General features: G+C 38.8%; 3 protein-coding genes across 3 annotated transcripts; all 3 read left to right on the forward strand.

Moving 5' to 3' along the window:
* Positions 1 to 16563: 16563 nt before the first annotated feature.
* LOC107791168 (UDP-N-acetylglucosamine transporter UGNT1) lies at positions 16564 to 27004 on the forward strand. The gene is made up of 10 exons (XM_016613180.2): positions 16564 to 16984; positions 19205 to 19281; positions 19635 to 19796; positions 19899 to 20032; positions 21571 to 21701; positions 21779 to 21823; positions 21911 to 22008; positions 22391 to 22498; positions 26327 to 26383; positions 26462 to 27004. The coding sequence occupies exons 1-10, from the start codon at positions 16828 to 16830 to the stop codon at positions 26534 to 26536; spliced, it is 1044 nt and encodes a 347-aa protein (XP_016468666.1). The 5' UTR covers positions 16564 to 16827; the 3' UTR covers positions 26537 to 27004.
* Positions 27005 to 28540: 1536 nt separating this feature from the next.
* LOC107791169 (uncharacterized) lies at positions 28541 to 33058 on the forward strand. The gene is made up of 5 exons (XM_016613182.2): positions 28541 to 28901; positions 28993 to 29074; positions 29833 to 29932; positions 31168 to 31256; positions 32185 to 33058. The coding sequence occupies exons 1-5, from the start codon at positions 28742 to 28744 to the stop codon at positions 32399 to 32401; spliced, it is 648 nt and encodes a 215-aa protein (XP_016468668.1). The 5' UTR covers positions 28541 to 28741; the 3' UTR covers positions 32402 to 33058.
* Positions 33059 to 64542: 31484 nt separating this feature from the next.
* LOC107791170 (ATP synthase subunit b', chloroplastic-like) lies at positions 64543 to 65483 on the forward strand. The gene has a single exon (XM_075245298.1). It carries the CDS (start codon positions 64704 to 64706, stop codon positions 65364 to 65366), a length of 663 nt encoding a protein of 220 aa, XP_075101399.1. The 5' UTR covers positions 64543 to 64703; the 3' UTR covers positions 65367 to 65483.
* Positions 65484 to 72089: the final 6606 nt, after the last annotated feature.

Raw genomic sequence — 72089 nt, forward strand, 5'->3', positions numbered from 1 at the left:
TGGGTGAAATGAACTTAAACCTCGCTTAAAAACGTTCTGCCCAGCCCAGGTCTGCCCTTCTTCGCGTTCGCGACCAAAGCCTCGCGTTCGCGAAGGCCAAAGGTTTCTGACCCAAATTTACTCTTCGCGTTCGCGTCATACCAGTCGCATTCATGAAGGCCAGCTGCCCAGACCCCTCGCATTCACGTTCCCCTCCACGCGTTCGCGTAGGTCAAATGGCCTTAGGCCCAACTCATCATTTCTTCTTCGCGTTCGCGTCGCATTGGCCGCGATCGCGAAGGATTGCCCAGCTCTTGCCTCGCATTCATATCCACTGCCTCGCGTTCATGAAGGCCAAACCAAAAGCCCCCTAGATTTCCTCTTCGCGAACGCGGGACTCCCTTTGCGTTCGCAAAGAAGGAAACCAGACACCAGCAACAGCAGTTCCAAAACAGTCTGAAATGATATGAAACCACCCCGAAACACACCCGAGGCCCCCGGGACCCCGTCCAATCATACCAACCAGTCCCATAACATGACACAAACTTGATCGAGACCTCAAATCATATCAAACAACATCGAAATCATGAATCGCACCCAATTCAAACTTAATGAACTTTGAAACTTCAAACTTCTACAATTGATGTCGAAACATATCAAATCACGTCCGATTGTCCTCAAATTTTGCACAGAAGTCACATTTGACATTACGGACCTACTACAACTTCGGGAATCGAATTCCAACCCCGATATCAAAAAGTCCACTTCCGATCAATCTTCTCAAAAACTTTCAAATTTCTAGCTTTAGCCAAATGACTTCAAAATGACCTACGGACCTCCGAAACCACTTTCGGACACGCTCCCAATACCAAAATCACCATACGGAGTTATTCCCAGACTCGGAATCCCAAACGGATATTGATAACATTGAAATGCACTTCAACCCAAATTTATGAAATTCTTCCAAAATGCCAACTTCCAAAATATGCGCCAAAATGTTCCCGGGTCATCCAAAACCCGATCCGGACATACGCCCAGTCCGAAATCATCATACGAACCTATTGGAACATTCAAATCTCAATTCTGAGATCATTTACTCAAAAATCCAACCTTAGTCAATTCTTCCAACTTAAAGCTTCTGAATGAGAATTTTCTTTCCAAATCAACTTTGAACTTCCGATATTTCAATTACAACCACGTGTACAAGTCATAATACCTGAAGTGAAGCTATTCATGGCCTCAAACTAGTGAACGACGTGCTAGGGCTTAAAATGATCGGTCGGGTCATTACACTTCGTTTTAAACTGCTCCAGTGAATACCTGAAGGTTCAAATTAATGAAATCACGAACCCTCGCACTGATGGCCCTATCTGCATGACCAATACCTACCTTCTAATGCCAAGCTTATGCGACTACTAATCGAGTTAATAGTTGAATAGGATTTCTCATCTCCTATCCCGGTATATCTGGCTGAGGAGCTGGATATACAGGGGCAGGCGCTGGAGCTGGTGCCCCTCGGAGCTCCTCTAGAGAGGGAGGGGAATGTAAAGTCTGACACGGTCTATAGACAACCCTAGGACAGAACTGTTCTAATACCACTTTTATCACGACCCAAACCGATGGTCCATGACAAGTGCTCGAGTCCTACCTGTCGAATACCCCTAAGCATGCGTCTAAGATATAAACATGAATTAAGGGTAGGTCATGAATAATATCTGTCAATAAACTGTTGAATTACGTGAATAACATATGTGAGGAAAACATGTCCAAAAGACATATATACATATATATGCGAAATACGGTAGGCGAGCCGGCAAGACTACTATAGACAACTATATATACAAAACTGGAAGCCGACAAGGCCACATACTATCCAACTATACATGACTGTCTACAGACCTCTAATAGAGTGTACAACTGTATAAAGGACGGGTCTGGGCCCCGTCGTACCTATATCTACAAACCAAAAATAGCATACCAAAACTAGTAACAGCTCTGAATCAAGTGGAGCACACCAACTTTCGCTGATCAAAAATACTAAAAAGGGGGACCGTCAGGCTGTCTACCTGCACCTGCGGGCATGAAATGCAGTGTCCCCAGGAAAAAAGGGACGTCAGTGCGAATAATGTACCAAGTATGTAAGGCATGAAAATTAGTACATAAAAGACATAAAAGAAACATGGAGAGGAATCCACCAGTAAGTCTAAATAACTTCGTAAATCCTGAAATATTTATAAGGTCATGCATGTGCGTATAAATGTCGTACCATGCATAGGTATATGTGTACATAACATCATCAAGCCTCTGAGGGCATCCTATCATATCATCTCGGCCTTTGTGGGCGAAATCATCAACGTATATCAATTGATCAGGTGGTGGTGCATATATAACGCTGTAACCTTTTCCCATATCCCATATAAATATAACATACGCATATATAACACCATCTAGTTATGGATCAATGTACATGTATAAATGAATGAAATGCATAAGAAGTAAGTTAATAAGATTTCTCGGAACGTCATCAGATCAATATGTCTTCGGATAAACTTTATCAATTAGGCATTTTTCTAAGACCCATGAACAGAAGATATAATAATAAGACACATGGGAATTCAAGAATATAGGCACCCCTAGTGCTTCTATGAATAGAGACATTTATGAAAGTTGTGCATTTGCTCATTTCGTTTGTATCATATGGGTCATGCCAAAAGAAAAGAAATGATAGCCTTAATATACCTGATCTGATTCTCTTAACAATCCCTCTAACCCACGTCTTTTGCGAAAAATACGTAACGGCGGACCGAAGTAAGGAAAAATCCGTATGATATTCTTGAGAAAAATAATACCGTGCTCCCTTAGAATTTCAAGTCACGCTGCTTATAGCATTTTGTGGGTCGTATGAATTCTTTTGTGGCTTTCCCATCCGTTACTTAGAAAATATAAGTGTGATGTAGGAAGATTTCTTTATCAAAGTGGTGGGCCCCACTTTTTATGGATTCTTGTCAAAGAGTCCCCTAAATAAGCCACCTAGCCACATATGCCAAAGAGTCACCATTTGGGCTTTGATCCATTTTTCACTTGCTGCCACGTGGGGGGTAGTCTCCCCTTCCCCCCCCTTCCTCGTGCGCAATATTTATCAAAAATTTTCTAATTACCTTGTTAATCTCCCACTAAAATCAATAATTAACCTATTACCCACATAATCAAGAATTATCTCAAATTACTTACAATACTAATCACTTTTAATACACTTTATATACCTTACAATCATGGTCATATAGTACCTTGTATGGCACTAGCCCATAAATACGGGATATTATAGTTTGGACCGTATTTTATCCCAAATTGATAACCTTCAATGAAACTCATTTCTTTGATTTGTTTACCCTCTAACCTTCATGGTACTTACTTATCACTTGTTACAAATAACATAAATACTTATAACCTCAAAACTAATCTCATTCCTGAGCTTACGTCGATTAACTTACGGCAAAACTTTAACGTACAAAATGCGGGATGTAACATTATTATTTTCCTGTTGTGCCTTTCTATGTGAGTTCGTTCTTCCGTTTCTTTGTGTTTTGAAGTTCTTGTATTGATTTACTTGCCATATTCTCGTGTAATTGTTGTTGTTGCTGTTGTATTCAATGTTGCTGAGCCGAGGACTATATGTGGTTGTGATATTGCAACTGTTTTGAGGAAATATTGTGGCATGTAGGCACATATTATGAAAGTCATTTATTGTTATATTTTTGGCATACGTGTTTTGTTGAGAAAATTGTTTATGTGTTTGCACGAGGTTTCTATCGTGTGATTTTTATTATGTAGCACGAGGTTTCTGTCGTACGGTTGTTATCGTGTTGCACGAGGTTTCTGACGTACGGTTGTTATTATGTTGCACGAGGTTCTTGCCGTGCTATTATTATTGATACGCATGCGGTGCTATAAGGTCTGGGTGTTGAAATGCATGCGGTGAGATAAGGTGGGCTTGAAATGCGTGGCTAGTAGGGGAACTACTAGAAGTCATGCGGTGTGATAAGGTGGGCTAAAACGCGGGATGCTATTTCGGAAAAATGATTTTCAAAAACTAAATATAAAGGCTCCCGCGGTGATATAAGGAAAGTTGTGATTCATTTACGATTTGAGACTACGAGGTGGTACCTCGGGAGTGCTCTTGTTGTCATTTCCCCCTTTTCTATGTACTTGTCTTTGATTGTTGTTTTCCTTAGCATACTATTAATTGCTTTTCTCCGTGTTGCACTATTTGCTCAGATCTGTGTAGCTAATCTTGTTGTATTGGTCATTGCTTCAAACTTCATTGTTGCTTCTGTTACACCGTACATTTCGTGGTGATCGTTGCTTATGTGTCATTTATTGACTCTACTCTTATTTGTTGACTGGAATTATAGTAGAACACTTGCACAAGCATACACGTAGTTAAATCACCCATATCGGTTTTAAAAGGTGAATCCTGGTGATATTAACCATTATACGTACTCTTGTCTTTTTGCCTTCTGTGTGAGGATTGTCATATTGGCATGTGAGTCCGTGCGGTTATTAGTTATAATGTGGGCACAAGATGCCAAGTGATTAGAGTTCATGAATTGGGCCCCGTGAGCTGTGATTATGAGGTTCGGTACCTCGTGGAAATGTTTGAACAAATTTGGTATGAAAGCGGTTGTTCTCATTGAGTTGTTGATGGTTTTCCCTGTACTTAGACTGTGATTAGTTACTCTACAGCATTATTACCTGACTGCTTCCTGTTGAATATTTTTGTTACTAGTGTTTCATTGCAAGTATTGTCTTGTATTCCTTATCCCGCTTAGCTTTATATTAATATTGTTTCTCTGTTAGTTCATCTACACACTTGTTCAGGTTGCTTAGTCCGGTAGGTGTCTTGACTGTCCCTCGTCACTACTTTACCGAGGTTAGTCTTGATACTTACTGAGTACCGTAGTGGCGTACTCATACTATACTTTTGCACATTTTTTGTGCAGATCCAGGTGACTCGATTGTTGTTGATTATTAGCTGGTTGGTCGAGCTATGGAGACTCAAGGTAAATCTGTTATCGCGTTTGCGGGCCTCGGAGTCACCTTCTGATATTTTCATTGTACTGTTTAATTCCATCCGAACAATTGTATGTAGGGATTTTCTAGCAAACTCAGTAGAGCTTATGACTTGTACTACTGATTTTGGGAATTGTAATTTGTATAAAAAAAATTTATCTCGGATTTTTCAAGTGATGGTTGAATTCTTCTAATTATTTAGTAAGTATTAGGATTACCTAGTCTTAGAGACTAAATGTCGTCACGACATCCTACAGAGGGAAATTGGGATCGTATATATATATATAGTTACTATTTATTAGACTGAAAATAAAAAACGAACAAAAAAAGTGAAACAAGAAAATACTACAGAAAAGTTATGTTTTCTCGTCACTATGATTTTTGTGTGAGTTAGTGAAAGTTTTATGGTTTTTGTGTAAGAAAATAAAATTATATGACTTTGGTGAAAAAATATTATAGTTATATGATCATTTATGAAATTTAACCAAATGAATAATGATCATTTACAGAACCAAATTTAACTACTTTTAGATTAAAGATAATAATTATTTTTGTTGTTGTCATTGAATTCAATTTTTACTATGTCATTTCTTGTCACGATTCTAAAATCATTTCAGGTAAAGAAATCATATGACAATTATCAGCATGATATTTTTAACTCTCAAAAATAAGAGAATTTCCATATAAAATGGAAGCTTCTGGAACCAAACGAGAGCCAAAAACCAAAAAAACAAAATGAATAAAGGGTTGCTTTTGAATTTGTGAGAAAGTACGGGAGAAAATATATTATTGATATTAGATAATAAATACAATACAAGAGGTCCTTATTTATAGCTATACACTACAACGAGATATTACTCCTCTTCCAATATGGGACAAGACTACACAATACTTGCTAACACTCCCCCTCAAGCCGGTGCATACATATCATATGTACTGAGCTTGTTACACATGTAGATAATACGAGAACCAGTAAGAGACTTAGTGAAAATATCTGCTAGCTGATCATTTGACTTTACAAACTTTGTAACAATATCTCCTGAAAGTATTTTTTCTCTGACAAAGTGACAGTCGATCTCAATATGTTTAGTCCTCTCATGGAACACCGGATTTGACGTAATATGAAGAGCAGCTTGGTTATCACACACTAGTTTCATCTTGCTTATTTCTCCGAACTTTAACTCCTTGAGCAACTGCTTGACCCAAACTAACTCACACATCACTATAGCCATGGCCCGATATTCGGCTTCGGCGCTAGATCGAGCAACTACATTCTGTTTCTTACTCTTCCACGAGACCAAGTTACCTCCTACTAGAACACAATATCAAGACGTAGAACGTCTATCAAAAGGTGATCCTGCCCAATCAGCATCTGTGTACCCAACAATCTGCTCGTGGCCTCGATTCTCGAATAGTAATTATTTGCCTGGAGCTGACTTTATATACCGAAGAATGCGAACAACTGCATCCCGGTGACTATCACATGGAGAATCCATAAACTGACTTACAACACTCACCGGAAAAGAAATGTGAGGTCTAGTCACTGTGAGGTAATTCAATTTGCCAACCAAGCTCATATATATCGTAGGGTCTCTAAGAGGCTCCCCCTGTCCAGGCAGAAGCTTAGAATTCGGATCTATAGGAGAGTCAATAGGTATGCAACTCATCATTCCAGTCTCCTCAAGAATGTCTAAGGCATACTTCCGCTGTGAAATAACAATACCTGAGCTAGACTGAGCGACCTCAATACCTAGAAAATACTTCAATCTACCCAGATCCTTAGTCTGGAAGTGTTGAAAGAGATGTTGCTTCAAATTAGTATTATCATCCTGATCATTGCCAGTAATAACAATATCATCAATATAAACTACTAGATAAATACACATATTAGGAGCAGAATGCCGATAAAACACAGAGTGATCAGCCTCACTACGAGTCATGCCGAACTCCTGAATAATTATGCTGAATTTACCAAACGAAGCTCGAGGGGACTGTTTCAAACCATATAGTGACCTGCGCAATCTGCACACATAACCATTAAACTCCCCCTGAGCAACAAAACCAGGTGGTTGCTCCATATAAACTTCTTTCTCAAGATCACGGTGGAGAAAAGCATTCTTAATGTCTAACTGATAAAGAGTCCAATGACGTACAACAACCATGGACAAAAAGAAACGAACATATGATACTTTAGCCACGGGAGAGAAAGTATCACTATAATCAAGCCCAAAAATATGAGTATATCCGTTTACAACAAGACGAGCCTTAAGCCGATCAACCTGGCCAACCAAGCTGACTTTGACTGCATAAACCCAACGACAACCAACAGTAGACTTACCTGCATGAAGAGGAACAAGCTCCCAAGTGCCACTCGCATGTAAAGCAGACATCTCGTCAATTATAGCATGTCGCCATCCTGGATGAGATAGTGCCTCACCTGTAGACTTAGGGATAGAAACAGTGGACAAAGAAGATATAAAAGCATAATGTGGTGACGACAGACGATGATAACTTAAACCGACATAGTGGGGATTAGGATTAAGTGTGGATCGTACACCTTTGCGGAGTGCAATTGGTTGACTAAGAGGAGACAAGTCCGCAGTAGGTGCAGAATCTGATGCGGGGCGTGAATCACCTGGGCCTGATGCTGGATGTGGACGACGATGATAAGTCAAGAGTGGTGGAGCTGCAGAAGGTTGAACTGGATTATGTGGAGGAACTGGAGCTATAGGTGGTGGAGCTACAACCGGAGCTGTAGGTGGTGGAACTGGAGTTATAGGTGGTGGAGCTACAACTGGAGCTGTAGGTGGTGGAACTGGAGCTATAGGTGGTGGAGCTACAACAGGAGCTGTAGGCGGTGGAGCTGGAGTGACTGAATCTCCAAAATATGAAACTGGTAGTACCTCAAAAATATCTAAGTGATTACTTGAACCTGTGAAGTATGATTGGGTTTCAAAGAAGGTAACATCAGCGGACATAAGGTACCATTGGAGGTCAGGAGAGTAGCATCGATACCCCTTTTGTGTTCTCGAGAAACCCAGAAATACGCACTTAAGAGCACGAGGAGCTAACTTATATGTTCCTGGAGTAAGGTTACGGACAAAACAAGTGCTTCCAAATACACGGGGTGGAAAAGAGAACAAAGGTAAGTGGGGAAACATGACAGTGAATGGAACTTGGTTCTGGATAGATGAAGATGGCATACGATTAATAAGATAGCAAGATATAGAAACTGCATCCCCCCAAAAGCGCAACGGAGCATGAGATTGTATGAGTAGGGTACGAGCAGTTTCAATAAGATGTCTATTCTTTCTTTCAGCTACCCCATTTTGTTGAGATGTGTACGAACAAGATGTTTGATGAATAATCCCATGAGATTTCATAAACTGCTGAAATGGGGAAGACAAATACTCTCGAGCATTATCACTACGAAATGTGCGAATAGAAACCCCAAATTGATTTTGAATTTCAGCGTGGAAGGTCTGGAAAATAGAAAACAACTTAGATCGATTTTTTATTAAAAATATCCAAGTGCACTTGTAATAATCATCAATGAAACTGACAAAGTAGCGGAATCCTAAGGTGGAACTGACCTGACTAGGACCCCAAACATTTGAATGGACTAAAGTAAAAAGTGACTCTACTTGATTATCAAGACGCCGAGGGAAATGGGAGCGAGTATGCTTACCGAGCTGACATGACTCACACTCTAGAGCTGACAAGTGAGATAAACCGGATACCATTTTCTGAAATTTTGACAAACTGGGATGTCCCAACCGTTTATATAATAAATCTGCTGAATTAATAACAGGACAAGTTGTAGAAGGAAGACAAGATGTGAGTCCATGTGATTTAGCAAGGATAAGGTAATGAAGTCCGTTTGATTCATGCCCGGTACCAATGATCCGCCCCGTACTGCATTCCTATATAAAAACATGGTCATCAAGAAATAAAATAGTGCATTTAAGTAATTTGGCTAAGCGACGAATAACTATGAGATTAAAAGGACTATTAGGAACATAAAGAACTGAATCTAAAGGTAAGGAGGGAAGTGGGCTTGCTTGACCTATTGCAGTTGCCATGGTTTGAGACCCATTAGCCATTGTGACTTTTGAAAGAGATTGAGAATACGAAATAGTAGTGAAAAGAGATTTGTTACCAGAAATATGATCTGATGCACCTGAATCAATGACCCAAGACTCAGAGGATGAAGATTGGGAGAAACAAGTCATGTTATTACCTGTTTGAACAACAGAAGCTATCTCAGAAGATGTCTGCTTACATGTTTTGTACTGAAGGAACTCAATATAATCTGCTAAAGAAACCATCCGACTATTCAAAGCATCGGTTCCCATGTCGCTATGAGATGTCTGCTTACATGCTTTGTACTGAAGGAACTCAATATAATCTGCTAAATAAACCATCCGACTATTCAAAGCATCTGTTCCATGTCACTACAATTTATAGTAGTAGAGTTAACTTGAAATAGTTAAAATAAGTAACTCTGGAAACAATGTTTACAACAGGAAACAGAACATTGTTATGTGCTGGAAACAATGTTCATGCTGGGAAACGCTGTAGATCGCCGGAATCTACTGTAGCTGACGGAAAAACTCAAAGTGATCGGAATGAAACAAAACCAGTGAGGGTAGGATCGGAATTATCAGACGATCCTACTGTTCAACTGGAACTTTTTAATAATCTGGTCGGAACAATTTTCACTCGCCGGCGCGTGGGTCAGATCTCGCCGGAAAAAAAAAATCTTTTCCAGGAGCGTGAGGGCGAGTGGATGTGTGTTTTTCGGTGGGGTTGACTGGGGTTTGATTGCCGGAGCCTGAGGAGTCTTGTGGTGGTGTTGGTTTTTGCACGACACCAACAGAAAGTGATTTGCTTACGGACAAGCTTCTAAGTTACCGGAAAATTGCACGGCGAAGAGGTCTTTCTTCTCGGAAGTCGCTGGAATGATGCACATCGACGGGTTTCTCACTAATGCTCTGATACCATGTGAGAAAGCACGGGAGAAAATATATTATTAATATTAGATAATAAATACAATATAAGAGGTCCCTATTTATAGCTATACACTACAAGGAGATATTACTCTTCTTCCAATGTGGGACAAGACTACACTATACATGCTAACAGAATCTGTGAAAACTTCAAAAAGGAATATAACTGAGAAATATAGAGTTCCAAAACATTTTAAATACTTTAGTTCTTCCTTCAGTTTGTTCTCTTACTTGCTTTATTTTAAAAAATAAAATCATAAGAGTAGCATTGATTGAAAGGTAGAAAGATCGTTCAACTTTATATGAGCACTTGCATAGGTGCATTGCATGTATTTTCATGTTAATTACTACACGATTTGTGTTAGATAGTTTACCAAAAATTAAAAAAAATTATTCATGTTTTACTCATGTTAACGGGACTTCAAAACCGTAACCTTATTCTATTCATACCTGAGTAATCACATAGGCATCCGAACTCGATTATTATTACCAGTTCTTGTAAACTTTTAGCTCGACCGTTATCTTATTATATATAAATATATATTATTTTTTTCTTTGTACAAAATATTGATCAATATTTTTACTGTTTAAAACAATTTCACATTTTAAAAAAATTATCATTTGATTATTTCCTAATATTTAGACAATAAAACTGGACAAAAAATTTGAATATACTTCAAATTCTAAGTCCTTATTGTTCAAAGAAAAAAGAACGACCCAATTGCTAAGTCTAAATTCATACCACTTCAATATAATGCTTCCATATTTTTTAATCAAAATTATGTTTTATGTGCCTTGGCTAAAACAATTGAATTATAATTGTATAGATATTTCGCTAAGGGTGTTGGTGCTTTTAATATAGTATAGATAGATATAGATAGATTAGTTGTCGAGTTTACTTTATGTGAGATAGTTTCGAAAAAAGAATTTTCACATGATGATATGCGAGCGCTAATTTACAGTTTTAATAGGCACTTTCAATAGTTTCAAACAATTACTATTACTACTAAACTTAACAATACTTTTCGTTGTGTAGCAATTTAAGTCAACCATGTATCCCTTGATTTTAGGCTCCAATTTTGATAAAATCTATTCCTCCGAATCTTCCTAATTTGCTCTAACACGCTCTCCCTCCCTCTCCTTGCATATCTTTCTACAATGAAGAACAATCAGCTTGAAACCCACAACGAAGAACAATTAACTTCTTCGCTCGATTTCTCTCAGAGATAGGTCACTTTCGAATTTTAGATCACTGATCTAAGTTTGAAAAAATAGTCAACTTTTAAATATAAACTCCAAAAAGGCTAGTTTTGCAAATAAGCTGAGAACAAGTGTTGAGCCATGGAGGTCCAGATGGTTTTGTTCTAACATAGACCAAAGAAAGGAATATTGAGAAGGAAATTTTACATCATATAGCAAAGCTTTACACCATATTTATTATAAATAAAAATCTTTTAAAATATTATTTTCTATAGCTACCTTTTAGTTTTTATAGCAAAATATGTATTTATAGTCACTTCCTACTGTTAAGCCATTAAATATGATGTCTAATATTTTTCTCTCTCATTCTTTTAGTTTATTCTCTCCCTAAATCATGCATAATATCTTATTATCTCTCTCTCCACGATCTCTCTCTCATTCTTTCCTATATGAACCAGAAAACTGGTTTCCTCAGATAGACGGTGAGCTTTTCCATAATTTTCATGGTTATCACTACTCTTCAGCCATGAAAATAATGAGCTTTTTCATGATTTCCTACAAGTTTTCTTAATATTCTTTTCAAAATTGTTCTTTCCCAATTCCACAAGATGTGGAGGCGTGACACCAAACTTTTTCCCTTTTGATTCATGATTTCTTACTTCTGTCAAAAACTATGAAATTGTGCAAGTCGTAAATCATCAACACAGATTTTCATCACTCACCACTAAAGTTTTTGGATTTTTGGCCGGTTAAAACTTCTTCTTTTTCACTTCAACAGTTTTTTTTTTAAAATATTCACCATTGTTAGGTTTTCTGCAGAATACCCATTAAAGCACTCAATTTCGAATGGTCATCTTTCGATTTACAAATCACTCAAGAGGAACCTGTATTTGCAGGTTCATCAGCAACCATTGAAACCGAAAGGAGAATAAAAATACGCAATGACCCTAATTGTAGATGTATTTATATGTATTCGAGTCCGCATACATTAATTTTTAGTTTGTATAGTGATTTTCTCTTCTTGTATTTATATGTATTCGATAAGGTATACACTGATTTTTGTACAGTGATTTTTGACTGTTATATTTAGATGTATTTATATGTATTTGAGTTCTTATAATAATATTTTTAAATACATTGTTAGTTCTATCATTTTGATGTTATTCATCAATTAGTTATGAATTCAATCTAACTGTATTAATCTGTATTTTAAACATAGGTTTATCCATCTGTATTTAAAGCAACAATACAGTGAAATACAGTAAAATACTCTCAATACAAATAGAAAATCAATGAATACAACCAGTGAAATATACTCAATAAAGTAGTAATACCATATATTAGGAATAAATAAAATATTATGAATACAAAAATAAACTTGAATACATTGAACACACCTATTAGATACAACAAAATACAAGTACTAGGTTTATTATGAAATATGCAGGCAATAGGTTACTATTACAGGTTGTATCTGACATAAATACATGATGTATTCATATATAGAAAATTGAATTTCAAAATATTTCTGTAGATACTTGTATCAATTCTGAGCAGAACCTCGAACAATGTCAGGAAAAAAAAACTGTATTAGAAAAAAAAAAAAAAAAAGGGACTGAAACTCTGAAGAATGTTATGATTTTTGGTGTTTAGCATCTGATAAATCTTCACATTAATTGGATTGATAATGATGTGTGTTATAATTGATTTAGGTGAGTTATATTAGGATTGTATCCCGTTAAATTAGTAGCTTTTCGCTATTAATCAACTTGAGAGACCTATTATTACATTGTATTCATGAATACATGTGAATACAACGGCTAACAGATGGACTGTCCTATTTTTTGGCCGATTTTTGCTATTGTATTCATGAATATAGTAGCTCGAATACATCGAATACATTACCATAACAACCGAAAGGTAGCTACGAAAAGTAATTATATATATGATAACTATAGGAAGTTAATAGCCACTAAACAATAGTCATTTCTGAAAATTTCTCATTAAGGAAATTTTACCTCCCAACTTGAGAGACCTATTATTACATTGTATTCATAAATACATGGTATAAATACATGTGAATACAATGGCTGATAGCTGGGTTATCCTATTTTTTAGCCGATTTTTGCTATTGTATTCATGAATACAGTAGTTCGAATACATCGAATACATTACCATAACAACTGAAAAGTAGCTACGGAAAGTAATTATGTATATGATAGTTATAGGAAGTTAATAGTCACTAAACAATAGTCATTTCTGAAAATTCCTTGTCATGAAAAATTAGAAAATCTACACTGCCTGGCAGCCCAAAGTATCTCATTTAAGAAAGAGCCATATTTCTTTTTTATTACCCAATTTGCATATTTCTAAAAAATATAGCTACATTTTATAGCTAAGTCCTAGATGTCATGCCCATTCCATACCGCTGCTTTCCATTCCCTATCCTATCCCCGCGATTGTGGCATCAAGATGGATTGAGTGGGTGAGGGAGGTGATCCAAATTAGGCTTGAGAAAAAAAAATAGCTACAAAATATATGGCTAGAGCGGCTAAATATATATTTAGTTCGGGCGACCAAAAACGTTAGAAATAAAAGAGACAAGGGGTTTGGGTCGAAAGATGTTTTAAACTAATTATTTTAAGTTAGGTTGATAGAAGTATATTTTATCACATGAATATATGAATTTGAATTGTTAAATGAATCATCTTTCACAAAGTTTTTAGAGTTTAAATTTTGTCTATAATTTTTAATGTCTTATAGTGAAAAGTATATCACATAAATCAATAAGAAATGAGGTTTTTGGACATAATATTTTTATTGAGTATACATTAAGTTGTTAACTAATATATCACCTTAGAATGAAATATTGATGTTATCAAAATAATTAGTGAAAATAGCACGGGCTAGCCAGTTTTCGGACTGGTAATTAAAAAATAGACAACGTTTGCAAAGTCATTGAAAAATAGCCACTATTTTGCTGCAACACGAAAACTTTCAGCATAATATACTGGAGATTGATGCACATGTGTATGAACTTCCAGCATATTATGCTGGACCAGTATATTATGCTGGAATTCTAGTCTGCGATAGCCAGGTAGGGTTTTTGTCTAAGATAGCTAGTGGCAATGTTGTGTCTTACTATTTCGCTTTTCAGTGAAGGACCTATTAACTAGCTATCGCTTTTGCTTTGTATCTTTCTTGTGGATTTTATGGTGTTCTTATCTTTTCTATGATTGATGTGGTGATACTAATATTGTCTTCTTTTGCCTTTTTGCCTTTTTGTTTTCTTGAGCTGAGGGGTCTTTCGGAAACAACCTCTCTACTCCTTCGGGGTAGGGGTAAGGTCTGCGTACACACTGCCCTCCCCAGACCCCATTAGTGGAATTTTACTGGGTTGTTGTTGTTGTATGCTGGAAGTTCACATGTAAAAAATTCGAACTCCAATATATTATGCTGGAATATTTTTCGGATTTTGAACAGTGTTTTTGTTCAGATTTATATTTACATGAAAAGTGACTAAATTTCGATTACTTTTGAAACTGTGACTATTTTTCAATTACTTGTAACTCTGCCTATTTTTAAATTTTACCCAAATAATTACCCTGAGTCCATTATCGAAGATACAAGACGGGGAATATGCTTAAGATAATTAAAGAAAATAAAACTAATAATTTCCATTTTTCATAAGCAATTGAATACAAACGCGCATCTAAAGACTAAAAGTCAGCGCAGACCCAAAATATTTTGGTTGATTCATGGTCGTCTAAATCTGACCACGTAGAGGATGAGTTTGACCAGTATAGGACTTCTCCAAATGCAACTTGAACAGAGTCGGACCTACTTTGTGGGGTTAAGGGTTGAGGGGTCACGGGACCCGTTAGCCTCGACAAAAATATTGTATATATATATGTTACATATATTTGTTCATATATATGGGATCTCCTAAATATTTAAGATGTGCCCCAAACACAAAAAGGTAGATGGAGAAGTGGTTGTGTTAGGCATTTAAGTTCACTTCTTGTCTCGATCAAACGTGCTTAATCAAACACCTCCACTTTCCATATCATCTATTTTGCGAAGGAATCTCTCTTTGTTCAGTGATTTCTGTTTTTTTAGAATTTTTTTTTATTTATACTTGAACGATATGTCATCATAATATTAAGTTTTCAAAGAGTTGCACGCCGAATTTAATTTATCGCTAGTGATTAGCATACAGTGGTACCCTGTTGTGCTCAAATCTTGGTTCCACCATCGAACTTGACAAAGGAGTTGTGAACATTGAATTTTTGTACTTGTCATCTAATTATTCTCCTCATTAAAAAGTATATAAGCTAAATATTTTTGCTTATACGGTGGTATTCAAACTGAAACAGTTATCATATCCTTTTATCGGAACATGTATTTGTTAATTCTATTCATCAGAAAATCATCTTATTGTTTTGCCTTGGATTTGAATATTGTTTTGTCATTGTCTCATCAATTGTTTAGTTCAGCCCTTAGAGGCTAATATTCTTGAATCAATAAGCTAATAAGATAAAGAAAACTTTAACAAAATACTGATAAAGGAAAGTTTTGAGAGGAATTTCATATTCATTCTCACTAAAGTTGTTTAAATGATCATTAAATTAAACTTTTCTAATTACCAAATATCGATTCTTAAATTGGATATTGAATTATGTTCTTGTAGGGATTAGAATGTTTTAATCGATTTGTATTGATTTTATGTAATGAAGATCTCTTGTAATCAAATTAATTAGTTTTACTTATCAATTACGCATCAATTTTATCGCTCTTTTTGTTTTAAAAAAATTAGTTTATAAAAATATTTTTTGGGAAAACCCCGACGATATGGACACATATTTTTTATCAATTTGCTATAAAAACTATCAAAATGTGATTTTAGGCTCAAAACTCTTTTTTAGTTAATTATGCAAATGAGATTCGAAACCATCGGTATCCTATTAGCTTCTACATTCTTCACTTCCAAATCAAATAATTCATGTTCTTAATTTAAAAACATTCACAAATGTTAGTCCTAAAACAATCTTATAAATGACGAGAATGAATTAAGATGGTAGAAATGAATCAAAAATGCAAAATAAATAATGAGCATTTATATAACCAAATTTAATTAGTTGGCGACTAAAAACTAGGGAGTAATAATTATTTATGCTGTTGTTGTCGTAAAATTCAATTTTTAGTATGTCATTTCTTTCCACGACCCAAAAAACTTTTCTTAAAGAAATCATATGACAATTATCAGCATTATATTTTTAATTCTCAAAAATAAAAGAATTCCCATAATTGGGGAAATAATGGGAAAAGGGAAGCTTCTATGGAAACCAAACGAACCAAAAACCAGAAAAAGAAAATAAATAAAGGGCTGCTTTTGAATCTGTGGAAACTTCAAAAAACGAATATATCTGAGAATATAGAGTTTCAAATCAGTTTAAATACTTGGTTTAAAGAATCAGAGTATTAAAATCAATCAGCTATTCAACTTGCAGTTTGAGTAGTTGTTGAAAGATACTGATTCACAGAGAGAGATCTGAATTTCGTGTAAATCATGGCTTCAAGTTCAGCGAAGAACAGTCCGTTACTACCAATGACGACGGCGGTGGCGGCCGATTCACCGCCGCCGCGAACGGAGGAGAAGCTCTTCAAAGGATCGGCCATGACCAAACGCGGTGCTTATGCTGCTATATCTTACATGTCATGTGCTGGTATGAATATTTCCTCTTTCTTCGTTCCCTCCATATTAGCGTATCTGTTACTGTTGAATTGGGAAGTTGCGTTTCTGAAATTTTGCTTCGTTTTTTGAGGAATCGCAATTGTTAAAGTTTCTCCCTATACTTTGAAGACAGTTGTTGAAATTGCAATTTTTAGAGCTAGGAAGAGAGTTGATTTATCTGTTTATTACGTTCGATTCAAATTGAGAGTTTATTTGTTGATCGTGAGTGGAGTGATTCGTTATGGAACCTAGTGTTCTACGGCCGTTAGTTAATTAAACAGTTGAATTTTGACTTTCTCTATCACATCGGACAAACTAGTTGAAATTGCAATCGTTAGAGTTAGCATGGGAGTTGCTTCTACTTGTCCAATTCAAATAAAGAGTTTATTTTTGTTGATGGAGGGCTGAGTGATTCGTCATGAAATGAAGTATTATAAGGTGTTTCCTTTCCTAATTGTCTTTTGATTCATGCATGGTGTTATTAATAGGAAGTTCTCTTTCCAATTTGGTGTTATTCAAGGGAAAACCATGTATCCAAGTACTAAATGTGTAAATATACCACTGTTATTAAATAGGATTAGTAGCTCAATATCTTTGAAATGTTGAGCTTTATGTGCCTTACACATCAAATGCCTTAGGTATTTTCTAACTCCTTAAAAGAAGAACTGCCATTCTTGTTGGTTCTTTTCGAGTATTTTTTTCTTTCCTCAGTTGTATAAAAAGTTATCATGCTTGTCGGCTTGCTCATCTTTTGATGGCATGATCAGATGTTCTTTTGGATGAATTTATCCCTCGTTGTATAGTGGAGGGATTTTTGGGGGTTGGATATGAAAGAGTTATGCACAATCTCATACCATCTAGAATGCCACTCTGACTTTAAATTGCACCAATTGATCATTAACATGTTCATTTGATCTTGGCAATGTTGGATTTAGACCCTCAGGCCTCATCATTACTCTTTAAATTATTTAGCACTTTTACACACAAAAATGTGTTGATTATCTTGGACACTGTATACATATGATCCAATAGTGTGTATTCACGCATCCTTAAAATGTCGCATGTTGTCAAATGATAGACATGTTTGAAGACTCGACTTTTCCTTTGCTTTGCTTTTTGTCAAGTCCACTCGTGTTATAAATGGATGACTTCATGGGATAAAAGTAACTGGATAAGGAAGGTCAAACTTACTATAAAGTTATTAACTTATGATGGACACTTGTATTATTTGGAATCGTAGCTTTTATGTCCACCAAAGTTGTCTTTCTAGGCATTATAAGCAATTAATATTAAATATATAAAAATTTTGTGTTGTGTCTTTGGCACATCTCATGCTACATGATTCAGACAAATAGATCATATTTATGTCGTTCCGGATGCGACTTTTGTCCAAATATGTCTACCGTAGTGGGAAATTAACATGTTTTTTTTGTGGGTGGTAAATCCATGTCTAGATGTCAGTGTTATATTAATGATATTCTACAACTTAAAGTGCGCAGATTAAAATCTGCTGTTTATCACGTATTTGGAAAAAGAAAAGCTAAAAGATTTCAGATTGGTCTAGTGACTCCATTGTTTAACATACTAAATTAGGGTTTACCTTTGACTTTGCTTGTTGAATCAAAACATGAGGACTCTGAAGATAAAGAGTCAACGAAGACCTCATCGCATGCCGTTGCTTTGAGCTCCATTTCTGGATGTTATTCTTTGTCCATTCTTGCACTGTCAATGTTAATTCAAGTACAGTGAGGTCAGTGGAGTCCACTCGGTACTAAAATTATATGTTAGGACATTTAGTTGAAAAATCAAACACTTAATAATGTGACCCCAATGACAAGAATTAAGACATAGCCACTGATGTCTTGTAATGATGCATGGTAGCAATAAGCATATACATCTAGAAGAATTTCAAATTCAAAGTCAAGTGCCGAAGTATAGTTGCCCGTCTTGAATTTTGATTCTGTCAGGTCGAATTATAGAAACTTCCTGTTATTTGCTCTATCCCTTTGCTTCACCTTTCTAAGCATCATAGTCCTAAAGTTGATTTAGTCCTATTGTTTATCAAAGACCTTTTGGTTCTCCATAATATATATTTCCTTGTGGTTTCCCATTTGCGTTTAAGGACGTTTCATCTTGTTCTTTTGGAGAAGTTCACCATAGTCATTTATGGCACTGCTTGATGCTTACAAAATTACCTGATTTTGACTTGCAGTTCTCTTGGTATTATTCAATAAAGCAGCTCTTTCTTCATACAACTTCCCATCTGCAAATGTCATCACACTCTGTCAGGTACCTAGAGACTTTGGTTTAACAGGGATGCCAGTCTCAGCATTGTACCACACATTATTTATTCATTTTTTGCAGCTGGTAGCAAACATTTAATCTAAGCAATTTGTCTTCATGACCTTTAAATAGATTGTCAGTTCATCATGCAAAGGCTCTGGCTTATTTCTTAAGTTTTACATGGTTTATTAAATATACTGTTTTACTTTAGTAATATCTCCATATAATGTATTATATTTCTAAATGAGTTGTGAGACTTGTACTTGACAGGAGTTATTTTGTTCCGTGCTTTTCAAAAGCAGTTCTCTATATCAGTTGGCATCACCAAACTGATATATTTAGCTTCCTGTCATTTGCAGATAATATGTTCATGTTGTTTTCTTTATCTCCTAAGACGGTTGAAGCTTATTTCTTTTCATTTGAGTGAATCTCCGGTAATACCTGACAATTTTAAAACATTTGTACCACTGAAGACACTGATTGATACTTCACCCGTTGCTGTGACCTATCTTCTCTACATGGTAATTGCTTCATTTAGTATTTTTATGCTTATTATTTCCTCAAAGGTCAGGAGTTCGCATCTCACCAAAAGATTTTATGTGGTCTCTGGTTCTCCTTGAAAGCTAGTTACGATGGAGTCTGTTCGGGGAGTAAATGTACCCATGTACACAACTCTTAGGAGGACAACTGTTGTATTTACAATGATTGTGGAATCCATTCTTGCAGGTCAGAGGTACAGTCGTCCTGTTATTGGAAGGTGAGATTTCCTTTTTCTTTTAGTTAGTTCTTTTGCAGAAGCTATGTCTACAAAAATACTATGGGATCTTGAGATAGACAACTAGGAAAAGTTCCTGATCAAGGGATCAGAATATTAGGAAAGAATATTTAAAACTTAACTTCTCACAGTTTTTAAAACCGAGGAATAACTGGGATTAATGTTTCACTTTCTATTCATTTCGTTCTCTCTCGTGTTCTCGATTTAGGAATTGGAGTTGCTTCCGAGATTTCTTATTAAATCATCTGGCTCACCAACAGCGGACTTTCTCAACAAACTAAACAATCTCCCATAAAGAAGTAAAACTCAATATGGAAAATAGTGACGAGAGGAACCGGATTAATGTTTCAGTTGTTCCTTCATTCTGCTTCCAGAAACAAGATTTATAACTCTGGGAAAAATGAAATTTTTCCGAGTCAAAATGCCTAAAGTTGAAACGAGGCTTATGACCTTGGGAAATGAGATTTCTGACTAAATGCATAAAGTTGAAAACTGGTTGCTTAACCTGACAGCCTTAAATAGCATAATGGTATGATACATGAGAGCCAAATATATCGCTATATTCCGTTGCTTCATTTGTGCTCTGCTGGAAGCTGCAAGAAAGAATAGAATGTTTAATTTTCTCTTTTATCTCAGTTCTGTTAAATTTCTAGTAATTAGTATTAACGGTCTATTAAGGGGTTTATCATTTAAACACTAAGTGGTTGTTTGGTATGATAGATAATCAAAAATAATCCTGGGATAAAAATCTAGTACCACCTTATCCCTTGTTTGGTTACTAAAAAAAGTACCGGGATAACTTATACCTGCCAGAGGGTGGAATAGTAACCGGATAAGTAGTAAAATTGACAATCTCAGGATTAGTACAACATATCAAACAGTCAATAAGAAATAATACTAGGATAACTAATCCCAGCATAATTTGTCTTCAAACCAGACGACCCCTTTGGTTTCACTGACAAAGTTATGCAGGGATTATAATCCAAGGATGGTAATACAGGGATTTATAATCACTGGTTTATTTAGTGCTTGCCAGATGTTTGGTTCATTGCATTAAAAATGAAATATACGGTGTATAATGTAAAAATTTACAAATTTACCCTTATTTTAAAAGCAAATAAAGAATAGAAAGATGTAGTCAAAGTTATTTTTGTTTTTAGGTGTTTTATCCCCATAAAGTTAATCCCTGTATGAGTTATCCCATGTTGGATCCGGCACAAAATAATACCAAGTTTGTTGTATAAAATTCTAACCAAACACAGTATAAGATATTATTGAATTTTATACCATGACCATTTTCCTAATCTTGGTAACCAAAACGACCCCTGGGATTCTCCTTTTACACTTCTAAATCGACCCGTAAGAAGATAAGTTATTGTTGCCTGCCTTCCGTAAGTTTTATTCTTGCTTCTTCTGTTAAGGGTTCTCTTGATCATACATCATTCAAGCACATAGTTTGAGTAACACCGTGAGCATATTTCTCGCTCGTTCTCTAACAAAACATCGCCTAACATTACCAGTGTGGTGATAATCGTGTTTGGTGCTTTTGTCGCTGGAGCTCGGGACTTGTCATTTGACTTTTATGGCTATGCTGTTGTCTTCTTATCCAACATCACAACGGCAATATACCTTGCAACCATAGCGCGGATTGGTAATGTTTTTGCCTTGTCATGTATTCTTTTCAGGTTGATATCTTTTTGGTCCTTTCTAATATTTCCAGCTATCCAGGAAAATCAAGTGGCCTCAATAGCTTTGGCCTTATGTGGTGCAATGGTATTGCTCTTGTTCTCTATTAGTCATCCTTGTTGTTCATCCTAGTTCTGGTTTTCTGATTTTTTTTGTTCTTTTTACCTCTAATAGGAATCATCTGTGGACCTCTCTTACTTGTTTGGTCACTTATTCGAGGTGACCTGGCACTGACAATGAACTTTCCTTACTTGTTTTCACCAGGTTTCCTGGTAAGTTTCACGATTAACTTGAGTTACGGTATCTTACTATCTCATTAATATTTTCCTGCACCACATAATGTGATAGGCCACTTTGCTTCATCACATTGTCTCTTGGGGAGCTCAAAGTCATAGGTGTTCTCCCCCACTCCCCCATCTCCCAGCTCTGGGACAATATTTTTGCTTCCCTCGGTTAAAAGGAAAAGCATAGAGAGTGAATCCTGCTCCAAACATTAATGTTGTTTTCAATGTAAATATGTCCCACCATTTTCATACTAGCATACTCTCACCTGGTTCCTTCCAACTGTTGCTGGACATTTAACTGCTACTTATAAATGTCTTAATGGGATGTCATATTGCTGTGTTTTGACTCTCCTATTTTTTTTATGAGCAGGCCGTAATGCTTATGTCTTGCATATTGGCATTTTTCTTGAACTACTGCATATTTCTCAATACAACACTGAATTCAGCCGTCACACAGACAATATGTGGTAACTTGAAGGTTTGTTCTCCGATGAATCTTTTTATTCTATTAAGCTTTCTGATTCACCTTGCTGGGTCGATACTCCAATTGGAGAAAGTGCAAAGTATCATAATGGCAAAAGATGTTTGTGGTCTTGTGGAGGAATCCTAGTCCATAATTCAGGTAGTCAAATACTTTGCTTTGTTGCAACTGGAGTTGAATAGAGTGCACGATTGCAAGCGATTGTGCTATTTTGAGAAAATGAAAGGAGATTTTGTTTTTTGCTTGCATCCTTGCATGCTGACCAGAGGTTTCTTGCTCATAGGATGTAATTTTGAGGTTTGGCTCCCCAGTGTGCAAGTTTTTGGTTTTTAATGCCAATTAAAATATCTCATCATCCTAAGCTAGGACTAGCCATTTCATCATCCTAAGCTAGGACTAGCCATTAATGAATAGTAAGAATTTCTAGCACGTTCAGCTCTTCTTTTTGTTATTTTTCACAAAGTTTCGGTTGCTGGAGAATAGTCATTTCTAGAGTACCTGGGCTCCTCATAAGGCTTGTCGCAGTAGAGGGTGCTGATAACCCACATGTGAAGGGTAAAAGATATCTCTGTGAACCTTGCATCTCTTGAAGTTCTGTTCTAATGGAATTCTTTTTTTAAATAAATCCACCTAAATAGGTGGAGGCTTAGGCTCTAACCCCTGCATGTTCATTAAAACATATATAACAGTTACAAAATGGAAGAGGGAGCATATTCCTTATTTTTCTTTTGCTAAGCAAGCAAAAAAAAGAGGGTGTGTGTGTGGGGGGGAGGGGGGGTGCCTAACCTCCTTAAGCTAAGCTATGAGTGGACATGCCCACTCCTTTTGTAATTTGATCCTATAATATAAATTTTAGTATAGTTTTTTTTTATAAGGTAAATTGTATTAATCAAAAGGGAGAAAGAACTCCCGTATACAAGAAGTATACCAAAAAGTAGAGAATTTACATCAAAACATGATTCTCTACAAAAAAACGCCCAATCTTCTACACAAGTAGGGGCTATATGAGTGCACCAAAAAGCGATCAAAGATAAAAGACTATTCTTAAGATGTGAAAAAGGAGACTCAATCCCCTCAAAAGCTCTCTTATTTCTCTCCCCCCAATCTATCCACATGAGAGCTAACGGGGAGAACTTCCACGCCTTTTGCGTGCTTCTTCTAGCCCAGCTATATAACATTTCCTTTACAGTGCTTGGCATCACCCATTGAACACCAAAAAGATTCAGGATTGCCCTCCACAAACCCGAGGACACAGGGCAATGCAACAAAAGATGATCAACTTCTTCCCCTGAGCTTTTACACATGTAGCACCAACTAACAAGCGTAATTCCTCTCTTTCGCAGATTTTCAGCAGTCAAGATCACTCCCCTCGCCGCTAGCCATGCAAAAAAGCACACCTTCGTGGGCGCCTTAGGAATCCAGATCGAGGAGTAGGGAAAAGTAGCCTCATCTCTCACCAATATACTCTGGTAAAAGGACTTTACGGTGAACAAACCATCGCCACGTAACCCCCATCTCCAAGAATCACAAGATGGCTGGGGCCTGTCTTGCCTATATAGTAGTGCCAACAAATCTTGGAGCTCCGCAATCTCCAATCTTGCATGTTCCTTCTAAATGAGAGGTCTCATACTACCCCCTTCATGCTCCTTGTGAATCTGTTGGACCATCAATTCCTTCTGTTTTGTTGAACCATCAATTCCTTCTGTTTTGAAACTCTGAAGACGTGGGGAAAGAGACCCTCAGCGTATCCTCTCCACACCACTTGTGATTCCAAAAGCTGATTTTCCTTCCATCTCCCACCCTATAAGTGATGTTGCCATTGAAGGCTTCACAATTCTTCATGATGCTCCTCCACATGCCACACCCGAAAGGTGCTGTGATTGCCTTGGTCCTCCAACCCCCTCCCGTCGAATCGTACTTTTCTACTATGATCTCCCTCCATAGAGCATGCTCTTCTACCCCGAATCTCCACAGCCACTTCCCCAACAAAGCTCTGTTGAATACCCTAAGATCTTTTACTCCAAGTCCACCCCACTTCTTTGGGGAAGTGACTGTCTTCCAATTCACTAGATGAAACTTTCTAGTTCCATCCGCCGCATCCCAAAGAAAATTCCTTTGAAGCCGCTCCAGTTTATTCTTGCAACAAGGACAAGTAATAGGTGGGCATACTCGATAAAGTGCTTTTAATAAGCACTTCCTTACCGCCTTTTGACAAGTACCGTTTCTGCCAGCCTGCTAATCTTTTTTCAACCCTTTCAATCACTGATGTAAATTCTGCCAACAGTTAGAATTCTGCCAACAGTGTATAGAAGGACTCCTATTTACAAAATGACAATTGAAACTAGTTTTACAGTTAGAATTCTTTGACGTTACCTACTATCAAATGGAAAATTCACATCTCTATCTGGTCACGGTTTGCTCCATCTACCTTTTGTTACTCTGAATAATTTTACTACAATATCCATATAAAGTGATGGAGAACCTTCGTCACTTGATTCTCTTTCTAGATTTTCCTGCTTTTGTTTTTATCAGCTTTAGCTAAGAGTTGTTAGAGGAAGATGTGTCAAAAACAGTTAAGAGGCCTGCAGCCTTTGTCCATCATACCTTCCTCTTGAGATATAGTACCAATTATCCAGTGCTCGTTTCCTCTCATGCATGTGGTTGAACGTATCACATTAATCCTTGATTTCTTGTTTAAGAATTAAAGAGTATTGTGGTCTTATAACTTCTCATTTGAATACTTGGAATTTAAAGATGGATGTACAACTCATATGAGGATCAAATACCTAGCAGAACAAGATGCTAACTTCTAAGTATGGATTTAAGTGTTGTGTTTTTCAATTTATTGGAACTGCCATAATCTTGACCTACCATCAGCTACATCCAATATCCCCAAAGTGATGGCAAAGGAGAACAAAATCGCTGAACTTATCGCCTTGTCCCACAGAAGCCAGCTTTATAGAATAGCCTCATATCATTAGGCTACTATTACTGGATTATCATCCTTGTAGTAATTCAATAGATAACTTGCAGATATACTTTCTTAAAACATACCAAAAAATAGCTCATGTCCTTTGTCTAAATTTTCTCATTTCTATGTAGTTGTAGTTGAGCATGAAGCTACATGATTCTTCTGCGGAGCTGATGGAAATTTAGATAAGTTGTCCTTGAGGCTTGTGATGCGGAAATATCTAAGTTTGAAACTGAACCTTTACTCAAAAATGTCAGATTGCACTTTCAGTCGAAAGTTTCGTAGCAAACTGAAGAGGTGATCTACCAACCTCTGGCCCCCTCCTCCTGCCCTTCCTAAACCCCTCTAAAGAAGAGTAGAAAAAGTGATCCAATTGCTATGGGGCCAATAAACAAGATTCAGAGCCCTACTGCCCAGAACCTCTTTGCCCTGCAATTCCCTATACACCTTTAAATCTTCATCTACTCCCTGTGTTTTTTGTGAAACAGCAGGTGGCACTTCTAATATGAAAGTGAAAAAAGAAGGGAGAGTTATTCACTATACTGGGCTGGCTGTCAATCTTTATCTCCTTTGAACTTGAGCTGTGCTAATCGCAGCCAGCTGAAAGCTCAGTTAGCTCAGGCGTTTGCACTTATAGGATTCTCTTAAAGATGAACTTCTTTCTGGGTTTTCATTTCTCAGCAGAGATAGGTTGCACTTTGGTAAGTGGCTTGAGTCCACTTTCCAACCAAGGTCCTATGCTTGCGAGACTTCCATTTATATAACTTGACATGTACCTCGAGTAAAAAGAAGCTAAAATGTCAGTGATTGATGAGTCTCTATCACTACTACAGCTTTTTCTTCCTTTTATGCAGGACTTTTTTACAATCTCCCTAGGATGGTTCATTTTTGGCGGGCTTCCATTTGATATGGTGAGCGTACTATTGCTGTTTCTGTGATTGCCGTTCTATTTTGTCTGCTAATCATTGTAGATGGATATCTGCTTTCAGTTGAATGTACTTGGGCAGCTTCTGGGATTTGTTGGCTCTGGTCTCTACGCCTACTACAAACTCATAGGGAAGTGATTGTTGATAATGTCCATATGATCGTTCCAGGAAAAGTTATTATTGCAGCATTGTTTTTACCCCATTTTTGTATTGGTAAATTATGTGATGCTTGAAGAGACACTCCGCTGCAAGGTGTAATTTCCTTAATAGGTAATTCAGGTATCCGATCCTCATCGGGGTAGTAAAAATTTCTGTTGACATAATGTTACTGTAAAGATTGTAGCTTGTTGCAGGACCGAATCTTGGCACTGCAGGGCCCTAAAAAGGAGAATTACGCCACAAGGACGAGGGAAACTTAATTAGTTTGAGATGTACACAGTAATGACATTCTTTTTATGAACACATTGTAATTTAAACCCAGTGCTTGACGAGATTCTTCATGGGGCAAGTTGTGACCCCTACGATGTTAGATGTATGATGCCTTTCTTAGGCAATTTGTTTTTTCTTTTTCCTATTAATTCATGTATTTTGCGGTGTTTGTCACGATTTTCTGCTAGTCCATCTTATGAGTCTCTACGAGAGAATTTAATATTTACATTACTTGGTTGGCAAATAGGAGTGCAGGAAGTCAATACATTTTAGATCAACTGGGTCTTCTATCCAACTTTAGAAATAGCAGACCGGCTTGTCGGAGGAAAAGGAGAAAAAGAAAGTGGAAAATTGATTTGCAGATGGCAAATATTTAACTTTTATATAACGACTGTATAAAGAATTTTTATACTATTAACTTTTTTTAAAGCCAAATACAAGTAATTATATTCATTATAAAATGGAGTGGTAACATGAAAAAGATGATAAATACTTGTTTTAGGTAAATGGAAATCAAAATAAACCATTAGAAACTTTTTTTCCCTTCACTCTATGGTGCATAGGTTCTATCTTTCTTTGGGCGAATCAAAATTTTCTCTGTTGTCATAAACCAATAGAAACTTTTATTAGGAGCTTCGGTGTACCAATTAGTGGTATACAAATCGAACCGAAAAATCGCACTAAACCGAAAAGTCAAACCAAACCGATTAAAAAATCCGACTTAGTTTGGTTTGGTATTGAGTAAAAAAATTTGAATCAACCCGACATATAAATATATAATTTTTATATATACTTTTAAGATTTTATATAGAATTTTCTTTAAAAAATATCTAGAAATATTTGAGATTCTCTTGCGGGATATATATTTTAATAGAATATGAAGTGTTCCATATTTATTGACCTTAAATAATGGGTTGTATGATCATTTTCTTATCAAGTGTTAGTGAAATGCGTCTATCTCTTTGTTCTTCTATATTCATATCATATGTTAAGATCTATTAAATTCTTATATCTTTTTCGAATGTGAAGTGATTATTAATATTTATGTATCATATTGATTTTTATGTTTAATTACTAAATTCGGTTAACCTGAAAGCGTACATCAACGAAAATTTATTATCAGACGACTAAAAAATAACTATTATGTGTTACTAATAGAATTCTCCCATAAGAATATTTTAATCGATAATATGTTAGTCAATTTTTTATATTTTTACTAAATATATATTTACTTATCAAATATTTAACAAAGTAAGATTAAAATAATATTTAAGTAACAAAAAATCCGACAAAACCGAACTAATCCAAACCGATATAGTTGGTTTGATTTAATTTTGATAAAAATCGAACAAACCCGGTCCATGTATACCCCAGTACCAATACTAGCAACGCATCTATTGCTGGTTCACAAATACTTTGCATATACTATACGAAAAAGTTTCGTAAGATTAATTCAAACGACAAGGAATTTGAACCAATGAAAGTTGGAGAAAATAAAAAAGTTCAAAATCCCTACAACTAATAGTAGCCACCAAATCATTTTGGAAATTTGAAGGGCATTCATATATTACTATGTCGATTAAAAAAAAAACGAGAAGAAGCAAATTTGTTTAACACGCTCGGCTTGGTGCGTGATTGAAACATTTAATTCCGGGAACCAAAATAACTGTCGTCCTATTCCTTACAAAACTTGAAATCAGCAAAAATAACTGCTGTCCTCTCTCCTCTATCACATTCTTTCTCTTTTGAGAATCTCCTCCAATTAAACGAGACTCTAACCCTAATTCTTCACCAAAGAACCAAACCCCTTTGAAACAAAAGGGAAAAAAAACATTTGACAAAAAAATGGTGGTAATGAATCAATGTACAAGTCAGAAATAAGAAGAAGTTTAATTGAGGGTTTGCATACTAGTCATGCAAACCTTAGAGACAATGGAGGAAGATGATGTTAGCCCTAAAGTTTCATTAAGAAGGAACGGATCGTTTATTTGTGTAGCAGCACCTTTCTTGTATGATAAGTTACCTGAGGAACCCCTTAAGCTTACCATCCTCAAATTGGATGGCTCTTCTTTTGGTAACATTTCGTATAATTATGCATATTTTGGGTTGACGCATATGTGTGAATTTTTGATGGTTTGTAATGTATTGAATTATGGGATTTGTAGATATTGAAGTGGCTAGAAATGGGAGCGTGGAAGATCTCAAATGGGCGGTGGAAGAGGCCTTCAGCCATTGCAAGATTTCATGGTATGCACACTGCTAATGGAAATGCTGCTAATATAGCAAATGCTAGACAGTTTTGTGATGTGTGGCGGAGGGGAGGGGGTGGTAAATAGGATTCAAGGAGTTGTTAAAAATTCGTAGAATATATTAGGAATTTACACAACAAACGAGCATTGTGGTGTTTCTAGCCATTCCACATAAGTTTGGTTTTGTTAGCCTGATGCAGTGCTTTAGAAAGGGTTCCTAATACTTTACATCAAAGGAAAAATTAAATAAGTTGTTGATCATGAATTCTGTACATTGGAATCTATAGCTGTGGTCCATTTCGATTCAAATATGTTTTGTTTATCTAGCTATGTGGATTGTGCAACATTGGAAGATAAACTGTGGAACTTAATATAAATTCCTACTAGTTAAACCAAAAAGAAAAAGAAAAAAAAAGAAATCTCAAGTGGTTTTGTGGTTTGTCTCCTTCAATCATTAGGGATATTGATGTTAGTGGATTTTAAATACCGATTCCTTGTTCCATATCCCCTTCTTAAACGCAGCAGGCAATAGTGAACATTTGGCTGGTCTGATGTTCCTTAGACTGCATTCATTAATTGTTGATTTACATTTCCATCTTACTTTCCCACTTTTTAACTGGAGTTCAAAATTTGAGCTGACGAACAACTTCTGTGCTAGCTTGTTCAAAAGTTAAGTTGATTTCTTTCTGAACATGTAAAAAGGTACCAAATTGCGAAGTTCACACGACTCCTAATTTGAGTCTGACTCTGTTGCAGGTTACATGTATGGGGACATTTTTGCCTGAGTTATTGCGGACAGAAGCTACTTACTGATGATGATTTAATAGGAACCTATGGGATCAAGGATGGCGATGAGGTTTATTCTATGTCGTAGGAAGTTTAGCGATAGATTATTCTCATATAATGTTATATGTTTTTATGGTGTATGCGTGTTTCCAATACATTGGAATGATGGAATCTGCAATCTGAAAAAAGGAGACAGTATAGGATTAGACTGAAAACGGCATTAAAATCATTCAATTTATCTAACGCCCAGGCATTGTAGAATCTTTAGATTTTATAATTTTAGGACCTTCACCTTCTGCAGCTAATGTTTTCACTAGCCCACATAAGTTTATTCACGGTCCATCTGGTTGGCTAATTCTCTTTTTGATCATGAAGTATTACTTTCCGGTGATGGCCAAGACCAAATAACAGAAAGAAAAGATCTTTTACTCTCCTGTTCTCTCAAGCTAATAAATCTCTGATGGATGAACCATTGAGATCAGCATATCTGGTGTAAACTGAGCATAGACAACAGCCAAACAGAGATTCTTTTAACACCTTAGATTTTTGTTCTATGAGAATTTCCTTTAGCATCCATATTGGCTACTTGGTAAAGGGAATCATTCCTTTGTCAGACTGAGATCTTTTAGATATAGGTCACCCTGAGATCCTCTAAAGTTATTTTTGTGTCCCAAATCAGCTTCCGGAAGGGAAATTGGACTCCTTATATGGTCTTGGGCAATCATCATCTCATGAGCTAGCTTTTGGGGTTGAGTTAGGCCCAATGTCCATTTCTTTATTGGTTGGTCACATCAGTGACATGCACTTATGCAGCTGTGATGACTGATTCATAAGAATGTCAAAACTAATCTGCATGAAGATCTTGGTTTATATGGATTTTCCTACCTCCCAACCCCCCCCAAAACCCACACACACACGAAAAAAAATAGGAGAAAAAGAAAAGAGGAGGGGCGACAGTAAAGATAATTTATGACATTAGAATTGATTGCTCAGGGTATACAAATCTGCACAGTTATCTGTTTCCAGAAGCTGTGGTATCTTTTACTAGATTTGCTCCTCTAATTAAGTAAACCGTAGAATTGTCAAGAACCAACTGTGGCCAAAAGAGGTCCTAGGTGGAGTCTCATCTTGCCATCATGAGATACAATTCTCCTTTGCAAGAACGATGTTTTGTTCTGTGTTAGTGCAAGTGAAACTGTTTGAATATACAATCGATGTTCTAACATATATTTCTTTTTCTCTTTTTGCAGTTTAGTTTTGTGACACATGTATCCATTGGTTACATTTCTTTTTCTCTTTTTGCAGCTTAGTTTTGTAAGACATGTATCCATTGGTTACAATCCGGTAAAAATGCGACCAGAAGGAGGGGACCGTCATTTTGATGAACCCAGCACGTAAGTTCTCTAATATCGACTTCATCCTTATCCTTTTCTGCGGATGTAATTGTTCTTCATGTCTTTTATATCCTGCAATGCACTCGTTTATGCAATAATAATATTGTTACCACAACTTACATCACTCTTGAGGTGGTATTTGAGTAAATGGGAGGGAGTATGATTGTCTACCTTGTGTGATAACTGATAACAGAGTAGAAATAGAGGATTCCCAATCTCTTTAAGCATTTTCAGCCATTCAGATGTTTGAAATTGAAGGAATTAAAGAGGTCTTGACATGGAAAAAGAACATTTGACTCATATATGACTTCTATCAAATTTTTAGGGTGTAAAAGGGAAAATACAGAGATGCTGTTGTCCTGAATTTTTTAGTTCAACAAAAAAATCAGAAGTATTGTCTTCTACTTGTTGCTAGTATAGTACAGAGTTTGCAGTAATGGGTTAAAGGACAAAGAAATTATTGTAAGGATAATTACTTCTATAAATGAAAAATTGGAGGGGCTGCTAGACTATTTAGCTCTTTAGGATTGAAGAATTTCTTATATTTTTCCCGTTTTGGCTTGTCTTTTACTCTGGCGATTGTGTGGGATTGGTGGGAGGAGGTCGTACTTTTCCAAAAGGTTGGCTTTTTTAACCTACGGGTGAAGTCAAACGATTTGTGGAATCATGTTTAACACTATAGCTAAGTATGTGTTGAAACATTAAGTGTGAAATGTTTGGACCTTTCTTGTCAAGAATTTCCGTTTGTAGCTTCATCTTTTCCCTATGTAAGCTTGGTTATTCACTTTAGCTTCACATCATAAGAGTTGCACCCTGTATTTTGTTGAGACTGCACATCCGAAGTGTCTACTATGTTCATGAATACTCTAGCACTCCTACACTGTAAGAGCACTTGGGCTAACATTTTCTTGGAAAACACAATCTGCAGATCCAATGGCTTTGATGACAAAGAGCGGAGAGGTGAAAAAGAGGATAATCAATCCCAGGATGATTCAGAGAATGATGAAGACAGCACTTCTGAGGATGAGAATGATGGGGGTGTTCTTAGCAGTTGCCAATACAGGTTGTTTCATTTATTTAGAGGGTGGTTATCTTACCAGAAACTGGCGAACTCAGAAAGGAGAGTGGAACAGAAGATGGAGTAATGCATCAAGATTACCCCATGGTTACTTAGGGAGTTTTGAGAAATTGTTGTGCAGTTGCACAATAACAAGTATTGACTTTCCATAGAGAGTTGGAAAGCAGAACAATAACCAGCATTTTTGCAGCTCTAGGATATGAATCAAGTTGAACATCAGCTGTAATCAACTCTGATTGGAGCTCTAGACTTGTAACTTTCCAATTATTTCAACAGGCCAAGCTGCTTCTGGAGAGAGTGATACCAACACGTTGACTCTACGATTAGCTTTTTTGGATGATACAATCATTTGAGGCTCACAATGAAATGTGTTACTTGATACCAGCTTGAGCTTATCATTAGAGAAGATATACTGCTGCTGCTTGTAGTGTATCTTCTCATCTATAGATGATAATAGGTTGTATGGAGATGAGCTCGGGCGTCATTTAGAGAGACTCTAGACAAGCTAGATCAGCAAGATAATTAAGAAAATATCTGTTTTTGTACTAAAAACCTCACGGGGTGCAGGTATGAAAATATCTGGTTATTGTGTAAAGGAAACTCCTGACTTTCCTGGGCATGACCCCTTGTTCATCTTTATGTACCCCCATGTCAGATTCAATGTAAGTTTTACCTTTTGGCAGAAACAGATATACAAAAGTATAATTTAAGGCATTGGAAGGAACAAGATCCATCTCCTAGTTTTGACTGAATACTAGGTTGATAAGCAATCCGGCAGAAACAGATATACAAAAGTATAATTTAAGGCATTGGAAGGAACAAGATCCATCTCCTAGTTTTGACTGAATACTAGGTTGATAAGCAATCCATTTCATAGCTTTCTTATGTTCTCACTTTAGATTCTTTACTTTATAATGTCTAGGATGGATATTTTTTGTAAAAATAAAAGGTTTTTATCTCGGTGTAAAAAGGGCAGCCCGATGCACTAAGTTTCCGCTATGCGCGGGATCTAGTGAAGGGCCAGACTATAAGGGTCTATTGTACGCAACTTTACCCTGCATTTCTGCAAGAGGCTATTTTCACGGCTCGAACACGTGACCTCCTGGTCACATGGTAGCAACTTTACCAGTTACGCAAAGGCTCCCCTTTGTTTTTATCTCTTTGTATGGAACGAAAAAATGGAAAATAAGGTAAATGGTTTAATCAATTACATATCTTAGCTAGTTCTAGTCATTCATTTATGCTCATTTTTTCAAAGTCAAAGAAAGGAGACCACTTAATGAATCTGCATCTAATTTGCTACTAGGTATGCATACGGCCAAAATCGAGCTCGCTTGCGATATGGTAGATCAGGCTCGAAACGTGGCAATAAAAGGCTGAAGATCGACCTCAAGTCCCACCGAGTTAGAACCCAAGGGCAGAACGCCTGCTTTCGAAGAATATCGAAACTGTGATCCCGGAATCGGTCCTAACCTCGAACGAAGTCGAAAAAACATTGTTAGCATAGCCAACAGAAGGCCGAAATATTGGTGACAGTCGGATATTACGGCGGGAATCACAGCACGTATCGATAAGGGATCGTTAATCAGTAAATCAAGAGATTTATTTACCGTTTATAGAATTGTACCTAAAGTAGGACTCCTCTACTATATAAAGGGGGTCTAATAATTAATAAAACATATTATAACACATTCCAAAAACCAATATATTATTATTTTTCTCTTTAAGCTCTTATTCATCTACATCTTAAGATCCATACGGTTAGAGGGTGACTGGTCTTCCAAGACTGAAATTGTCATATTCGTGTGGTTTGGATTTACTTTATCGTTATTTATTTCAATTGCAACTCAATTTATCATTTGTATTAAGTTAATCTGCATATCCTTAAAATCACTTACAAATTCAATTGTTATCCGATTTTGAGGATAAATAGTTTGGCGTCCACCGTGGGGCTAAGGATAATAGTGGTTATTTGATACAAATTTTCATAATACACACTACTTTACACTTGTTCTTTGAAGTGTCTCTAATTTCATGTTAAAGCTTAAAATGTCAAACTCTCAGTCGGCACCCTTATATGTTGACAATGAGTCCGGCCATCACGGTAAAAATAACAACATAGTGCCCAGTGGCGAGATATCACCTGTTGATCCCATTGGAATTCTGGTCGCTGACCCGATTAACGCCAACTCGCATGTGGCCATCAACGCAAATTTGCCTATCGACCTTGAGAATAGCGTACGTGGCGAAGCCCGATCAGCAACCTGAAATAACAAGACGTTAGAGGGGACGAAATCAAGTTACGGGTGATTTTCGAAATGTTGCAGGCTCAGCAGGCGGCGATAGCCCAGTTGCAAAACCAAAGTCGCGCGCCGAGCAGAATCGAGCCCGATCCATCCCGGGAAGCCACCCGCAGAAATGAACTGGTCGCAGAGAGGCCGAATGAAAGTGAATCAGGGACTAACCCTGAGATCATAAAGATGCTCGAGGAACTGACAAAACGGATAGAATCAGGGGAGAAGAAAATCAAAGCTAATGACAAAAAGGTGGAAACCTACAATTCCAGGGTCGACCAAATCCCAGGAGCACCGCCGATATTGAAAGGCCTGGATTCCAAAAGTTCGTTCAAAAACCTTTTCCTCCAAGCACGGCTCCAAAGTCGATCCCTAAAAAGTTCCGCATGCCCGAGATTCCTAAGTACAACGGAACGACCGACCCAAATGAGCATGTGACCTCATACACATGTGCCATCAAAGGGAACGACTTGGAGGGTGATGAGATCGAGTCTGTCTTGTTGAAAAAGTTCGGGGAAACCCTGTCGAAGGGAACTATGATATGGTATCACAACTTACCTCCTAATTCTATTGACTCATTCGCTATGCTTGTAGATTCCTTCGTAAAAGCACACGCTGGGGCTATTAAGGTCGAGACCAGGAAGTCGGACATTTTCAAAATAAAATAGAAGGATAATGAGATGCTCAGAGAATTCATGTCCCGGTTTCAAATGGAACAGATGGACCTGCCACCGGTCACTGATGATTGGACCGTTCAGTCTTTCACCCAAGGACTCAACGTTCGGAGCTCGTTGGCTTCACAACAGTTGAAACAAAATTTGGTAGAATATCCGGCTGTCACTTGGGCCGATGTCCATAACCGGTATCAATTGAAAATAAAGGTCGAAGATGATCAGCTTGGGTCCTCTTCCTGGTCTGTGTATCCCGTCAGAACCATCGACAGAGTCAAAAGAGACATCGATCGTGAACCAAGATCAAATAGGGATCGGAATCAGCCATACAATGGAGACCAAAAAAGCAGTGGGTCTGGGCAGAACCCTATGAGAAATGAAAGGAGAAATGACCGAGGTTAGAGCAACCAGGGACTCATGGGCAAAACAGCTTCGACAGGCCTGTCGGACCTAAAGAAGCGCCAAGATTATCAGAGTACAACTTCAATGTCGATGCCGCCGCTATCGTATCTGCCATCGGACACATCAAAGATACCAAATGGCCAAGACTTTTACAATCTGATCCAGCCCAAATGGATCCCAACCTAATGTGAAAATATCATGGCACTCATGGCCACAGAACATGTAACACCTCGAAAATTTTTGAAGTACTTAAGTGTAAAGCCCGGTAAAATTTGCAAAGAAAATAATGTTTCATGGTGCCGGACTAGGCTTACATATTTGAGGATTGTACAAATTCTTCGCGGCGAGCTTGCTCGCCGCGGCTCGGACGTTTTGGGTTGAACAATGCACGGAAAAGTAAAGGAAAATTTTTGGCGGAAAAGTGCGTTTATGAGGTCCATTATGCGACCGCATAATCACTCTGCGGGCCGCATAATGGCCGTAGAAGTGAGCAGGAGAGGGCCATTCTGTAAGCAGCTATGCGATCGATTATGCAACCGCATAACTGTTATGCGGTGCATTATGCGACCGCATAACAGTTATGCGGACCACATAGTGACCGCATACACATACAGATTTTTGATCATTTTTGTCGACCGACTGCAGAACCGTTCCGGAGCTCCATTTTTGGGTTTTTAAAACCCAAGCCTATTTCGTTAAATACACTCTTTGGGCCATTTTTGAGCAATAATCTAACACTTTAGAGTGAGATAGAGTGCCCTAGAGTGAGAAGGTGTTCTTCAATAATTATTCTTCAATTATTGCTCAAGTTTTGGAAGATTAAGGAGGGAAACTCACTAGGTCTTCGTCCTAGAGGTAAGATTCTACACCCTAACCCTCAATTTCGAATTTTGTGTGGGAATGGATAATTAGCAAGATAATATTTGGGGATGAGGGTTGTTTATTTTACATGCATATGTTATCAAAGGGTGTAGGAAGATTGTTGAGCTAAAAATGGTAAAGATTGGGTTGTGGGATGATGGAATCCTTCATAAAAAGGACCTTGAAACCTTATGCACACCTAGTGTTTGATAAAATGCTCAAGTGAGCTAGAACCATGATCATCTTCCTAATTTTGGTTCAATTTGTTATATTTCTAAAATAGATTGAAGTTGCTAAAAATTCGGGAACATTTAGAGTGTAAGGAAGCTCAAGTGGGGTATGTTGGCTAAACTCTTCTCTTAGAATTGAATCTCACGATATTCATGTAAATTATGTAAGTCTCGAGTGATTCATTATGAAACTGGCTATTCCGAGTAAGATTAGGTTGGAAGATATATGTTCAACAAGCATCCCAAATGCTTTATTCATGTTATGTTACCAATTGAGGATGTGTTAAAATATGGGCTGTGCATTAATAATGTTTTGACTTTAAGTCAAGTTCAAATGAAGGCTATTATGCCAAATTTTGTGAAATATCTCTATGTGCCTTAGACTCTAAATTGCTCACATGCGTACTACACAGCTTTGATCTGAATTGTATTTGTTGTTGATGATGATAATGACATTTGAAATTGATAAGGTGAGCATGAAATACTGAATATGGCCAACGTGCCAAGAATGATTTATATAAATTTGGCCACTAGTGCCAATGAGATGAAAAGATGTAAAAGAAGTATGTAATTTGATGATTGATATAAAAAGGTTGATGTCTCGAATAAGACAGCCTAGCTGATCGGGTCGTGATCGGACACCATGCCACACACATAGTGGTGATTGTATTGGAAATTATAATTGAAATTGAGATTTTTATTGATGTCTTCAAATAAGACAGCCTAGCCAATCGGGTCGTGATCGGACTCCGTGCTAAAATTACGGTGGTATTGGTACTGATAGTAATTATGGTTGATTCTCTAAGAAGATAACCTAGCCGATCGGGTCGTGATCGGACTCCGTGTTAAAGATGATGGTATTGATATTGAGAGTAATTGTGGTTGATGTCTCTAATGAGATAGCCTAGCCGATCGGGTCGTGATCGGACTCTGTACTGAGAATACTGTGGTACTAGTATTGTGGACAATGGTATATCGATACTAAAAATCTCCCAATGTGAGATATGGAAATTAATTTGAACACTGTCTTGATCCTAAAATGAGGTTTGATATTGATTAAGGCTTTCATTGATATTATGATAATCTTGTTTGTATTATTTGTCATTTTATTGAGAGGGTGTTTAGTTATACATACTAGTACTATTCGACGGTACTAACGTCCCTTTTGTCGGGGGCGCTGCATATTTCAATGGATATAGGTGGTTCCTCAGCAGGAGATATTGATCAGTGATAGCAGTGCACCTTCTTTCCAGCTGACTTGGTGAGCCCCACTTTATTCCGGGGTCATGAATCTTTTGTACTTGTGTATTCTGTTTGAGGTATAGCCGGGGCCTTATTGCTGGCATTATCATTGAACTCTTCTTTATCTATAGAGGCTTCGTAGACATAGTGTGGGTTGTGTATTGGTGCTGGGAAAGTCAAAATATATATTATGTTGTGGTTGTATTACTTGTCCATTTGAGACTTTAAAAATGATGAAACTATTGGAAATGAATTGGTATTGTAGACGTGAACATCTTTTGTCTAATTAATAAAAATATGTATTATCTCCATTCATGGATGAGTTTGGGTAGAAGAAAATCTAACAGGCTTGCTCGATCGGGTTCATTCGGTTGAGCGCCGGCCGCGCTCCTCGATTTTGGGGCGTGACAAACTTGGTATCAGAGCCTAAGGTTTTAATATGTCCTAGGATGTCTCAGAGCCGTGTCTAGTAGAGTCCTTATTATCGGTGTGTTATCGACCACATCTATAATTGGGATGCTACATGGGCATTTAGGAATAATACCCTTCTTTCATGTTCTTGATCATGCGATAAAACTGGTTGTAAGATTGTTCTCCTTTAACTCCTGAGTTGCTCTAATTTTCAGTACATGGCACCTAAGAAGAAGGCAAGAACTGGCCAAAGAGCCAATGTCACCCTAGGAGTGACAGTTGATCATATAATTTACGTTGCGGATGAGAACCCAACAAGTGAGGATATTCCTCCAGTTACTACACTGCCTGATTCTACTACAACTAATCAGACCGCATCTGTCCCTACACCTACTGAAGGTACAACAGTTCCTATAACTGATATACTAGTTGCATCTTCCGATTCTGGTGTTTCTGATGTTGATCTTAGGGGAGCCATACAGATGTTGGCTCAAATAGTGGCTTTCCAGACCCAGAGGTCAAATATTGCACCCACTTCTTCCAGTCAGCCAAGGGATTCTACTGGTTCCAGGGTGAACAAGTTTCTCCAGTTGGATCCTCTAGTGTTCACGGGTACTAACCCCGAGGAAGATCCCCAGGATTCATTAATGAGATGCACAAGACTCTCCGATTCATGCGTGCTACTGAGACAGAGGCAGTGAAATTGGCCTCCTACCGCCTGAAAGAGGTGGCATATTCTTGGTTTGAACTATGGGAGGAGTCCCGTGAAGAAGGGAGCTCTCCGACGAGGTGGGGTGAGTTTGCTGATGACTTCATTGATCATTTCTTGCCTGCCGAGACTAAGGCAGCCCGTGCTGCTGAGTTTGAGAACTTGAGGCAAGGTAGCCTAAGTGTGTGGGATTACCATATGAGATTCGCGTACCTGTCTAAGTATGCTATTTACATGCTGCCCACTATGGAGGCTAGAGAGTGTCGATTTGTACAGGGCCTTAGTCCCTTGGTAATTAATGAGGATGATACAACTGCCTTGAATTCTGATATGAACTATAGAAAGATGGTGGCATTCGCTCAAGTCACAGAGACCCGCAAATTAAGGAACAGAATGGAGCGAGAGGGTAGTAATAAGGCCCGGTCTACGGGCAACTTTGGTAGTTCTTCGGGTGGTGGCAAGTCAACATTCAGAGGAGGGTCGTCAGGGCCATCACAGTCCTTTGCTCAGTCTTCAGCTAGTGCACCGCTATCAGGGTCAGCAGTAGCAGTGGAGCCGTTTCAGGCCCAGTCAGGTCAACAGGGGTTCATGTCAGCAGGGTCGTCATGGTGGTAGATTCCAGCAGTAGAGGAGGCCCCCATGTCCTCATTGTGAAAAGATGCACCTAGGAATACGCTACATGGACTTACCCATATGCTACGGATGCGAATTGAGGGGTCACATTCAGAGGGATTGTCGTTCGTCCTGCCAGGGTGCAGGTAGGGGCATGGCACATCCAGCCAATTCTGTAGCTATTACATCCGCATCACCTCCTCCAGCTCGAGGCACTCCAACACCCGCAGGGCATGGTGCAGCTAGGGGTGGAGCACAGAGTTCGGGAGGATCCAGCCGTTTCTATGCTATAAGGGGTCGCCAGAATTTAGAGGCTTCTCCAGATGTTGTCACAGGTATATTAACTCTCCAATCTCATGATGTATATACTCTTATTGATCCCGGTTCCACTTTGTCATATGTCACACCTTATGTTGCTACGGAATTTGGGATAGAACCAGAACAGCTTTATGAGTTATTCTTAGTATCTATTCCGGTTGGTGAGTCTATTTTAGTCGTGCGGGTTTATAGGGATTGTGTTGTCACGTTGCATGGTCGGGACACCGTGTCCGATCTTATTGAATTGAGAATGGTCGATTTTGATGTGATAATGGGTATGGATTGGCTTTATTCATGTTTTGCCAAGCTTGATTGCCGAACCAGAACTGTTAGGTTCGAATTTCCAAATGAGCCAGTTATTGAGTGGAAGGGTGATGATGTGGTGCCAAAGGGTAGGTTTATTTCCTACCTTAAGGCCACAAAGATGATCAACAAGGGATGTATTTACCATTTGGTCTGGGTTACGGACACCGATGCTGAGGCACCTACACTTGAGTTCGTGCCTGTTGTGAATGAATTTCCGGGAGTCTTTCCGGATGAACTCCCTGGGATCCTACCAGACAGGGAGATTGATTTTGGGATTGATGTGATGCCATACACATATCCTATATCTATTCCACACTACAGAATGGCACCGACAGAATTGAAGGAGCTAAAGGAACAATTAAGAGATTTGTTAGAAAAGGGTTTCATCCAGTCGAGTGTGCCACCTTGGGGCGCACCGGTCCTTTTTGTAAGAAAGAAAGATGGGTCACTGAGAATGTGTATTGACTATTGGCAGCTTAATAAGGTAACAGTCAAAAATAAGTACCCACTGCCAAGGATAGATGACTTGTTTGACCAATTGCAAGGTGTTAGGTACTTCTTCAAAATTGATTTACGATCCGGGTATCACCAATTGAAGATCAGGGAGCGGGATATTCCGAAAATAGCTTTTAGGAACCGTTATGGGCATTTTAAATTTCTGGTGATGTCTTTTGGGCTAACAAATGCCCCAGCAGCCTTCATGGATCTTATGAATCGAGTTTTTAAGCCATTCCTCGACTCTTTTGTGATAGTATTTATTGACGATATTCTTGTATATTCACAAAGTCGAGAAGACCATGTCGATCATCTTAGGGTAGTTCTGGAAACCCTACAGCAGTACCAGTTATGCAAAGTTTTCAAAGTGTGAATTTTGGCTTGAATCGGTTATATTCTTGGGTCATGTAGTCTCTAGTGAGGGAATTAAGGTTGATCCTCAGAAAATTTCAGCTGTGAAAAATTGGCCGAGGCCTACAACTCCAACAAAGATTCGCAGTTTCTTAGGCTTAGCTGGGTATTACAGAAAGTTTGTGGAGGGGTTTTCTACTCTTGCCTCTCCATTGACTAAATTGACGCAGAAGTCAATTAAGTTCCAATGGTCAGATGCTTGTGAAAAGAGTTTCCAGGAATTGAAAGCAAGATTGACTACGGCACATGTGTTGACTCTACCAGAGGGTATAGATGGATTTGTGGTATATTATGATGCTTAAAGAATCGGGCTTGGATATGTATTAATGCAACATGGAAAGGTGATAGATTATGCTTCTAGGCAACTAAAGAATCATGTAAAGAACTATCCAACACATGATTTAGAACTTGCGGCGGTGGTATTTTCATTGAAAATTTGGCGTCATTATTTATATAGGGTCCATGTGAATATATTCACGGACCATAAAATCCTTCAATATATTTTCAAGCAGAAGGAATTGAATCTGAGGCAGAGAAGATGGCTTGAGTTACTCAAAGACTACGATATCGATATTATATATCATCCGGGAAAGGCCAATGTTGTGGCAGATGCTCTTAGCCAGAAATCTATGGGTAGTTTGGCTCACTTGGAGGCATATCAAAGGCCATTAGCCAAGGAAGTTCACCGATTGGCTAGTTTGGGAGTTCGTCTTACGGACTCTAGTGAAAGATGGGTAATTGTGCAAAATAGGGCTGAATCATCGCTTGTTGTGGAAGTTAAAGAGAAGCAATACAATGATCCATTGTTGGTGCAATTGAAAGAGGGGATTCATAAATATAGGACCATGGTCTTTTCTCTTGGCATGGATAATGGTACACTAAGGTACCAAGGGCGACTATGTGTTACAAATGTGGATGGTCTCCGTGAAAGAATTTTGACTGAAGCTCACACTTCTAGGTATTATGTGCACCTAGGTTCTACAAAAATGTATCATGATCTTAAGGAAGTCTATTGGTGGAATGATATGAAGAGGAATATGGCGGACTTTGTGGCAAGATGTCCTAATTGTCAGCAATTGAAGGCCGAACACCAAAGGCCCGGTGGGTTGGCACAGAACATAGAAATTCCAATGTGGAAATGGGAAATTATTAATATGGACTTTGTGGTAGGATTACCTCGTACCCCACATAAGTTTGACTCGATTTGGGTGATTGTGGATTGACTCACGAAATCAACACATTTTTTGCCAGTTAAGTCTACCGACACAGTGGAGCAGTATGCTCAGTTGTATATCAAAGAAATAGTCAGGTTGCATGTCACCCCAGTTTCCATCATTTATGATTGGGGAGCACAATTTACTGCTAATTTTTGGAAGAAATTTCAACAAGGTTTGGGTACTCAGGTGAATCTTAGTACAACCTTTCACCCGCAGACTGACGGGCAGGCAGATCAGACTATTCGGACGCTTGAAGATATGTTGTGTGCTTGCGTTCTAGACTTCAAGGGTAGCTGGGATGATCATTTACCACTCATAGAATTTGCCTACAACAATAGCTATCACACTAGCATTCAAATGGCACCATTCGAGGCTTTATATGGTAGAAGATGTAGATCTCCCATTGGGTGGTTCGAAATTGGGAAAGCAGAGTTGATAGGGCCAGACCTCGTGCATCAGGCTATGAAAAAAGTTAAAATCATTAAGGAGCGGTTAAAGACTGCTCAGAGTCATCATAAATCCTATTCGAATGTTCGTCGTATGGATTTGGGGTTCAAAGAAGATGATTGGGTATTCTTGAAAATTTTCCCCATGAAAGGGGTAATGCGATTTGGTAAGAAAAGGAAATTGATTCCGAGGTATGTCGGACCGTACAAAATCATTCAGATGATCGGTGAGGTGGCGTACAAGCTTGAGCTACCACCTGAGATGTCATTAGTACACCCGGTGTTTCATGTGTCTATAATGAAGAAAGTAGTTGGAGATCCCACATTCATTGTTCCGGTTGAGACTATTGAGGTAAATGAGAAATTGACTTACGAAGAGATTTCGGTTTCTATTATTGATCGCCAAGTCCAGAAATTGAGAAATAAATAAATTACCTTCGTGAAAGTGTTGTGGCGAAACCAACAGGTTGAAGAGGCTAATTGGGAGGCCGAGGAAGAAATAAAGAAAAAGTATCCTTATTTGTTTGAATGGCCATGTATTTATAAAGTTGTGATCTAGGAAAATTATAAGACTTACTTTCTATGAATTATGTATGATTTGTACATTTAATGTTGAGGGTGTTCCGTTCTGGAAATATATTTCTTATGAGGCCACAATTGGTGTTGTTTCGTATTATGTTATGTCGTTGGATTTTGTATAAAATGTTAGGATGTATTTCTGGGGCTCTTTGACAAGTGGATAGGCCTAATTACAAAGGAAACTCTAGCGAATATTTTCGAAATTTAGGGAGTTAGTCAAATTTGGGGCTGCTAGTTTATGGTATAAAACAAACAGAGTTGCATAAGATGATAATGACAAAATCTTTACCCTCATTCGAGGACGAATGATCCTAAGCGGGGGAGAATGTAATACCCCGAAAAATTTCGAAGTACTTAAGTGTAAAGCCCGGTAAAATTTGCAAAGAAAATAATATTTCATGGTGCCGGACAAGGCTTACGTGTTTGAGGATTGTAGAAATTCTTCGCGGCGAGATTGCTCGCTGCGGCTCGGACTTTTTGGGTTGAACAATGCACGGGAAAGTAAAGAAAATTTTTTGGCGAAAAAGTGCATTTATGCGGTCCATTATGCGATCGCATAATCATTCTGCGGGCCGCATAATGGCCGCAGAAGTGAGCAGGAGAGGTTCATTCTGGAAGCATCTATGCGGTCGATTATACGACCGCATAACTGTTATGCGGTGCATTATGCGACCGCATAACAGTTATGCGGACTGCATTGTGACCGAATACACATACAGATTTTTGATCATTTTTTTCAGCAATTATGCGACCGATATGCAGTCACATATGCGACCAGAGAACCGTTCCGGAGCTCCATTTTTGGGTTTTTAAAACCCGACCCTATTTCGTTAAATACACTCTTTGGGCCATTTTGAGCAATAATCTGACACTTTAGAGTGAGAGAGAGTGCCCTAGAGTGAGAAGATGTTCTTCAATAATTATTCTTCAATTCTTGCTAAAGTTTTGGAAGATTAGGGAGGGAAACTCACTAGGTCTTCATCCTAGAGGTAAGATTCTATACCCTAACCCTCAATTTTGAATTTTGTGTAGGAATGGATAATTAGCAAGATAATATTTGGGCATGAGGGTTGTTTATTTTACATGCATGTGTTATCAAAGGGTGTAGGAAGATTGTTGAGCTAAAAATAGTAAAGATTGGGTTGTGGGATGATGGAATCCTTCATAAAAAGGACCTTGAAACCTTATGCACACCTAATGTTTGATAAAATGCTCAAGTGAGCTAGAACCATGATCATCTTCCTAATTTTGGTTCAATTTGTTATATTTCTAAAATAGATTGAAGTTGCTAAGAATTCGGGAACATTTAGAGTGTAAGGAAGCTCAAGTGAGGTATGTTGGCTAAACTCTTCTCTTAGAATTGAATCTCACGATATTCATGTAAATTATGTAAGTCTCGAGTGATTCATTATGAAACTGGCTATTCCGAGTAAGATTAGGTTGGAAGATATATGTTCAACAAGCATCCCAAATGCTTTATTCATGTTATGTTACCAATTGAGGATGTGTTAAAATATGGGCTGTGCATTAATAATGTTTTGACTTTAAGTCAAGTTCAAATGAAGGCTATTATGCCAAATTTTGTGAAATATCTCTATGTGCCTTAGACTCTAAATTGCTCACATGCGTACTACACAGCTTTGATCTGAATTGTATTTGTTGTTGATGATGATAATGACATTTGAAATTGATAAGGTGAGCATGAAATACTGAATATGGCCAACGTGCCAAGAATGATTTATATAATTTTGGCCACTAGTGCCAATGAGATGAAAAGATGTAAAAGAAGTATGTAATTTGATGATTGATATAAAAAGGTTGATGTCTCGAATAAGACAGCCTAGCCGATCGGGTCGTGATTAGACACCATGCCACACACTTGATGGTGATTGTGTTGGAAATTATAATTGAAATTGAGATTTTGGATGATGTCTTCAAATAAGACAGCCTAGCCGATCGGGTCATGATCGGACTCCGTGCTAAAATTATGGTGGTATTGGTATTAATAGTAATTATTGTTGATTCTCTAAGGAGATAGCCTAGCCGATCGGGTCGTGATAGGACTCCGTGTTAAAGACTGTGGTATTGATATTGAGAGTAATTGTGGTTGATGTCTCTAATGAGATAGCCTAGCCGATCGGGTTATGATCGGACTCCGTAGTGAGAATACGGTGGTACTAGTATTGTGGACAATGGTATATCGATACTAAAAATCTCCCAATGTGATATATGGAAATTAATTTGAACACTGTCTTGATCCTAAATTGAGGTTTGATGTTGATTAAGGTTTTTGTTCATATTATGATAATCTTGTTTGTATTAATTGTCATTCTATTGAGAGGGTGTTTAGTTATACATACTAGTACTATTCGACGGTACTAACGTCCCTTTTGCCGGGGGCGCTGCATCTTTCAATGGATGCAGGTGGTTCCTCAGCAGGAGATATTGATCAGTGATAGCAGTGCACCTTCTTCCCAGCTGACTTGGGGAGCCCCACTTCATTCCGGGGTCATGAATCTTTTATACTTGTGTATTTTGTTTGAGGTATAGTCGGGGCCTTGTTGCCGGCATTATCATTGTACTCTTCTTTATCTATAGAGGCTCCGTAGACATAGTGTGGGTTGTGTATTGGTGCTGGGAAAGTCAAAATATATATTATGTTGTGGTTGTATTACTTGTCCATTTGAGACTTTAAAAATGATGAAACTATTGGAAATGAATTGGTATTGTAGACGTGAACACATTTTGTCTAATTAATGAAAATATGTATTATCTCCATTCGTGGATGAGTTTGGGTAGAAGGAAATCTAATAGTCTTGCTCGGTCGGGTTCACTCGATTGAGCGCTGGTCACGCTCCTCAGTTTTGGGGCGTGACAAAACAGAGGACTGCCAACAATTAAGAAAAAAGATGGCCCGGCTATTCAACAACGGACATCTATGAGAGTTCCTGAGTGATCCGGCCAAGAACCACTTCAGGAACATGGATTCTAATAAGCAGGCCGAGCATGAGGAACCTCAGCGCGTCATTAACATGATCATCGGTGGGGTCGACATTCCCTAGGGGCCAATGCTGAAGCGCACCAAAGTATATATCACAAGGGAGAAACGGACTCGGGATTACGTGCCGGAAGGAATATTACTTTTAACAACGAAGATGCCGAGGGGATAGTGCATCCCCACAACGATGCACTGGTAATATCGGTACTCATAAATAAATCTCAAATTAAGTATGTGTCAATTGATCCAGGTAGCTAAGCCAACATCATCAGATCGAGGCTCGTGGAACAACTCGGCCTTCAAGATCAGATCGTACCTGCGGTCTGAGTCCTGAACGGGTTCAACATGGCATGCGAGACTACTAAAGGAGAGATAACATTACCGGTGAACATCACCGTAACCGTACATGAAGTCAAGTTCTATGTAATCGAAGGGGATATGATATACATTGCTTTGTTCGGGAGGCCATGGATTCACAGCATGAGAGCAATACCCTCAACACTACACCATGTGCTAAAATTCCCGACACCCGGAGGAATCAAAACAATTTATGGGGAACAACCGGATGCCTAGGAGATGTTCGCGGTCGATGAGGTGATCCCGGCATCCACATTCTCGATATCGGAGGACCCAAGTCGGATGGTCAAAGATGGGGCCAAATAGTAATCACTGATACTAGTCTCGACAGAATTGGAGGAACGAGGGGTAGACAAGGACGACGACTACGCAGTCCTAAGATCTTTCATAGCCCTCTACGATTCTTACGCTACAAAATCAATGGTCGAGGAACTGGAGCAAGTCGTACTAATTCAACACTTACCCGATCGAAAGGTATACCTAGGCACGGGGTTAAACCCCGAGCTCAGGAAAAAACTCATTCAATTTCTTATAGCTAACGAAGATTGTTTTGCTTGGTCCAACCTTGATATGACAGGGATCCCGCCAGAAATAACCACTCACAAGCTTAACCTGGACCCGAAGTTCCACCCGTTCAAGTAGAAGAGGAGACCCCAGTCCGAGGTCAAACATGCTTTCATCAAGGACGAGGTATCTAAACTCCTTAAAATAGGGTCCATTCGGAAGGTTAAATACTCGGATTGGCTAGCGAACGTAGTGGTAGTCTCTAAAAAATGGAATAAGTTAAAAGTGTGTGTAGACAATAAGGATTTGAATAAGGCATGTCCTAAAGACTTCTTCCCTTTGGCCAATATCGATTGCATGATCTATGCCACGACCGACAACGAGATCCTCAGTTTTTTCGATGCCTACTCCGGGTACAACCAAATACGGATGAACCCGGATGATTAGGAAAAAGAACTCTTCATCACTAAGTATGGCACATACTACTATAACGTGATGCCATTTGGATTAAAAAATGCCAGTGCCACTTACCAATGACTAGTAAATCGGATGTTCGAGGAACAAATAGGAAAATTAATGGAGGTTTACATTGACGATATGTTGGTTAAGCCTCTGCGAGCAGAGGACCATTTAAAACATTTGCAAGAAACCTTCAGCATATTGAAGAAGTATAATATGAAGCTGAACCCGGAGAAATGTGCATTTGGAGTTGGATCCGATAAATTCCTCGGATTCATGGTGTCCAACAGGGGAATCGAGATCAATCCCGACAAGATTAAAGCTATCGAAGATATCACGGTTGTGGACAACGTGAAGGTCGTGCAAAGATTAACCAGACGCATAGCCGCCCTGGGACGATTCATCTCCAGTCCTCTGATAAGAGCCACCGATTCTTCTCACTATTGAATAAGAAGAAGAATAACGTTTCATGGACACTGGAATGCCAACGGGCCATGGAGGAACTCAAGCGGTATCTATCGAGCCAACCTCTGCTTTATACTCCGAAGACGGACAAGCAGCTATACCTGTACTTAGCAGTATAGGAAGTAGCGGTAAGTGGAGTCCTAGCACGAGAAGAGAAAGGTACGTAATTCCCAATTTACTATGTTAGTAGGACTTTAGGCGAGGCCGAAACTAAATACCCTCACCTAGAGAAATTGGCGCTCGCTTTGCTTAGTGCCTTTAGAAAGCTTAAATCGTACTTTTAATGTCACCCCATATGTGTTGTGACTACTTACCCATTGAGGAATATAATGCATAAGCCCGAGCTCTCGGGATAGTTGGCCAAATGGGCCGTGGAAATCAGTGGGTACGATATTGAATATCGACCCCGGACTGTCATTAAATCTCAAATTTTGGTAGATTTTGTGGCCAACTTTACGCCGGCACTAATACCCGAGGTCGAAAGAGAGTTATTGTTGAACTCGGGGACTTCTTCAAGGATCTGGACCCTTTTTTACAGATGGCACCTCGATCGCAAAAGGGTCCGGACTTGGCATCATATTGAAGCCACCGACATGCAATGTAGTTAGATAATCTATTAGAACTGTAAAATTGACTAACAACGAGGCCGAATATGAGGCCATGATTGCAGGTCTCGAACTAGCCAAAATCTTGGAGGCGGAGGTGATCGAAGCTAAGTGTGACTATTTCCTTGTGGTGGTTAATGGACGTTCGAGTTAAGAGAAGAACGAATGAAAAGGTACCTGGATAAGTTGCAGGTAACAATACATCAATTCAAGGAGTGGACTCTACAAAACGTGCCTCAAGATCAAAACAGTGAGGCCGATGCCCTTGCTAACCTGGGATTGTCGGTCGAGGACGATGAGTTCAACTCAGGGGCAGTCGTACAACTCATGAGATTGGTAGTAGAGGAAGGTCATGCCGAAATAAACTCAACGAGCCTAACTTGGGACTGGATAAACAAATGTTTAGAATGTCTGAAGACCTAAAAACTGTCCTCGGATCCAAAAGAATCGAGGGCCCTGCATACGAAGGCAGCCCGGTTCAGCTTGTCCGAAGACGGAACCCTGTTCAGAAGAACATCCGATGGCCCACTCGTGATATGTCTAGGACCATGAGATACCGAGTAAGTTCTGAGAGAAATTCACGAAGGCACCTGCGGAAATCATTAAGGCGCCGAATCATTGGCTCGAAATATAATCAGAGTCGGCTACTATTGGATCGACATGGAAAAGGACGCGAAGGAGTTCGTACAAAAATGTAATGAATGTCAAAGACATGCTCCGATGATTCATCAACCCAAGGAGCTGCTTCATTCAGTTTTGTCACCATGACCATTCATAAAATGGGTAATGGATATCGTTGTCCCTCTTCCATGGGCACCAGGTAAGGCTCAATTTATATTATTTATGACTGACTATTTTTCTAAGTGGTTGGAAGCCTAAGCATATGAGAAAGTCAGAGAGAAAGAAGTTATCGATTTCATTTGGGACCACATCATATGTCGATTCGGAATGCCGACCGAGATCGTGTGCGATAACGGAAAACAATTCATCGACAACAAAGTAAGCAAGTTTCTGGAAGACCATAAGATCAAAAGGATCCTATCAACGCCCTACCACCCTAGTGGGAACGGACAAGAAGAATCGACCAAAAAAATCATACTCCAAAACCTCAAAAAGAGGTTAACTGACGCCAAAGGAAAATGGAAGGAAATCCTGCCCGAAGTCCTATGGGCATACCGCACAACCTCAAAATCCAGTACCGGGGCCACCCCGTTCTCGCTGGTTTACGGTGATGAATGTCACAACCCGCACATTGGGGTTGTGACTTCGGCAAAGAACTGGTGAGAAAAGGCTCTTCTGATTGTCTGACGTAGATCTGTCTACTCGGGCAACTTGGGCTTTTTAATTTTAAGCATATATAAGGGGGGTATATGTGATGAAAGCTCCGACCTGCCTCCCCCAAACGTGCTGCCACCAAGCCGTATCGAACGAGCTACCTTGGGGGTGACCTCAAGGGCCTTCCTGGATGACTCAAAGGAGTGTCCTAGGTATCCATACGAGTTTGGGAACTCTATGGACGACGCGATGCCTTCGGGCTAGCGTTGGGCACCAAAGTGGTGTTGGACGCTCGATGTGTAGGACAACCAGCCTCTCAGGCTGCCAAATGTTGGAACGACTTCCGTGCCGATTAGATACTTGACGCACCTATCTTAGGGGCATCATGTGTCGACTTGTGAGCATGGCTTGGGTTTAACCATACAAGTAAGGGTCAGTTGGCCTAAAGGTGCAGTTGCGGGGCGACACTGCACTATTCAGGATAGAAGTATGTCGCGAGGGCTATGTATGGGCATGGAACGAAAGACGTGCATGGCAATGGCCAAGGACTAAAGTTTGCCTTACTCGGGCGAGGCACGAGCGAGTTGCGGATGCACTAGGCGAGTGTGAAGCTTGAGGATTGGACTGTGAATGTGGGAGCGATGCTCAGTCTTGGGCGAGGGACAAGACATGTCCTAAGCCAATCCCACAGGGCGCGCATGGATTATGATCCTAAGATGAAGCGCCACGACATGTCTAGGGCCAAGTGCCTAGACATCTTACGGGCGGCACAAGTTGGGGCGAGCCTCATGGGCGAGTCCCACCAACAGGCACATGATCGTGCTTAAAATCCTGGGAAAGGAGATAGGCTGGCCTACAGAGAGGGGAACTGCAGGTGCCGCACGGGCGAATCGGTGCCGCTGGAAAGCGTAAGGAAGTCAGGCCCGCGACACGTGGTATCAGAGCTGATTAAGGCCATACTTTGCCATGGCACAATGTCAAGGCAATGGGTGGATATGGAGAGTGCATTTTGGATGTCAGTACGGAGATCATATCAAATTAGAGATTGATGTTCATATGCCACCAGAGATCGAGAACCCGATACTGCTGGTCGAATAAAGAAATGGATGATTCAATTGTCTTTCGAAAGTCTAGGGTGCTACTGAATATGGTAATATGCTGATAAGTCGGATGGTCAAGAGAAGGCCATGTTTGCCAGGTCGGGCAACCATATTGCAAAAGAGTGGGAGCCGTAGACTATAAACATTGGGCATGATCATAGTGGAGATCTTGCAAAGGATGCGTGTGATGCATCAGTTGAGTGTCATTCCTTCGGGAGAGACTTGTGAGCTGACTGAGGGCATTGCCAAGGTGAGGAAACGAATTTGAGGGTATAGTGAAGCTTCAGAATTGGGCGAATTTCCAAGTTGGAAAATGTCATCATTCTGGAAAGGGGTACGCAGAATGATCGGGGACCGTTGAGAGTCCAAGTGCGAGGCACACCGAACCGGGAAGCCATGCTAGCAGGACCATGAGAGTACCTATCTATAGGGCGAGTATTGAAGTACTATGGGGAGCATTGGGTACTTGCTGAGGAAGTGAAAGTTGGAAAACAAAGAGCTTTGTTCGGGAATGCGGTGATGCTATGACTTTGAGAATGTAGTTTTAACACCCCAGAAAATTTCGAAGTACTTAAGTGTAAAGCCCGATAAAATTTGCAAAGAAAATAATGTTTTATGGTGCCGGACTAGGCTTACGTGTTTGAGGATTTATAGGCTCGATCTTTTTGGGTTGAACAATGCACCAGAAAGTAAAGGAAAATGTTTGGCAGAAAAGTGCATTTTTTCGGTCCATTATGCGACCACAGAATCACTCAGCGGACCGCATAATGGCCACAGAGTGAGGCAGTTAATTGGGTTAGTTGGAAGCAACTATGTGACCGCATAACTGTTATGCGGTGCATTATGCGACATCATAACAGTTATGTGGACCGCATAGTGACCTCTTACACAGACAGTTCTTTTGGCTATTTTGTAACCAATTATGCGACCGATATGCGGTCCGCATATCGATTATGCGATCGCATACCTTGTTCCGGAGCTCCACTTTTGGGTTTTTTAAACCCGACCCTATTTCGTTAAATACACTCTTTGGGCTATTTTTGAGACATAATATGATATTTTAGAGTGAGAGAGAGTGACCTAGAGTGAGAAGGTGTTCTTCAATATTTTTTCTTCAATTCTTGCTCAAGTTTTGGAAGATTAAGAAGGGAAGATCACTAGATCTTCATCTTAGAGGTAAGTTTCTACACCCTAAACCCTAATTTCGAAATCATCTAAAAATGTGTAATTAGCAAGAAACTTTTTGGGCATGAGAGGTGATTATTTTACATGCATGTGATATCAAGGGGTGTAGGAAGATTGTTGAGCTAAAAATAGTAAAGATTGGGTTGTGGGATGATGGAATCCTTCATAAAAAAGACCTTGAAAGCTTGTGCACACCTAGTGTTTGCTAAAATGCTCAACTGAGCTAGAACCATGATCATCTTCCTAATTTTGATTCAATTTGTTATATTTCTAAAATAGATTGAAGTTGCTAAGAATTCCAGAACATTTTAGAGTTTAAGGAAGCTCAATTGAGGTATGTTGGCTAAACTCTTCTCTTAGAATTGAATCCCACGATATTCATGTAAATTATGTAAGTCCCGAGTGACTCATTATGAAATTGGCGAGTAAGATTGGGTTGAAAGATATATGTTCAACAAGCATCCCAAATGCTTTATTCATGTTATGTTACCAATTAAGGATGTGTTAAAATATGGGTTGTGCATTAATAATGTTTCGACTTTAAGTCAAGTTTAAATGAAGGCTATTATGCCAAATTTTGTGAAATATCTCCATGTGCCTTAGACTCTAAATTGCTCACATGTGTACTACACACCTTGATTTGAAGTGTACTTGTTGTTGATGATGATAATGATGTTTGAAATTGATAAGGTGAGCATGAAATACTGAATATGGCCAACGTGCCAAGAATGATCTTATAATTATGGCCACTAGTGCCAATGAAATGAAAAGATGTAAAAGTATTATGAAATGCGATGATTGATATAAAAAGGTTGATGTCTCGAATAATACAGCCTAGCCGATCGGGTCGTGATTGGACACCATGCCGCACACATGGTGGTAATTGTGCTGGAAATTGGTAATGATAGTAATTGTGGTTGATGTCTCTAATGAGATGGCCTAGCTGATCGGGTCGTGATCGGACTCCGTACTAAATTATGGTGGTATTGGTATTGATAGTAATTGTGGTTGATTCTCTAATGAGATAGCCTAGTCGATCAGGTCGTGATCGGACTCCGTGCTAAACGTACGGTGGCATTGGTATTGTGAATACTGGTATTGTGGACAATGGTATATCGATACTAAAAATCTCCCAATGTGATATATGGAAATTAATTTGAACACTGTCTTGATCCTAAATTGAGGTTTTATGTTGATTAAGGTTTTTGTTGATATTATGATAATCTTGTTTGTATTAATTGTCATTCTATTGAGAGGGTGTTTAGTTATACATACTAATACTATTCGACGATACTAACGTCCCTTTTGCCGGGGGCGCTGCATCTTTCAATGGATGCAGGTGGTTCCTCAGCAGGAGATATTGATCAGTGATAGCAGTGCACCTTCTTCCCAGCTGACTTGGGGAGCCCCACTTCATTCCGGGGTCATGAATCTTTTATACTTGTGTATTTTGTTTGAGGTATAGCCGGGGCCTTGTTGCCGGCATTATCATTGTACTCTTCTTTATCTATAGAGGCTCTGTACACATAGTGTGGGTTGTGTATTGGTGCTGGGAAAGTCAAATATATATTATGTTGTGGTTGTATTACTTGTCCATTTGAGACTTTAAAAATGATGAAACTATTGGAAATGAATTGGTATTGTAGACGTGAACACCTTTTGTCAAATTTATGAAAATATGTATTATCTCTATTCGTGGATGAATTTGGGTAGAATCAAATCTAACAGGCTTGTTCGGTCGAGTTCACTCGGTTGAGCGCTGGTCGCGCTCCTCGGTTTTGGGGCGTGACAGTAGTACTCACCAAGAGTCGACCCAAGAGCTGGCTGAATGCTGAGTGGGACGACATCGCTAAGATGTATCCTCCACATTGAGTGTGGGAGGATCCCGCCTATGCTAGAGGCATAAGGGCAAAGTCATGGGTCTGGAAGCAAACACATCTTCAAAGGTATTGAGGGCAAGGAAAGGCTACGGGAGCAAAGGCTACTTTAGCTATGCCAGAGGGCATTTTAAGGCTACGGGAGCCATGCCAGAGGGCATCTTAAGGCTACGGGAGCGAAAGGCTACGGGAACTGCGCCAGAAAGCACATTGAGGTGCTAACCATTGAAGGAAAAGCTTCAGATGTACATAAAGGTCGTGAGGGTCATGGTGTAGTTGACTAGTGTGGGTCAACTACAAAGTTAGACGCCAGAGGGTGTAAGTGCGGAGGCACTTTCTAAGTGAACACCGAAAGGAGGTGAAGTGCAGAGGCACGCTTGGAAGATACTTGGGGGAGAAGTGCATGGGGAGCGACTCCTTTTGAGGACAAAGGAAGCCGAAATTAGCATACCTGAGGGGGCAGACTCCGGGATGTCGTAGGCCATGATGTGTCATCGGGGACGATGACATTATGAGTATGGGAGGATGTCACAACTCACACATTGGGGTTGTGACTTCGGCAAAGAACTGGTGAGAAAAGGCTCTTCTAATTGTCTGACGTAGATCTGTCTACTCGGGCAACTTGGGCTTTTTAATTTTAAGAATATATAAGGGGGTTTATATGTGATGAAAGCTCCGACCTGCCTCTCCCATACGTGCTGCCACCAAGACGTATCGAACAAGCTACCTTGGAGGCAACCTCAAGGGCCTGCCTGGATGACTCAAAGGAGTGTCCTAGGTATCCATACGAGTTTGGAAAATCTATGGACGGCGCGACACCTTCGGGTTAGCGTTGGGAACCAAAGTGGCACTGGAGGCTCAATGTATGGGACGGCCATCCTCGCGGGCTGCCGAATGTTGGAACGACCTCCGTGCCGATTAGATACTTGACGCACCTATCTTAGGGGCATCATGTGTTGACTTGTGAAAATGGCTTGGGTTCAACCATGCAAGTAAGGGTCCGTTATCCTAAAGGTGCAGTTGTGGGGAGACACTGCACTATTCGGGATGGAAGCGTGTCGCGAGGGCTTTGCATGGGCATGGCACGAAAGACGCGCATGGCAATGGCCAAGGACTAAAGGTTGCCTTACTCGGGCGAGGCATGAGCTAGTTGCGGATGCATTAGGCGAGTGTCAAGCTTGAGGATTGGGCTGTGCACGTGAGAGCGATGCTCAGTCTTGGGCGAGGGACAAGACATGTCCTAAGCCAATCCCCCAGGGCGCGCATGGTTTATGATCCTAAGATGAAGCGCCATGACATGTCTAGGGCCAAGTGCCTAGACATCTTACGGGCGGCACAAGTTGGGGCGAGCCTCATGGGCGAGTCCCACCAACAGGAACAGGATCGTGCTTGAAAGCCTGGGAAAGGAGATAGGCTGGCCTGCAGCGAGGGGAACTGCAGGCACCGCACGGGCGAATCGGTGCCGTTGGCAAGCGTAAGGAAGTCGTCCCGTGACATGAAGCTCTAATACTGGTTGAAGTTGGAGAACCAAGTCTCAGGTTCCGATATACAACCAAGGAATTAAACGACGAGGCCATGAACACGAGCTTGGAGCTATTAGATGAAAGGCACGAAGCCACCCTTGTCCGATTGGCCTCCCAAAAATAGCGGATCGAGAGGAATTACAATCGAAGGGCCAACCTTCGACACTTCAATGTTGGGGACTTAGTGTTAATGAAGGTCACACTAAGAACCCGGAACCCGAATGAAGGGAAGTTGGGGCCGAACTGGGAAGGGCAATATCAAATTACCTAGATCACTGGAAAAAGATCGTACAAACTCGGAGAAATGAACGGCGAAGGACTACCGAACAACTGGAACGTAAATCACTTAAAGAGATACTACTGCTAAGGTACCACCCCATTCATTCATTTTACTTATTTGCATTTTGAACTAACACTTGCAGGCAACCGTTAAATTGCGATACAATTCTTAGGCCTGAAAGAACACATTGCACTCTTTTTTCCTTAGACCGGTTTTGTCCCAAATGAGTTTTCCGGCAAGGTTTTTACCGAGGCAACAGTAAGTCGTGCTAACTTAGAATTGAAGGCCAGTTACGAATCGGTGTTAAAGAACATAACAACAGTATTCGAGCCTTCTCTATGATTGGCCTCGAACACTGGGGGCATCACCCTCGGACAATGACTTTAGCAAGGAAAGAAACTTTGTGATCGAATAGTCTCGACTTGATCGATTGGATTTAATGTAAGGGCCAAATGGTCGAATGAACCATGCCCACATAGGCTACTCGAGCCCTGATATAAAGCTTGTACACATGTGTAACCATATATATTACACACATAAATAAAAAAAGCATTTACCTTGCGGATAAATATCTTGTCCCTTAAAAAAAAAAATTATTTTTTTTTCTCTTAATTAATTTCCTACATTCGATCCCCCAAAGGTATCGAGCCCAAGGGTCGCCTTTATGTGGGTTCAAATGATCGCTCTTACTCGGGGACTGCCGTCCAAAGACAAATTCGGACAGCCCAGGCTATCAGAGCCCGGGGGCATAAGACCTATTAGGCAGCACCTGAACTTTAAAGGATACGGTCATCCCTACTCAGGGACTGTTATCTTAGTCAAGCCCAGATAACTGGGGGCAAAAAGCACATTGGGCAACACCCGAACTAAAAAGGCTATGACCATACTAAAACGGCTCGAAGATGTCTAAGACCCAAAATAAAAAACAAGGCCTTCAAAATGTCTAAATCGGTTCTAAAGGCTACCCTCGGCAAACTATAATCTAAAAAATTATAAGTACTTTGGGGAAAATTTTCGGTCATACCGAACCCCCACGATGCCTTAAACAAAATAATATCAAAGGCAAGGCTTATTCGAACCTCTGAACATGACCTAACTATTTCATGCTAAGGCATTTCGATCTTTGCAAACATAAAGAATAAAGCAAAGGAAAACGAACTCAGAAATTGTCGAAGGGAAAAAAGGAGCCTTGTATTATATATACATATAGTCTTTACAATGGCCAAGCGGCCTTGACAAAAAGTACAAAAGTACAAAAATACAAAAAATAAAGGAAAATGTACAAGGCAATTAAACTGCCTGTTCTTTACCGGAACCCGCCTCGTCGCTAGGTTCTTCGGAGTCTTCTCCACCCTCGGATCTGCTCGAACCTTCAGAGTCCTCTTCCTCCTCGGGATATGCCAACTTTTTGGCCTCGGCTTCGAGCCCCTTAGAACTCTCAATTTTAGTTGATAAGTCGAAACCTCGAGCATGAATTTCATCGAGAGCCTCCCTTCGAGATTGTCGCTTCGCATGCTCGACGATATCCTTCAGTCAATCCTGGGCTATCTCGACGTCGGTCTTATATTGGGCCACCATCTCGTCAGCATCGTCTTTGACCACCACAACCACCGACTTGGTTGTTTCGAGCTCCTTGGCGTGTTTCTCGATTAGAGACGGTCGAGCTTAGCTGAGACTGAAGCTCCTCAACCTTTTAGGCCCACGCCTCAATTTTTTCCTTTGTCGCTCGAAGCTGGACCTCAGCCGAAGTCAGCTGTGCTCAAGCAGTCTCCTTTTACAAGGCCAGGCGGTCTATCCTGCCTCTCCATTCTTTGGCCTCGGCCTTGACTACATCCAGCTCGGCTCGGAGTTGGTCGATCCGATTGATCTTCTGTTGGACCCGCGGATTCCGACCATTAGTCACAGAGTCTAGCTCATCATCACTAACTTCAAATATTTTTACCTGTTCAACCAGGTCGGCATGCTCCTTCCGGGCCACCTCCAGCTTAGCTCGGAGGCTCTTAGCCTTCCCTTCATGCTGCTCGCTCGGAAGTTTATAAATATCTCTCTTTTCAGTGAGCCCTCGAACCTCGGCCTCAAGCAGGTTTAGCTCGTCCCGATATCGAATAAAAGTTTTATGATGAAGCACTGAGGCCTACAGACACAAAGAAAACTATTAGGGTTATCTACGAATTAGTCTAAGTACAAGTTAAAATCATCAAGAAATATCTAAACTTATCTGGTTTAGCACATGTTGTGCTTCGTTGAATAGGCAGGGCGCATCTACCTTGTTCATCTTGGCTTGGTCTTCCTCGATCACCAGACACCGAAGGTAGCTGGTCACTCCTACGGGGGCGGAGAGGACCTGGGCATCGTCCGGAATGGAGATGATGATGGATCGCTTTCAGTCAGGATCCACGCTCGGAGTTGGGAACCGGTTGATCAATTTCAGGTTTGAGGAAGGCTCGCTTGTTACCAAATAAGGACTCTTCTTCGGAACCTCTAAGTCACCCAATCCGGTGACGTCCTCCATGGCGGTAGTATACACGCCATCAAAAAGTTGCGAAAGGGGTTGTCCGCTCCATGGGCCCCCTCGTTAGGACGTTCTTTCACCATATGAGCCTCGTTATACATGGACTCGGTGAATGAGGGCAACTCAGTGATGTCTATCACACCATGTACTTCCTTCGGGGCATTGCCTGCATCCTGAGAAGCCTCGACCCCGACCTCCTCGTAGGCCTCCCTAACTAGAGGCAGATCGGCCTCGCCTCTATCCGGTTCGGAGGCCCATTGCCCTTTGACTTGTGGTGGCACGCGGGCCATCAGATTGAAGGCTTCACCTTCTTCTTAGGATTCGTACCTCAACCAATAGAGAGAATCCGAAGATGGTGCTCGAGCGCTGGTGCTTTCTTTAGACTTGCGCACCATCCTTCTTCTTGTTTTATTCTTCTCTGAGCTCGGAGAACTCAGAGCCCTCTTTCTTTTCTTCTCTTCGGCCTGTCTCAGAGCGGGGGACTCAGTAGGTAAGTCCTCTCTACCGGCTAGAGGCCTCAGTTTGACATCCTTGGATAAACCTGCGAAAAAAAATAAAACAAGTGAGAGCTTAATGACACAAGAGGAACCCAAAAATTACTTGCTCAAGAAAGGAATCTCACCATGAGAACGGGCCTCCCAACGGCCCTTCGAAAGCTCACGCCATGAGCGCTTGGAATAGGGCATTTATGATACGATGCTCTCGACCCACTCCTTGAGTCGAGGGACTGCGTTCGGGACCCGAGCAACAGTTGCACCACCACAAAAGCACTGATAAGAAGGAAGGAAGAAAAGCGTAAAATCAAATTTTGAAAGCAAAATTATACTTACGTGATATATTCCACTTCTCGGGAAACGACATATACTCAACTGGGATCAAATCCAAAGTCCTCACTCAAACGAAACGGTCATGCCAGCGCACGAGAATGGGGCTTTGTTGTCCCGGCGCACGAGCTTTATCATCCCCCCCCCCGAATGATTCGGGGACTGTATAAGTGCATAAGGTGGTCGACGGTGAACGAGAATCCATCGATTTTGCTCAGAAAGAATCAAAGAAGGATCACGATCCTCCAGAGTGAAGGATGAATTTGACCAAGGCATACTTCGTATCTTTTGCAGAAGTCGATGATGACGGGATCAAATGGGCCCATTGTAAAGGGATAAGTGTAGACACTTAAGTGTCCCTCGACGTGGGTGGTGATGGCTTCATCGGGGTCGGGAACCACTACGTGCTTGTCAACCCAATTTTAATCCTTTTTTACCATGGGGAGAACCCATTCCGGAGCTTCAATTTTGGGATTTTTAAACCCGATCCAATTCCGTTAAAACACACCTCATAGACTATTTTGAGCACATTTCTAATATTTTAGAGTGAGAGAGAGAGTTCTTAGAGTGGGGGAGCAATATTTAATCATTATCCATCAATTATTGCTCAATTATTGAGGATTAACAAAGGGAGTCTTCACCCTAAAGGTAAGAATCTATGTCCTAGCTCTCAATTTCGAAATTTTGCAAAAATAGGGTAATTAGAGAGACATTTATTGGGTATGGGGGTTGTTGTATTGCATGCATGCATCCTTGAAGTATGTGGGAAGGTTGTGACCTAAAAATGGTAGAGAGTGGGTTGGGAAATGATGGAATCTTCCACAAAAGAGCCTTAGAACCTTAATGCACACCTAGTGTTTGATAAAATGCTCAAATGAGCTAAAACCATAATCATCTTCCTAATTTTTGGTTCAACTTGTTATATTTCTAAAATAGATTGAAGTTGCTAAGAATTTCGGATCATTTTAGAGTTTGAGAAGCTCAATTGAGGTATGTTGGCTAAACCCCCTTCTTCTTAGAATCGAATCCCATGATGTTCATGTAATTGGAGTAAGTCCTTGATCATTATTGAATTGGCTTGTCCTAATGTGGTTGTGTTGAAGGATGTTGGTTCAATGCTTATTCTAATTACTTCATCATGTCATCTTGCCATTTGAGAATATGTTCAAAATGTGGAATATGTGTTAGGAATGTTAAAACTTCATGTCAAGACTGAAATAAAGGTTGTTATGCCAAATTATATAAAAGACCTCTATGTGCCTAAGATTTCCCAAAATTCCCATATGTGAATTAATGTCTTGAATGGGAAGCCCTATTGATGTTGATAATGATAATGATATTTGAATGTGGAAAAGGGAACTGGAACTATGAAATACGGCCAAGTGCCAAGAATGACTTTGTAATTGTTAAGAAGTACGATGTGAGATGATTGACTGAAGAAGGTAATATCTCAAATGAGATGGCCTAGCCGATCGGGCCAAGTTCGGACTCCATATAAGAACACTGTGGTATTGTATATGAAATTGTGGTAATATCTCAAATGAGATGGCCTAGCCGATTGGGCCGTGATCGGACGCTATGCCGCACACATGGTGGTACTGTGCTGGAAATTATAATGAAATTATGGTAATGTCTCAAATGAGATGGCCTAGCCGATCGGGCCGAGATCGTACTCCGTGTAAGAATACGGAGGTATTGTGAATTGTGAAATATCGATACTAAAGGCCACCTAACTTAATAATACAGAAATTTACTTGAAAATGTATATGATCCTTAACATTATTGTTTCTATATTATTTGAAGCCCTTATTGAATTCTTGATTGTTCCTCTTGTATTATTATTCATTCTATTGAGTTGGTGTTTAGCTTTACATGATAGTGCTATTCGATGGTACTAACGTCCATTTTGCCTGGGGCGCTGCATCTTTAAATGAAAGCAGGTGGTTACATAGCAGACAGTGTTGATCACAAATAGTGCTGCATCCTCTTCTCAGCGGACTCGGTGAGCCCCATTTCATTCCGGGGTCAAGTATTGTACCTTTTATTTATATTGTGGTCATATTTTGAGGTATAGTCGGGGCCTTATTGTCGGCACCATCTTTACTCTCTTTTGTATCTTTAGAGGCTCCGTAGACACTATGTGGGTTGTACATGGGTGCTAGAAAGGTCAAACGGATTATGTTGTATTTTGGATTGTTGTTCCACTAAATCACAAAATGTATGCCTTTTGAAACTTAACAGGAAGTAGCAAAAATGAAATGGTTTAGTAATGTCTATGCATATGGTCCTTCTATTGTTTAGCTAATAAAAACATGCCTTCTCTTATCATGGGTGAGTTGGGTAGAAAGTATCTAACAAGCTTGCTCGGCTAGGTTCACTCGGTTGAGCGCCGGTCGCTCCTCCTGAGGTTGGGGCGTGACAGTTTTTCAACCTTAAAATCAACATTGACCGGAAACCCCCCGGGGATGAACATTTTCAGAGGAGGTTCCGGTACCGATTTCTCGATGACAGTATGCGAAGCGATCCCCTCGGCGGACGGCCACGAGGAGGAAGGAGTTTCTTTTTGGGGAACGATTTTTGAAGTCTTCACCATTTCTTTGAAAAATGGAGGGAAATGAGGGAAAAAGAGGAAGTTAAAGGAATGCACTTGATGACTTTAGATGAAGACGAACAAGAGTTCTTACAAAAGATCCCAAATAACCGAGATATAAATGCCAGAAAGTATTGAGATTTCTAAGGTACGAGGGGAGAAGGCTTGGATGTAAAATTTAAATGAACAAAGGAAGAGGTATTTATAGTTTTTCAGCGGCGGTTCGCTTCCAGGAATGGCCGACCGGTGGCTGACAAGCATTTAATGCCATTAAGACTTGACTGACGAGACGTTTAGTTTGTTTTGTCATTTCCGTCACGGGATATCGAAGTAAGAATCGGAAGCTCATGTCGTTTCTCGTCGTCTACTCTCCAAAAAATGAGGGGCTATCTTTATACGACCAAAATCGAGCTCGCCTGCGATATGGTAGATCAGGCTCGAAACGTGGTAATAAAGGGCTGAAGATCAACCCCAAGTCCCACCGGGTTAGAACACGGGGGCAGAACGCCTGCCTTCGAAGAATATCGAAATCATGATCCCAGAATCGGTCCTAGCCTTGAACGAGTTCGAAGAAACATGTTAGCATAGCCAACAGAAGGCCGAAATATCCGTGTCCGGTCGGATATTACGGCGGAAATCACGACACGTATCGATAAGGGATCGTTAATCAGTAAATCAAGAGATTTATTTACCATTTATAGAATTGTACCTAAAGTAGGACTTCTCTACTATATAAATGGGGTCTGATAATTCATAAAACATATTGTAACGCATTCCAAAAAGCAATATATTATTATTTTTCTCTTTAAGCTCTTATTCATCTGCATCTTAAGACCGATCGAAGTACATCCGGTTAGAGGGTGACTGGTCTTCTAAGACTGAAATTGTCCAATTCGTGTGGTTTGGATTTACTTTATCGTTATTTATTTCAATTGCAACTCAATTTATCATTTTGTATCAAGTTAATCCGTATATCCTTAAAATCACTTACAATTTCAATTGTTATTTAATTTTGATGGTAAAAAAGGTATATTAATGTTTTCAACCTCTAAATTGAAATAGGGAAGACAATGTGCGTCAAATGCAATCAAACTTGAAAAGGCACACTTGGAACTTCTCTTGGCTCTCAAAGCAATTATGGAAGCATAAAATCTCATTATCGTATACCTTGATAGGTGAGATTGTCATTTCATACATATTTTATGCCTTAGATTATTTCACATGTACGTCTCAAGAATGGTTTGTGTACTTACGTTTAGTCTAAGATTGTCTGCCTTGTACAATGTACATTTTTTTAAAAAAATTTCTTGTTGGCATTTGACTATACCTTTGTGTCGTTTTATAGTTAAACTTTGGTGACTTGAAATATTGCCATGTACCTATATAATTATGCTAGATAGTTAATCATTTTTTCCCCACATTTTTGCGCTTTTAAGCTTTGTACAATTCTTAATATATTTTCTATGATAGGAATTGTCCCTGCTTGCCTCCGGTGGACAATTTGGAAAAAGAGACATCAAAGATGTTTTGAAGATGGTAGAAGTTCCATTCAGATATTGAAGATGAACTGTCTAGTTCTCTTTTATTTTTGGTGTAAACATGAGTACTTATAAGAAGCTGAATCTATTTATGAGATTTTGGATAACTTATAATAGTTTAAGGGTTACGAACTAAGGCTTCAATTCTCCTTGTAATTATATAGGACTAGGCTTCAATTCTTCTTGTAATTATATAGAACTACAGTTAAAATAGCACGGGCTAGTCAGTTTTCGGATTGGTCATTCAAAAATAGCCGGTGTTTGCCAAGTCATTAAAAAATAGTCACTATTTTGCTGCAACAAAGACCGGTCCAGCATAATATACTGAAATTCGGTGCACCTGTGTATGAACTTCCAGCATATTATGCTGGACCGGTATACTTTGCTGGCTCCAGTATAATATACTGGAGTTCCATCAAAGTATACTGGAACTCCAAACTCCAGTATAATATACTGAAGTTCCAGTATATTATACCGGAATTCCAATATATTATGCTGGAGTATTTTCCGAATTTTCAACAATGTTTTTGTTCTGATTTATCTTTACATGAAAAGTGGCTAAATTTTGATCTTTTGAAACTGTGGCTATTTTTGAATGACCACTTAAAAATCTGGCTATTTTTTAATTTCTCTCGGGACTACACTGCTTTGTGTAATCCCTGTTTAATACATATATTTTAATATGTTACATTCTTAAACAAAATCTATAATTTCTCGAATTTTATAAATTATCTGTTATGCCTCAAATTATATAAATAATCTGAATTCATCCCTTTCTATTTAGATCAACTTTTACATTTTTACCTATTTTTCAAATTTTATTTTATTTTAATGGCACGTGAGTGGCACGCCCGTTGCCACTGGTGAGAATTTGAGAATTGAGAAATCCATCTCAGCCGCTTCAAGAATGTGTGGCATAGAATGAGATAACCTTTCTGAGATCTTCCTTTCTTCCACCAGAAAAATCAAATATCAACCAACCCCTCTCTCACAAAACCAAACAAATCAAAAAATCAGTTCATTCATCTGAAAAAAAAGTAGCAGCAAAAGAATTTCAAGAAAATAGCCTAGCCATGGCCAACATGATCATGGCTTCCTCCAAAGCCCTAATCACTTCTTCCATTCCTTCATCACCAAGAACCAAACTTTCCCTCCCACAAATTCCAATTCCAAAACTACCCCTCCCCAAATTGCCCAAATCCCCAATAACCCTTTCCCTCGCATCAAATCTCAAGTCAATATCAGTCATTCTTGCTAGCTCATTAGCCTTTGCACCCCCTTCACTTGCTGAAGAAATTGAAAAAGCTTCACTCTTTGACTTCAATTTAACTCTCCCTATTATAATGGCTGAGTTCCTTTTCCTCATGTTTGCTTTAGACAAACTTTACTTTTCCCCATTAGGGAAATTTATGGATGAAAGAGATTCTGCTATTAAAGAGAAATTAAACAGTGTGAAGGACACTTCAGCTGAAGTGAAGCAATTGGAAGATCAAGCAGCAGCTATAATGAAAGCTGCAAGAGCTGAAATATCAGCTGCATTGAGTAAGATGAAGAAAGAGACACAATTGGAAGTGGAGCAGAAGATTGCTGAAGGAAGGAAGAAAGTTGAAGCTGAGTTGCAGGAAGCTTTAGCTAGCTTGGACAAACAAAAGGAGGAGACTATTAAGTCTCTTGACTCTCAGATTGCTGCTCTTAGTGATGAGATTGTCAAGAAGGTTCTTCCTGTTAGTAACTAAGTAATTAATTTCTTTGAAATTTATAATTTGTAATTTGGTTTTTGATTTGATAAAAGTTGCATAAATGTGAAATACTTTGGTACTATCTTATATTGTGAATTTATCTCTAGTGGTGTACATCTTGTTGGAGCTTCTCACTTCTTGTTCCTGATTTAAGTTTAGTTGCATAATTTACATGGGGTGGTGAGTTTTTGAAAAATAATTATGTGAAATTTAATAGTGTCAAGTTTATGGTTGACTTTTTAAGATTGCTGTAACATTTGAGAGTTCCTAAACTAGGGAAATAAATTGGAGTAGAATTTCTTTTCTCTTTTTTTTTTTGGGGGGGGGTGGGGGGGAGTGGCGGGGGAGGGAGTGTTGAAGTAAAGTTCAAGCTTCAAATCTTGAAAATGTTGCATCAAGGGCATGATTTTTGATTTATTTAAGATAAATCATATCTGTGATGAGAATGCATGGAATATGTTTCAACATGTGGTACACTAATGGACTGTCGAGTAATGGACACATTGATACTTCAGATGTGGATATTTCAGATTGGTAATTTAGAACGGAATTAATGGGTTCACTATTTGTCGGGACCGAAAAAGTCAGGTGTCATGCGGAAGCTACTAATGTAAATCTTGAACGACGATAAATCAGACAGCAAACGAGAAATATATCAAAAGAGACATAAACATTTAACGTGGTTCGGTCAATTGACCTACGTCCACGGCGGAGATGAGTAATCCACTATATAAAAGAGAGTACAAAATATTGAGAGAACAACCTCACGAAGAGGCAAACACAAGTGACATACTAACACTTGTCCCGTAAAGTTCTCCCCCTAAACACGACTCTCTAACCCCATATGGTTACATTGTAGATGCTACTGAATGAGAAGGAAGGATCCTCAATTTATAGAAGTCCACACCTTTTTCTACAAGAAAAAGGACTAGCCAATATGGAAGATTTATAATTTCCTTCTACGAGAAGGAAAACCCAATTATGGTAAATATGTTGCCCTTTCCTTCAAGAAATAGGAAAATCAAATATGGTAAGAAAATTAGGACAGCACGTAACACTATTCTCTTTGTATTGAACTTGTGAAATAGGAAAGAACTGTTTCCTTTCAGTGGTGGAGCCACTTACGTTGGCACCCCTTCGCTGTAAAATTAAGCTACGTTGCTAGGTAATTTTATATATACTCTATATGAATCCCCTTAATTTTTTTCTATGTTTACTTCTTTATGTTTTGACACTGTCCACCATTGTTTCCTTTAGCTGTAGTTAAGCTAATAGTCAAAGATGTTTGTTCCACCTTCCTACTTGCAAATGGAAGTATTTATACATCTGCGGCATTGAACAGTTTAGAATGAAAGCCAGTTTGTGATCAATACTTATTCTGGAGACCACTGATTGTTTTGTTTCAGCTTTTCTTGTCATTATGTACATTACTTGTAGTATTACTTTGGGTAGGGCATAAGTTTTTTGTTGCTGATGCATTAAGGTATGCCATAACTCTAGTAGTATATCTTCTCCTATGAAAGAACAGTAAACAAATTGACAGCTTCTTTTATCAACTGAGGAAAAGAAAGTTGTATAGGCTGGTTGAGATAAAGAAAAAGCAAAAGAAGTAAATGCAAGATTAAATAGCCAATACGTTTCTAGAATGGACAGCTGAATGTTTTCTCACTGTTGTGGTTGCATAAGCTGGTTATGAAGCAGAGGCGGAGCCGGAATTTGAAGTTACTGGGTTCGAGATTTTATCCTTTTTATGTTACTGGGTTCTAAAGTAAGAATTTGTACTTATTCAATGGATTTCTTAAGACAAATATAGGATTTACACTAAAGCTATTGGGTTCAGCCGAACCCGTTATCGAAGCTCTAGCTCCGCCCCTGTTATGAAGTAGTTATGACCTATGCTATATGTTTATGAGTATATTCACTCATGTCGGCCTGTTTGGCACGGGTACAGCAATATATGTCATCTATAAGCTAGGCTTCAAGAGACTGGAAAATCGAAATTCAGTTTCAGGACCTTAATATATGATCTTTCTGGAAATTGAGTGAAGCAAAGGATGTTTGTTTTAGCACTCAAGCAATTTATGACTCTATTTAAAAAAGGCAAAATGGCCTCGGAATCACTTAAACTTACACTTGTTTGTCAACCCGGTAAATAAACTTACTATTTTCCGATTTGAACACCTCTACTTGATCAAAACCCATATTTTAAACACCTCCACCAGAGCGTGAACCTCAATTGCGCTGACAAGGATTACGCATCACATGCTAAACTTTTTATTATTTGACATGTGTAATTAGTGAGTCCCATTTTTAAATATTTTTTAAATTAATTTCTGAAAATTTTAAATTCATTATCTTTCTTTCTCTCCAGCTCTATCAAAACAATTCCAATGGTGAACCAAAGCATCACCAGAAGGTCCAGAACCACAATCTTCGTCTACCACCACCATAAGCTCTAAGCCATAAATACTAATTAGACATTTAGACCTACTATCACCATAAAAGGAAAAAATACCAAATCAACCACAACAACCTTTAGCGACTCCAACTGATCAAATTTCAGTGTCAAACTCAATTTCAACGGCACCAGCAAAATTGGAAAATTCCTCCAATGCAAACTTTGATTTAGTGATTTCAACAAAAAGAAAAAATGGTCTAACCCTAAAAAATATTTCTTTTACTCCAAATATCAACCCCAATATACATTAGTTATTATCACCACTGTAAACAAAGGAATATGTGGATGGGAAGAAAGGGGTGGCGGTTGAAATGCAAGGGGAAACACATCTGGCGAGGAAGGGATTAAGGTGCTAGGATTTTGGGGGAGGGGGGGAGCGTGAGGGAGATGATAGAATGTTTTTGTTCTTTTGGGTCTTTCCTTTCTATTTTTAATTTTTATTTCTGATTTAAGTATTTTATTTTAATAAAAATCTATATTCACGAGCTTTGGTGGTCGGTTACCTAAGTATAGCTGGTGGAAGCTAACAAGTATCAAATAGTTATGTATGTAAATTGGCATGAACACCGTCACGATACAAAATAAAAAGGAAATAATATGTATTTATCTGATTGTAAAACCCTCTCCACAGTATACAAACTAAAAGAAGCAACTTTTATTTGATGTAATTGGATACAAAGTCGGCCAGAGAATAAAAAGATAGAGATAATGGGCGACAAATAATTAACCTCATGCATGAAAATAATTATAACATGGATGTCCGTTTATTACTCCGTTATAAATAATTTTCCTGAAGAAAATTATCCGTTTGGTATTCTATTGAAGTTTATCTACAAGCAGCTGATACAGGCAGGTTGCAAGCAACTCAATTAAATGATTTGCAGCAGTTTCTTATTAAACAGGCAGGTTGCAAGCAACTCATGCAGACAGCTTACAAGCAGCTAAAAAAAAGCCTCACACCTGCTTCTTGAAAAAATCCGCAGCTGCTTCCTTTCCTTTATAAATAGAGGACTTTTCAGTTCATCATGTACAACAGTTTGAAGTTGAATAATATATCAATCTCTCTCTATACTTGTCTTCGATTTATTTTTTTATAGTTTTTATTTTATAATACGTTATTAGCACGAGACTCTGCCATTTTGAGCACTTACTTCGAATTTAATTTTTATTTCAGTGTTCATCTCCGATGTAAGGCGACACTCTTATGTACGTGGTTAGATCTTCTTCATTCCGAGCCTCATAAGGCAGATTATATCCTTGAGGTGGTGAGTTTTTCTTCTTGGCAGTAGTGATGTAGATATCACTTACATATGGAGTGGCCAAATTTGCGTAATTTAATTTGAGCCTTTTGTTCATATTTTAATATCTTTATCATCGCTTGTTTGGTTATATGTTACGTATATAATACCTATTTTGGTATTTGTTTTCATCCTAATTATCTTAATAAAGGATTACAAAGTAGATAACATTGTTAAATCCACTTAAACTCCAGCAGAGTTTGCAACAAATATACAACCACCAGAAGTGGTTATGTTTTGTATATCTCATTGTAACTAAATTCTGTTAACCACCGGAAGTGATATATGTCTATGACCACCAAAAGTGATAATTTAGGCTTTTTATGATTACAATTAAAGATAAACTAGAGAAATATTCTCGATATTACATGCACGCCTCGATTTGCTCCTGAAGTAGTAAATATTTTAAAAGAGGTTGAAGCATCACAATTTGATGTGATTAATGCGCGTTCAGATAATTATGTTTGATTTCCTGAAGGATGAGAATTTTTGATAAATATTAATCAATTCCCTGAAGTGAATGTGATAATATTAATAAAGTCATAAATATGAACGCGCTCTTGTTGTAAATATATTACAATTTACCTCCAGAAGAGTTAATATAATTGAGAGAATATATACTCAATATTTCATATTTTAAATTTGCTCCTGAAAAAGTAACACAATTGAAATTTTCTCATGAAGTAGGAAAATATTTTGAAGCAATATCTTTCTGTTCTTAAACAAAATAATGAGTTATTCAAAGTTTTTTTTGAAGCACATTTTCATTCCCTGGAGTGAACGAAGAAATACCACAACTCACCTCTTGAAGAAGTAGAATAATAGAGGATATAAATATTATTTTTGTAGCATAAAGATCATTTCCACACGTACTTGTTGTACGTAAAATATCTTGGATAATTTTATTAAGTATCATTCTAAGGCAAAAGCATTCTTGTAGAATGCTTTGTACTACAACCACATTGATATATTATGGTTAGTTGTTATTAACTACCCCGAAAAAATTAACAACTCATGCATATTTTCCTGAAGGATATAATGACTATGTGGTTGTCGCTTTGATATAAAATATTCAGATGTTAATGGCGTTTCTCCCTGAAGGAGATATTTGTCACAAAGTTGGTCGTAAAAATATTGAAATTCTTGATTTCTGACATTTATAAATTTAGAATTGTCTTTATATTGTTTTATTTGATTAAGATTTTCTCTCATGATACCAGAAGTATCTGAGCAATATTTGATAGTACAAAATGTATCAAAAACTCCTGAAGAACTAACTGTTTGTCTAGAAGACACGTGACACCAGTAGTGTCCGAATAATATTAGATTGTGGATAATAAATGAAGGATATAGAAGAGCTTATATACAAATATATCATTCATATTATATGATGATGATCAAAACATATGTTGTAGTAAACCCGAAGTTTACTGATACAAATGGTTATCATATTGAGACCACAAATGATAGGAAGATTGAAAATCTTCATGTTTCCATAATCATAGGGGGTAAAATAATATGTATGTGAGAAATTACCCGTCTTATTCTTCAATTTGTACTATATCATGTATCACAATAAATCAGAAGTTTACTAATGCAAAAGCAGTCACAGTAAACCAGAAGTTTTACTGAGGCAAAACTAGCTACTGTAAACCAGAAATTTACTGATACAAAAGTAGCCACAGTAAATTAGAAGTTTACTGATGTAAAAGTTTATGCCATAGTAAACCAGAAGTTTACTTAGAGATAGCACATACCACAATAAACTTGAAGTTTTCATTTGCCATTTTTAAATGAGCTATTCGAGAATTCAAATAAGTATATATTGATGAACTAGAAGATTCTTCAAGAATTCTCTCGTGTTGCTTATTCTCATAATAAATTGATTATACCAGCTAAAGTTGGGACTAAAACTCCTAAATTCTGGAATATATAAAAGGTAAATATGTGCCCATTCACCTATCATATGAACCACTTATAGATGCATATATGAGATGGTTACATGTGTGTTTATTGTCGACCTGCAGTTTGGCATTTGAAATTGCCTTTTTTAATTAAGAGCATAATTTTCAGATTATAAAATCAAGATAGTTCATCTTGATGATGTTGGTTTATATCCAAGCTAGTTTAGCATTGAATACCTCCTATTAATGGCTAAACTATTGCTTATGAGAATAAAGCCTCATGTGTTGGTCTAAGATTTTCTAAATTACATACATCAGCACTTGTATGCATCAGACCAATAAAATATGATAAGTTCTCCCCTCACAATTGGTTTAGGATCATAAACTAAATACTTTTAGATCTAATAACTTTTGATGTGTGGTATATGATTAATTTCTCTACCACAATGCACAAAGATAGGTTTCCCAAAGAAAATTGGTGATATGAGTTAGTTTTTCTAACATTTGAGGGGTGGAATAAATAGTTGGAAAACATGATATATGAATTGAATTATCATTAATATGATCCTCACTTAGAACATAATTCAAGTTAAATGCCAGAAGCATTTGCTGATCCAAAATTAAATATCATATTTCAGCTGCAAATGTTCCTATTAAAATTAAAGTCCCCGAAGGATAAAGTTTACTGCACGCATGAAGCGTAGTAAACTGATCAGTTCCAAAGGTAACAATCCTTGAAACTGATAGGAGCAAATGATCAAAATTATCAAAATGAGGAGGAAATGAGCTCTAGAAGAGCCCACGACATAACATTTCATGAAACTCCAGAAGAAGTTCAGGTACCTAAAAAATAAAGAAAGTTATGAGATCTCAACAAGTTATGTCACTTGCGACGATACAAAATGATCATCAACGATATATTTGATACAATATAGTGCACAATATTATAAAAGATTGTAAGGATCAGATATGTAGTCCAGACACCTGAAGATGTCATGCCATTTAGATGCAAGTCATAACCTATATGACTCATTTGATCAAATTTATATAAAGATCCTGA

This window comes from Nicotiana tabacum, chromosome 23 (assembly GCF_000715075.1).
Source record: "Nicotiana tabacum cultivar K326 chromosome 23, ASM71507v2, whole genome shotgun sequence".
Taxonomy (NCBI): domain Eukaryota; kingdom Viridiplantae; phylum Streptophyta; class Magnoliopsida; order Solanales; family Solanaceae; genus Nicotiana; species Nicotiana tabacum.

Coding starts and splice junctions, on each gene's coding strand:
- LOC107791170 (XM_075245298.1), top strand. CDS start 64,704: ATGGCCAACATGATCATGGCTTCCTCCAAAGCCCTAATCACTTCTTCC.
- LOC107791168 (XM_016613180.2), top strand. CDS start 16,828: ATGGCTTCAAGTTCAGCGAAGAACAGTCCGTTACTACCAATGACGACG. Junction 21,702..21,778: donor TGCAACCATAGCGCGGATTG/GTAATGTTTTTG, acceptor CCAGCTATCCAG/GAAAATCAAGTGGCCTCAAT. Junction 21,824..21,910: donor TGGCCTTATGTGGTGCAATG/GTATTGCTCTTG, acceptor TACCTCTAATAG/GAATCATCTGTGGACCTCTC.
- LOC107791169 (XM_016613182.2), top strand. CDS start 28,742: ATGCAAACCTTAGAGACAATGGAGGAAGATGATGTTAGCCCTAAAGTT. Junction 29,075..29,832: donor AGCCATTGCAAGATTTCATG/GTATGCACACTG, acceptor ACTCTGTTGCAG/GTTACATGTATGGGGACATT. Junction 31,257..32,184: donor CATTTTGATGAACCCAGCAC/GTAAGTTCTCTA, acceptor CACAATCTGCAG/ATCCAATGGCTTTGATGACA.